Source organism: Schistocerca serialis, chromosome 5 (genome assembly GCF_023864345.2).
Source record: "Schistocerca serialis cubense isolate TAMUIC-IGC-003099 chromosome 5, iqSchSeri2.2, whole genome shotgun sequence".
Classification (NCBI taxonomy): Eukaryota; Metazoa; Arthropoda; class Insecta; order Orthoptera; family Acrididae; genus Schistocerca; species Schistocerca serialis.
In genome coordinates, this window is record NC_064642.1 from 114,614,971 (window position 1) to 114,687,059 (window position 72,089).

Here is a 72,089-nt window from a genome sequence, read left to right on the forward strand (position 1 = left end):
TTAAGTCCCATAGTGCTCAGAGCCATTTGAACCATGCAGAGGATCGACGCCTAGTGCAGTACCCTCAACATAAACAAACGCCATATACTGCGCATACATATACAGGCAGCCCCATTATTGCATGATTATACGACTGCAGGACAATCACTGGAAGTAGTTACTTCCATAAGTTATTTAAAGTGGAGCGATCATGAAAAAATAATCACAGGAACGGCAGATGCGAGGCTGAGATTCTTTGGAAGAATACTTAGGAAATGCATTTCGTCAACAAAGCGGTAGCTTCCTTGTTCGACCAATATTTGGATATAGCTCGTCAGTATAGGACCCATACCAGATAGGATTGATAGAGGAAACAGAGAAGATCCAAATAACAGCGGTGCGTCCCGTTAAGGTTCAGTTAGTAAGCACGAAAGCGTCGCGGAGGTGATCAACCAAATGCAGTGGCAAACGCTGTAAGAAAGGCGTTCTGCATCACGACATGGTTTGCTGTTAAAGTTTAGAGACCGTACTTTCCTAGAAGAGTCAACAAACGTATTGCTTCTGCCTGCACAAATTTCGAGGAAAAAGGCATCAAGATAAAATTAACGAGATTCGAGACCACATGGAGACACTCTGGCAATCGTTGTTTACGCGAACCATTCGCGACGGGGACAGGAAGTGCGGGAAGTGGCACTCGTAGACAAAGTACCCTTCGTCAAACACAACAAGGTGGGGCGCATATTTGTAGCTGTAGACACAGAAAGCGTTGCAGTAGCGATTCGGTAGATCGAGTGATTGCACAAGTTCACGTTTCACGTCATAGGGAGACATTTTCCGGAACATCTTGAGCACGTAGAGCCAAGAGCACTCTTCCTGCATATGGTGAAAATATTTTTCCCCAGATGAAGTCTCATCCAAAGTTATACCAAAAGTTCTACACTGTTTCATCATAAGGTATTGCAATATCATCGCGACGAACAGGAGGAATTGTTCTTGGCAATCAGAGTCAATCAATCTCCATTGGGGTACTAAAAATTGCTTGGGATTCGCATTTAATTTACGTCCTACGTTTTGCACCCATCTGACGTCTGAAAATCTTTATTCATCCGATGATGAGTGTATTGATATCTTCAGGTCACAGGGCAAACTACGCTTGGTCTTATACTTGAAAACAACAGCCCTTATCAACGTGCAGTAAGGTGAAGGTGTCAGCGAGTCAACTACGGATTCGCCCTCATTTGAGAGGAGTTCAGCATTTCACACGAAATGACCGCCTTATTATATGTTGCAGGAACATATCTATGTATAGTACCAACTAGCTGAAACAATGCCACAGCTGATAACGTAGGGATATAACGGTTTTACTCATACTGCATCTCCTGCATAACACACTGAAGCGCCAAAGAAACTAGTATAGGCATGCGTATTTAAATACAGAGAAATGTAAACAGGCAAAATACGCCGATGCAGTCGGCAACGCCTATGTAAGACAACAAGCTTCTGGCGCAGTTGTTAGATCGGTAACTGCGGCTACAATGGCTGGTTATCAATATTTAACTGAGTTTGAAAGTAGTGTTATACTCGGCGCACGAGCGATGGGACGCAGCATCTCCGAGGTTGCGATGAAGTGGGGATTTTCCCGCGCGACTATTTCACGAGTGTACCGTGAATATCAGTAATCCGGTAAAACATAAAATCTCCGACATCACTGCGGCCAGAAAAAGATACTGCATGAACGGAACCAACGACGACTGAAGATAATAGTTCAAGGTGACCGAAGTGCAATCCTTACGGAAATTTCTGCAGACTTCAGTGCTGGGTCATCAACAAGTGTCAGCGTGCGAACCTTTCAACGAAACATCATCGATATGGGCTTTCGGAGTCAAAGGTCCGCTTGTGTACCCTTGATGACCACACGACACAAAGATTTACGCCTTGCCTGAGCCCTTCAACACCGACATTGGACGGTTGATGACTGGGAACATGTTTCCAAGGTCGGACGAGTCTAGTTTCAAATTGTATCTAGCGTATGGAAGAGTGTGGGTATGGAGGCGACCGCGACCTCATGAATCCATGGAACCTGCATATCAGGAGGGGACTGTTCAATCTGGTGGAGATTCTGTAATGGTGTGGAGCGAGTGCAGTTCGAGTGATACAGGACCCCTGATACCTCTAGATACTGACTCTGACAGGTGAAAAGTATGTATGCATCTTGTCTGATCATCAGCATCCATTCATGTCCATTTTGCATTCCGACGGACTTGGGCAAGTCTAGCAGAACAATGCGACACCCCACACGTCCCGAATTGCTATAGAGTGGCTCCAGGAACAATCTTGAGTTTAAACACTTCCGTTGGTCACCAGCCTCCCCAGACATGAACATTATTGAGCGTACCTGGGATGCTTGCAACGTGCTGTTCAGAGGATATCTCCATTCCTTCGTATCCTTACGGATTTATCGACAGCCCTGCAGGATTCATGGTATCCATTCCCTCCAGCACTACTTCAGTCACTAGTCGAGTCCACGCCACGTCGTGTGGCGGCACTTCTGTGTGATCGCTGGGGCATTACACGATATTAGGCAGGTGTACCAGTTTCTTTGCTTCTTCAGAGTATATTTCCGCCGTAAGAGAGCGTGCAAGCAAATATGGTAATTTGCGCCTCGTCATAAAATCAAGTTCCATTTTATTGTGCTTAAAAATCCCATTTGTGTACCCACTATCGTATGGGGATGATAGTCACCGCGGTTGACATAGAAATTTGTGACCTAGAATGCCGTGTCTAAGGAATGGAAGACGTAGGTTTCACGTAGTCGCGTATCCACTCAGGTAGTGCCTCGATACCGTTCTCATGTTCTGTCTAGATAGTACTTATAGACCTGCAGAAATATTCAATTATCTATCGGCGGCTTTAGAAACGGACCAAAAGAACATTTTACTGTTAATTTAGATACATAATCATTAATATGGATTGAATTGGGAATTTCCCAAATGTGTACCAAAGGCGTTTTATCATTTTTCTTTGTGTTACCAGTAGGCTTTTTATAGCTTACGACATCTGTGTCTCATTTGTCACATGGTCGTCTTGTTTACTCGTTTCAGTGTAGTGTGGATGCGAAATTTCTTCCATGGCGGAATCTCTCCTGGGTTAAGCCTAGGTAACTTCGTACCAAACCATGGCTTAAACTAATTTATAGTTTGCATCGTCAAAACAGACTGTGCACTCATACGTCCAGTGTTGAGATGGCTGTATGGCCAAGAACAGGAAGCCAATAAATTAGAAAGAAAAGTGCCTCTGTTTCCAGAACCAGTCTAGTTTGCCGCGTATTTATCGGCCATTGCGTTAAGTACTGTGTTACATAGTGAAGAAACAGTGTCTGACGGCACACGCCTCTCGAAAATACAACGCTCGGATCGAACTCAATTACAAAGCCATGATTGGAGCGCAATTTACCTCTGTGTAACATCATGAAGGTATGATTTTCTCAGAAAAGAAATTAGTTTACTGTCGACGTACATAATAAACGCCATCGTTTTATCTTTGAAAGCGGAGATCTTTCAACGCTTCCCTCCAGCATGACAAAACAGAAATTTTTCTGAAATGAATTGGTGGTCTATTGCCCGATGAATTTGTAGCAGTTCTGAAACGAATGCCGTCAAGTGCTTCCTTCAGTTTAGAAATCGAGTTTAACTCATGAGGGCTTAAGTCAGGGTAGTGCAGTAGGTGGTATAGCACTTGGCCGCCCCATCAGTCAAACAAATCAGTAACAGCTTGCACTGTACATGCTTGAACACCGTCCTGCAAAATGATGGTCAGGTCCTTCAGAAAGTGTCATCACTTCTGTCTCGAAGCTGGTCGTAGGTTTTGTTCTAAAAATGAGCAACATAGAGACAGAAGTGACGACACTTTCTGCAGGACCTGACCATCATTTTACAGGACAATGCTCAAGCTGTTACTGTTTTGTTTGGCTGATGTGGCTGCTAAGTACTATACCACCTACAGCACTCCCTTGTCTTAAGTCCTCGTTAAGTTCAACTCAATTTCTAAACTGAAGGAAACACTTCAAGGCATTCGCTTCAGAACTGCTACAAATTCGTCAGGCAATAGACCGCACCTTTCGAACTGTCAACACAACTGGCGCTGCTAAGAGTATCCTACGACTTCCACGTCGCTGGCAACGGGTTATACACAATGCTGGTGACTACTTTGAAGGTCAGTAAAACTTTGAAACACGTATCTATTTTGTACGAGCTGTAAATAAATAGTTTCCACTATTAAAGTTCCAAACTTCGCATGTTTCTTCTGGCAATGTAAAATAGAAGCAAGAAGGATAACAGACTGTATGAGAACTTCAGTGTCATCGACACTAAAATAGGAAATAGAATTGTGGTAATGAAAATGAACTCTATTATTCATGGCCAAATATCTTCACCAGTATATCAGCCTATGTTCCACTACCCCTGGCAAGCGGCTGGATACAATATTCCCGTACATGCTCCTGAATTAAAGAATGTGATCCAAGTGGAAATTGATTTTGCAGCCCATGAATGTGATTCTGAGGACTGTACAGATATTGCTTTCAGTGAATGTGTCTACTGTGATTCTGCATACTGTTTCAAGAATTTTGATGAGGAACCGCATGGACGTTTTTAAAGTCCGATAGTGGGCAAACTAAGGGTAACACGATCGAATGATTTCGCTATCCAATTTACAGTCGTATGTAAAGCTTCTGAATACAGCTGGAACACCGAATTCCTGTTCGAGCCGTAAGACTTCCCTTGGAAGAAATTTAAGCAAGCAATCTTGTCGCTCTCCTAATGCGAATGACTCAAGCAGAAGCCCAACTAGCTGTTACAACAGGAAGTGGCCCTGTCGTGCGCTTTACAGTGATTTACAGACTATAGATGATAAAGGTGCAGAGAGAGAGAGAGAGAGAGAGAGAGAGAGAGAGAGAGAGAGAGAGACAGTGGCCCATGTCACGACACTTCGCCACTTAACATCTGAGGTCATCAGTCCCCTAGAACTTGGAACTACTTAAACCTAACTAACCTAAAGACATCACATACATCCATGCCAGAGGCAGGATTCGAATCTGCGACCGTAGTGTCGCGCGGTTCCAGACTGAAGCGCCTAGAACCACTCGGCCACAGCGGCCGGCTTTCCACTCCTCTGCTACCGCTGCCACCGTAAGCCTTCACTTTCAGATGGGACGAGATCAGGATACAGCTGCCTTCACTGCTAAAGCTTAAAAGACTGATATTGCGTTTGTGTTATTTACTGATAATAGCTTGAAAGCCAAGTGGTTAATACATGAGGTCGAAAATTGCATGTGTGAGTAAGTGGTCTGGCCAAAGCTGGTATCGCACGCGTTTTTCCTTTCTAAACACCCATCGCGCCACCAAGAATACTCTCACGAAGGTGTAACAAATCTCTCTTTTAAAACCATAGGGGCGTGAGCACTCTTTTTCAGTAACCTCGGTAGCTGACCGTCCGTGTCCAGCATGACCGTCACCGACTGCCTACCATACTTGAAATATGGAGGTGGTAAACACTTTAGATCTTGGAGAACCTCTTTAGTCGTGTCAGTGAAATGAGAGTTGGGATAAAGAAATTTCAGAATATTTCTCTGCTCTTTACCGTAACACTTTCGGCTAAATTTAAGCTGACCTTATGTCAGTAATTGGTAAGTCAAAAAGAATAATCCAAGAGCGGTGTCAACAACCACGAGAACTGACATTGTATCTCTTCCAAATTTTCATTGACGCAGTAACGGACTTACAGGCACACTGGAATTACTGCATATCAGTAAATGGGAGTGTTCCTCGCAAACTTTTTGGAACTACGCTATCAGTTGATCGCCCCCGGCGTAAACCGTTTGCTGAGCTTAAGGCGCAGTCTTCTACGAACCGCTAATCTATCTCGGCGTTCTTGGGTACGGCCATTTCTCACTGCGGCTGAGAAGTGATTGGCACAACAGTAGAGTTAGGAGAAATGAAATAACATGTGTGCTACAGCTGAAACCGATAGTGAAGAAAGGAACAAACAGGTTTAAAGTTCCATTACGACGAAGTTATTAACTATGGGGCACAAGCTACGACAGTGGAAAGAAAGCTACAGTGCCCTTTTCAAATAATATTGCGGAATTCTTGTTTAAGTGGTTTAGGGGAACTATTGAGAGAAACTGGATGGTGAGATGGGGAGCTGAACCTCCGTTCTCGCGACTGACAAATAAGTGTCTTAACCCAATGCCACTTCTCCCGATAGTAAGAGCGTGAGAGCACTACTTTTAAGAAACTTGGTTTTGTTGTCTGACTATTAGTGTAAAAATGTTCAAATGTTTGCGAATTCCTAAGGGACCAAACTGCTGAGGCCATCGCTCCCTAGACTTACACACTACTTAAACTAGCTTAAATTAACTTATGCTAAGAACAACACACACAATAATGCCCGAGGGAGGACTCGATCTCCAGCGGGAGGGGCCGAATCATCCGTGGCATGGCGCCGAAGACCGCGCGGCCACTCCGCGCGGTTATAAGTGTAGGCCAATCCCTTGTACCATACCTAACCCTCATATATAGGTGAGCCTCGTGAACATCTGCAAAAGGAATTGACAAGTGGTGAAGAACACGCCATGAGCTAACTGTGCCTAACTTCGATTACGGCCTCGAGTCCCAGCGCCGACGATACGTCTTACCGTACATGCGCTGGTACTGCTGCCGTCGGAGATGGGTCAGTCGTCCACGGTGTGGTGTCCAAATGCCCCACGTCTCCGCTCACCATGCGGCTTTGCTGGAACGCTCATTGCTACCCCATGACATTTGTCACCTTAGTGTATGGTGGCTCGCCAGGAAACAACGTATTGTCCGGCTGTCCACCAGAGAGGCATGTTTCGGACGGGTAAACTCTCCTCTCCCCTTCCCTAGCCAGCGTTCTCCTTAGCTCAGTCAGAAACGCGAAACCAGCTTACATTTGGCTTTATGAGAAAATGCGCTGTAATTACGCAATAGCGGAAGAAGTTAAGGAAGTGCAGTGAAATGAAGGTGTCATACGATCGCGCAACCACTCCTCAACTCTCGTGAATTAAATTTACGAGGGTCACTCCAAAAGAAATGCACACAACTTTTTTTAAAATCCATCTTTTATTCTACATGTTTGAAAGTTTTACTCATCCTTTAGCAATAAAATTTCATTTTTCCACATAATTTCCATCCCTCTCAACTGCCTTACGCCATCTTGGAACCAGCACAGTAAAATTCTGGACCAACCTGTTGGAACCACTGTTTGACAGCGTGCACAAGGGAGTCATGATCTTCAAACTTGTTCCACGAAGAGAGTCTTTCAGTTTCCCAAAGAGATTACAGTAACTTGGAACGAGGTCAGGACTGTAAGGTGGGTGTTTCAGTGTTGTCCATCCGAGTTTTGTGAGCGCTTCCATGGTTTTTTTGACTGACATGTGGCCGTGCATTGTCGTGTAACACCAAATAATCCTGCTTTTGCCGATGTGGTCGAACACGACTCAGTCGAGCTTGAAGTTTCTTCAATGTCGTCACATATGCATCAGAATTTCTGGTGGTTCCACTTGGCATGATGTCCACAAGCAAGAGTCCTTCGAAATCGAAAAACACCGTAGCCATAACTTTTCCATCAGAAGGTGTGGGTTTGAAATTTTTTTTCTTCGGTGAATTTGCACGTTGCCTCTCCATTGATTGCCTCTTCGTCTCTGGTGAAAAATGATGGAGCCATGTTTCATCACCTGTCACAATTCTTCCAAGAAATTCATCTCCACCACTCTCGTACTGTTCCAAAAGCTCGCTGCTTACCGTTTTTCTTGTTTCTTTGTGAGTCACTGTCAACATCCTGGGAACACACCTGGCACAAACCTTTTTTAACGCCAACACTTTCAGTATTCTGCAAACACTCGCTTCCCCTATCCCAGCGTAGCGTGACAATTCGTTCACTGTGATGCGTCTGTCAGCAGTCACCGATTCGTTAACTCTCTGCACATTGTCTGGAGTGTGTTCAGTTCGAGGCCTGCTGCTGCGAGGACAATCCTCAATATTGCCGTGCCAGCTTTCATTAATTGTACTGCGATCGACAGCAGCATCTCCATACACCTTTTTCAACCTCTTGTGGATGTTTCCCACTGTCTCGTTTTCACAGCACAGAAATTCTGTGACAGCACATTGCTTCTGACGAACGTCAAGTGTAGCAGCCGTCTTGGAGACATGCTGTGACGGCGCCACTCACGGGAACAGGTTGAACTAACAAGGGGAGGCCGCCAATTGTGAAATTCAGATTCGATTCATACTGCACATAATAAAAGCTCATGGCCAGAGGTGTAATGTGGCAAAGCACCAAGATGCACTTCTCAGCCGTTGTCGAGAACATCGACAGTTAAAAGAAACCGTTGCGGTGAAATACTCTCAACGATTAACAAATTTCTGCAGCGTCGTGGCGCAGCGGTAAGCGCTCGGGTTCGTAATTCGAAGGTCGCCGGTTCGGATCTTGCGCCATGCAATTTTTTTTATTATTAGTTTTTTGTAATTGAAATATATATATATATATATATATATATATATATATATATATATATATATATATATATATATAAACTATTAATGAATTGCTTAAGCATGTTGGTGAAGGCGGATCGCTCTCCAATTGTAACGCCTCCATTTTTCCGTTTGTTTAACAGGGTGTACCAAAGCTCTCCCGTCCGCACTGATTTTCGACGATGTTATAAGTTGCGCTAGGGACCGCATCTACCTTCTTTCGAAGTTAGCAAGCAACTACGCTGTTATGCGGCGGCTCTTTTCGGCCCATTCAACATCTGTCCTTCAAGTGTAACGAGCGAGTAACGGAGTTTATATTTCATACCTGCCACAGCAAGTTTCTGTTCGTGGCGTCTCTATTCTAATTCGAACGTTTGACTTACGCTATACGTATTCGTTTCGGAATATCGTTTCTACGTCTTCCGTTAACTGGTAAGCTTTATGAAGACAATTAATAACATTTGTGAAATACAACTTTGTTTGCGGAAAACATAATGATGTTCGAAGACGCCAGTTTTTGCACGACAAACGACTTTCAACAACTTTTTATGTGCATAATTGTTGCAACTGATTTCCGGGAATTATATATGAATTACAAAAAACAAATGCAAAAAAAGGGTTGCATGGCGCGAGATTCGGTCCGGCGACTTTCGGATTACGAACCCGAGCGCTACCGCTGCGCTACGACGCTGTAGAAAATTAGTAATCGTAGAGAGTATTTCACCGCAACGGTTTCTTTTAATTGTCGATTTTCTCGACAACGGCTGAGAAGTGCATCTTGGTGCTTTGCCACATTATACCTCTGGCCATGAGCTTTTATTATGCGCAGTATGAATCGAATCTGAATTTCACAATTGGCGGCCTCATCTTGTAAGTTCGAAAACAAGCGGGAAGGATGTATCTACACACTGTAAAACTTTCACACATGCAGAATGAAAACTGTATTTTTACAAAAATAGTATGCATTTCTTTTGGAGTGACCCTCGTACTATTGTAGATGTCAGTTGATTACCTATCCCAATTATTGTGTTATGAAAGGAAAAAGATGAATAAAATTGGGAGTGGGCAGCAAGCCTGTGGCTGCCACCTCACAATTCGACCATACTTTCTGATCGAACAAACGATGATCTCTGCCATGTATCTAACAGTTCTGGAAGCTAGCCCTACCAGGGTTTCTTGTGTTCATTTACTCATTGATTTAGCCTCTGCACGTGCCTCTACTAGAGGTCTTGTGTGTGTCAGAAACCTTTACTGTCGCTGTTTCGACTGTGATAAGGGCGTGCTCACTGTGACGCCGTGTTTCTGTTGATGACGTCGGGGTAGTACATAGTTCACCGCCTTTGAAATTCTCGAAGGTGGCCTCTGAGCTTAACGTCCTTACAGGTACGATCACCAGCATTACATGAAGTCACCGCACAATTCACTGTGAAGAGTTTTGAAACTTGGCGTACAACATTGGCGCAAGACATGTTGATCATGAGTTTCGCGTCACCCCTCCTTTCCTAACAGATGAAATACCACCGAAGGAAAATTTTGGTACGAACAGGATTTGAACCGGCTACACCTAAGCGTAGCTGGAGAAACAGTTGTTGCTCGGCTACAGGGGCGAGTTCCTGAATAAGCTGCTACAGGGTAACCCGTTTTTGACAGCATGTAGCCCTTACACACTATGCCAACGCCAGCATTTTCTGGTGAGATATTTTCTGATGCCTCAAAAGATAGGGGCAGCCCAATCCTACGGCCACAATCGTCGCCATTACAGTTGTGTTCTAACAAAACAATGATTGGGTAGTGTTGGTACTTTAAGTTCAAATGTGTGTGAAGTCTTATGGGACTTAACTGCTAAGGTCATCAGTCCCTAAGCTTACGCACTACATAACGTAAATTATCCTAAGGACAAACCCACACGCCCATGCCCGAGGGAGGACTCGAACCTCCGCCGGGACCAGCCGGTACTCTAAGTAAATAACGTAGTAAATGGCAGGATTACCAGTATTATTGGTAGGGAAAGAAACGTAAATGAAAGTGTAAGACAAAATGGGAGCCACCGACTTATCTTTTTTTTTCTTTTTTTTTTTTTTGTATGGCTAGTTGCTTCTTTTGGCCATAATTAGAGCCGCACATCACTCAGTGCTAGTCCATTGTGTATTTTACACCCTTAAAGGATATCAATTGCATTTTCTACATCTACATCTACATGGATACTCTGCAAATCACATTTAAGTGCCAGGCAGAGGGTTCATCGAACCACCTCCACAATTTTCTATTATTCCAGTATCGTACAGCGCGCGCGTACCAACTCTGATTTCCCTTATTTTATCGTAGTGATCGTTCCGCCCTATGTAAGTCGGGGTCAACTAAATATTTTCGCATTCGGAGGAGAAAGTTGGTGATTGGAATAGCATTGGAGACAACTCGGTGTCGAGGAGAGACTCCTGAGGAAAGTTCGTCCACGTGTACTAGCAAAGAGGAATCCACAATAAATGCGCCAAGGAATTATAATACTATTTTGACAGTGATGTAGCCTGAGGATGGTGGTAATGTGCCCCCAAAACCAGTCGTGTGGGACAATAAAGACATTCTCAAGATATAGCTGTGGTGGTAGTTATTCTCATATAAATTACTTTGACTGCTCCAGCTCCGTACGTTGTCGCGTGATCAGATGGTGGTACAAAACCGGCGTGTGGACTGTGCGTTGTGTGTGAGAGAGCGACTGCGTTTGGACACCCCTGGGCGCCGTCACCTTGGCGCCGTCACGCCGCCGTAAGTTACGGCTGGCGGGCACCTGCCGCCAGCACCGCCGACTGGCGCCAGCGGCCGCGCTGAATGCTCAACGCGGCGAGACAAAGGCCGGTGCAAGTCCACCCGCAGCGCCCCGTAGCTGACTCATAGATCCCACGTGTCTTCCTCCCACCGTCTGCACCAAACAGTGCAGGGTTCTGTTCCTACAACGATAGGGAAGACACTTGTTTCTTGTTCGCGAAGGCAGTTTCATTTCCGAAGCCATTGCACACACAGCCTCTTTGCACAGAACGCTCTTCTCCTATGCTCGCCCCAGTCTCGCAGAGGTACTGGATGCATTTTCCGTCCTGGGGGAAAATAAAGGAACGAGTAGGAATAGCCAAAGCGACCTTTATTTTAGCCAGAACGAATGGGGAAAAAACACGTAATGCCGTGAGAATTCGAGCGTGCCACTACAGACCTTTCAATTTAATGCAGTAAAAGACTAATCTACTTTTGTTTACAAAAATAACAGAGTTCTTAGAATTGATAGATACAGAAAAAGAAATGTTTGAAAACGTAACATAGTCGCGGATGTTTCAGAGTACCAGGGAAACATGTGCAAGCTGTAGGGAAAGACGGGTAACATAAAATATAAGAAGTGAACCAAAATTCATGAGTCCTTGAAATCTGACAGTACAAAAATGTCTGTACCAAACTTTCCTCCCACGAACATTTGTGGTGGAAAAGGACGTTAAAGGAAGCTACTTAGAAACACTGTAATCATCTGTATTAGAAGTACCTTGGCTCAGTACCGTGTAATTGTACGCTTCTGGTAGCTGAGTGGTGCCGGCAAGGTAGCTCGGCGTGTTAGGTCAGAGGGTCAGCTGCACTCTGCATTAAAAAAAAAAAAAATTGAGTTAATCGATCAACGACGAACTTCAACGGGTGTCTTACGAGGTTCGCCCTGAGCAGATGCAACGAACGAAAGAGAACAAAATGAGATTAAAAAAAAAGAAAAAAAAGAAAAAGTGGTCAGCGCGACACAATGTCAATCCTAAGGGCGTGGGTTCGGTTCCCGGCTGGGTAGGAGATTTTCTCAGGTCAGGGACTGGGTGTAATTGTGCTGCCCAGTTGTTGCAGTGCGTTGAGTTTTGCATTTGAGAGTTCGATTCCCACTTCATGTGTAACGTTTTTTAACTGCTTTAATTTCGGTTTCTCTAACAATCTTTGCATACACTGTTTGTTGAAGGATACATATCCTATAACTTCAGTTTGTCTAACGTTGACGTTGCAATTATTTGTCAGCAATTTCAGAAAAATTCGGAGAGAAGAGACCAATAATTATTAAAAATAAATCAGGTGTCAAGGACAACATAACTTCAATACTCACCAATATGAAGATGTTAAACATACAAACGACATTCAGTTATAACAGAGAATTTTAACACTGTAAATAAAATTTTCAGAAAGCACACATATTCAGCGCAGACGCTTCTCCAAAAACTTCGCGACTCGCTGAATCGTGCTTGTCTGAACTCTTCGCGGCAGAGATGCGTCCACAGTTTTGCATGAGCAGCATGAGAGGGTGCTACCAGTTCCTCCACATTCATCCGATGAGGAGAATAAACGTAAAAGAGTTTAGGAATTATCTTTAATCTGTGAGACAAGTTACTAGACCTACAGGTAACGTAATATCCTAAGGAAACTGCGAGGGACATGAAAGTAGTGAGCATCATAATTGGTGCAAATCAATAGAACCAATAGCAGGAGGGTATACTGGAAACTCTGTTCGAATGCAGTTGATGATGACGTAGAGCAGGTTTCGAGGAGAACTGGTGCGATAAAAGAAGCAGGGGCAGACCAGTAATGAGAGGAGTAGCGGTGGTCTCTTCCTTTTCAGGGGAGGGGGGGGGGGGGGGGGGGGGGGGAGAGGGCGAAGAAAGTGGTAGCTATACTGATGATGGATCGGAAGGATCAGAAAGCGTTAAGTGGTGTAGTGAGTGGAAGTGAACAGCGTACTCGTTTAAAAACAAAATACTTCTTTAAAAGTGGAATAATAAACTACTGACCATTAAAATTGCTACACCAAGAAGAAATGCAGATGATAAACGGGTATTCGTTGGACGAATATATTATACTAGAAGTGACATGTGATTACATTTTCACGCAATTTGGGTGTAAAGATCCTGAGAAATCAGTACCCAGAACAACCTTCTCTGGCCGTAATAACGGCCTTAATACGTCTGAGCAGTGAGTCAAACACAGCTTGGATGGCGTGTACAGGTACAGCTGCCCATGCAGCTTCAACTCGATACCACAGTTCATCAAGAGTAGTGGCTGGCGTATTGTGACGAGCCAGTTGCTCGGCCAACTATGACCAGACGTTATCAATTCGTGTGAGATCTGAAGAATGTCCTGGCCAGGGCAGCAGTTGAACATTTTCTGTACCCAGAAAGGCCCGTACAGGGCCTGCAACATGCGGTCGTGCATTACCCTACTGAAATGTAGGGTTTCGCATGGATCGAATGAAGGGTACAGCCACGGGTCGTAACACATCTGAAGTGTAACGTCCACTGTTCAAAGTGCCATCAATGCGAACAAGAGGTGAGCGAGGCGTGTACCCAACGGCACCCCATACCATCACGCAGGGTGATACGCTAGTATGGCGATGACGAATACAAGCTTCCAATGTGCGTTCACCGCGATATCGCCAAATACGGATGCGACCATCATGATGCTGTAAACAGAAACTGGATTCATCCGAAAAAATGACGTTTTGCCATGTGTGCACTCAGGTTCGTCGTTGAGTACACCATCGCAGGCGCTCCTGTCTGTGACGCAGTGCGAAGGGTAACCGCAGCCATGGTCCCCGAGCTGATAGTCAATGCTGCTGCAAACGTCGTCGAACTGTTCGTGCAGATGGTTGTTGTCTTGCAAACGTCCCCATCTGTTGACTCAGGGATCGAGACGTGGCTGCACAATCCGTTACAGCCATGCGGATAAGATACCTGTCATCTCGACTGCTAGTGATACGAGGCCGTTGGGATCCAGCACGGCGTTCCGTATTGCCCTCCTGAACCCACCGATTCCATATTCTGCTAACAGTCATTGGATCTCGACCAATGCGAGCAGCAATGTAGCGATACGATAAACCGCAATCGCGATAAGCTACAATCCGACCTTTATCAAAGTCGGAAACGTGATGGTACGCATTTCTCCTCCTTACACGAGGCATCCCAACAACGTTTCACCAGGCAGCGCCGGTCAACTGGTGTTTGTGTATGAGAAATCGGTTGGAAACTTTCGTCATGTCAGCACGTTGTAGGTGTCGCCACCGGCGCCAACCTAGTGTGAATGCTCTGAAGAGCTTATCATTTGCATATCACAGCATCTTCTTCCTGTCGGTTAAATTTCGTGTCTGTAGCACGTCATCTTCGTGGTGTAGCAATTTTAATGGTCAGTAGTGTAAAAACGACTGTAGTCTCATTTCTGTGTTAGTGTTAAGTAAGTGCACGTGTTTTGTGTAAGACCTGCTGTAACTGGTGTATAAGGTTTAAGGTGCCAGATACCATATCAAGGAGCCTAAAAATTAGAAAAAAAAATACAAATATAGTCGGAGTCGAACTGTTGGAATCTTCTAATGCTCTCCTCTGAACTGTTTCACGTCTTCATTTAATCTGATCTGATGGAAACCCCAAACTCTCAAGCAGTACTCAGCAACGTGTAGCACAGTTTGAAACGAGGTCTTCTGTGTAGATGAACTACACTTTCCGAGAATTCTGCCAATCAACCAAAGTCGACCATTCGCCCTCCGTACAGCCAAGCTTAGATGCACATTCCATTTCATATCGCTTTGCATACTTACAGCTTAATATTTAATCATGGTGACTGTGTCACACAGTACGCCCCTGATACTGTACTCCAAACGTTAATGAACTGTTCCTAGTACTCATCTGAATTAAATTAAGTTTTTCTTTATTGAGAGCACGCTGCCACTTAGAATTTCTGACCAAGTTGAAAACTATTCGCTTACGTGAATTTCGCTTGTTACAATTGCCGTGTCAAACAAAACAAGCAGTCTGGTCCCTTTGATCTCCCAAACCATCCCATGTCAAACAAAACAAAACACATTCGTTTGTCCTGAATACCGGCGGTTCAGACCTTAACCAACAGTGTTCCATACGAAAACTGCCTGTATCAGGAAGTGGCAGTCCAACAGGGGCGCGTGGGTCTAGTGAGAGCAGACCTACCGTTCGGGTTCTGCGTCATGGAACACTGAACTTACCTTCAACAACTGTCAAGCTTAACAGATCTTACCAGTAGCACAGTTACTAGCACACTGCCCACCAGAACATGAATTCTGAGAATTAAAGTGCTACGAAGTGCTAACAAAAGCAAAACGAGGATATTGGAATGTGGTCGAATTAAATCGGGTGATGATGAGGGAATTAGATTGGGAAATGAGACACTTAAAGCAGTAAAGGAGTTTTGCTATTTGGGGAGCAAAATAACTGATGATGGTCGAAGTAGAGAGGATATAAAATCTAGACTGGCAATGGCAAGGAAAGCGTTTCTGAACAAGAGAAATTTGTTAACATCGAATATAGATTTAAGTGTCAGGAAGTCGTTTCTGAAAGTATTTGTATGGAGTGTAGCCATGTATGGAAGTGAAACATGGACGACAAATAGTTTGGACAAGAAGAGAATAGAAGCTTTCGAAATGTGGTGCTGCAGAAGAATGCTGAAGATTAGATGGGTAGATCACATAACTAATGAGGAGGTACTGAATAGGATTGGGGAGAAGAGGAGTTTGTGGCACAACTTGACTAGAAGAAGGGATCGGTTGGTAGGACATGTTGTGAGGCATCAAGGGATCACCAATTTAGTATTGGGGGCAGCGTGGAGGGTAAAAATCGTAGAGGGAGACCAAGAGACGAATACACTAAGCAGATTCAGAAGGATGTAGGCTGCAGAACGTACTGGGAGATGAAGAAGCTTGCACAGGATAGAGTAGCATGGAGAGCTGCATCAAACCAGTCTCAGGACTGAAGACTACAACAACAACAACAACAACAACAACAGAGTGCTACAAAAATAACATACTGGGGAAATTGCTACAACCATAAATGAATCACACACCAGTAGGTTGAAAGCTTAATATGTTGTCGAGGCCCAGTGTCCTATTTCGTAGCTGTACACTCGTTACAGATGCTTCGATCCGAATACGCAGGGCTCTCGTGAATGTAGATTTTTACTGTCGCCCCGACTCTACCAGTACGCAAGAGAAAGTTACTGATACCAGAATGCACAGTACTAAGCTGCCACGATTCTGATTTGGTTTAAAACCTATACCTGCCATGCGGGTCTTGTTACCGTACCACCAGAACAATGTAGGAAATTGTGGCACTTTCTCAACAAAATCCTCTCCCTGTCGCAACCAACTGCTCACCAGCACTGTTAAAGTCACAACAGTGAGGCAGTAAACGTTGGAATACTAAAGCCACCCAACTTACGTACATCAGTTGTAGTAACTGGCGTCATGACTGGTATAAGCTTTGTTTATTCTCTGACAACATCGAAGTCCGCGTACGAGTCTGCAAGAAATCAAATACACTTATAATTTTTCAGGCAAATGCCGGGATGGTTCCTTTGAAAGGGAACGGCCGATTTCCTTCCCAATCCTTCCCTAACCCGAGCTTGCGCTCCGTCTCTAATGACCTCGTTGTCGACGGGACGTTAAACACTACCCTAACCTAACACTTATAATCAGCAAACAAATTCACTTTCGACGCGAGTTCACTTGCAGATATGTTATTTATGTGATATGCGCAAAGACAAAGTGTATTTTACCATAACTGAGGAGCCGCTTCTACCACTGCCTCCAATCACTTCAGACTCGAGCCATGTTTCCTTGACTAGTGGTGCGTCCTCCCTGCCAGTTATGGGTGGAGTGACGTCACTCCATCGCCTTTAAGAATTGTCACTGTTTTTGATATTAGAATAACTTCTGTCGATGGCTCCATGTGATTCACTTGCACAATAATATCTGCCAGAATTTTGGCTGTCTCTTAACATTTACAGTTAGCAATTTTTATCATGTCTTGATTTTCTTCCGTCGGTTTTTACAACACTTTCGAGTATTCCACCCTGATGGAAAGAAAAGATGTCCCCTGCTGCAAACTACTCAGTATTTTTACGTAGGGCACAGTTAGTATCCATCCATCACCCTTCGAAACTTTACCAGTGCTGCGGCTTCAACAGCGTCACGGTGACTTGCATTTTCAAAGTCAATGCCGCCACACTCTGTGATAATGGAGAAGCCTGCTCGCTTCTGTCATTTGTAAATTTAGATCAATCAGCCGAATTAAAACTTGAAATCTCGTGATTCACTATTCGCACGATGCTGTGGTTTTCACTGCAGTTATTGCAATAAAATTCTCTATTCAGCTAGATACACCTATACTTGCTCAGTTATTTCTTTCATTATTTTAATTTATCCAGTTATGCATTAGGAGTGCAATGAGCGTAGGCAGTGGACCGACATGCCACTACCATGTCTCAGAGTCATCCTGTATACTCCTGCAAATACAAGGCTTTCCTTTACATTACAGCGCCGTCCATAAACAGACTCAAATTGCAACTCACCCTATTCATCAGATCAGTCATGCATATAAATACCTTTTCTTAGAATATAAATACCTTTTCTCTGACGAGCAAACGTTGTCAAGGACAACCTATTGGTTTCTTTTCTTAAAAACTATTCAACTCACTTACATACGTAAGAAACAATTCCATATGCTCTGATCTTTTTTAACAGACTCGCACTCTGACATTATGCAACTTAGATTTTGTAAGTAGGCTGTTTATGTTTTCTTTATGTAAGTAGGCTGTTTAGGTTTTTTTATTGGTAACGCCACCTCTCTATGAAAATCACTGGCTGTGCTGTGTGCAGTCTGTGGCTGCTTTGCATTGTTGTAATACTCGCCATTGTAGTGTTAGGCAGCTGGATGTGAACAGCGCGTAGCGTTGCGCAGTTGGAGGTGAGCCGCCAGCAGTGGTGGATGTGGGGAGAGAGATGGCGGAGGTTTCTAATTTGTCATGAACTGATATATATATTATGACTTGTGATGATATTAAGGTAAATACATTGTTTGCTCTCTATTAATATCTTTCATTTGCTAACTATCCCTATCAGTAGTTAGTGCCTTCAGTAGTTTGAATCTTCTATTTAGCTGGCAGTAGTGGCGCTCGCTGTATTGCAGTAGCTTGAGCAGCGAAGATTTTTGTGAGGTAAGTGATTTGTGAAAGGTATAGTTTAATGTTTGTCAGGGCCATTCTTTAGTAGGGAATTTTGAAAGTCAGATTGCGTTGCGCTAAAAATATTGTGTGTCAGGTTAAGCACAGTCCTGTATAATTGTTCAAAGGGGACGTTTCATATGTCGACCCTTAGCCTAGGATACCTCACTGGAATCTTCTGATTTTTTTCTTGTAGTTTGTGTAATTAGTGTAGATTTTGTTTATTGCTAGCGCGTAATTGTAGAGAAAATTTCCTTTGTAGTTGCAGTCTTTCATTGTTGTATAGTAAAACAGTTGTGGCATGCATGTAGATTTGCACCAAGTATTTCGCAGCTGCGCTTGCAATTAACTAGATATTATTTTCAGTGCTATGTTAATGTGTTCTCTTATTTTTGATCTTCAAATTGTGTTTTTCTGTGTTGTCGTGTGAAATACTGTGACAATAATGGCGTGTGAAAAACGTAACACTAGGCTCCAAACTAAACTGAGAAATAATAGTGATGACGAGCGTAGCTTATCAGCGCCGCCGAGTAATGAATTTACTAATGTTCAAAGTAGTAATTTGGTAACTGTGCACAGGGAAATGGAGCGGGCGTCAAACAATGGCGTGGACAGTGAAACAATTAGTGAAGAGGGAAGCATTATCGATCGACCGGTCGGCAATAGCTCGCCTCAGGAAGCCGAAATGACACGACACGATCTCGCAAATACTGTAGATTCAGGTTTTGGATCCTCACCGTTTTCTCGAATAAGTCAAGACACATTTTCTGCTTGTCAAAATGTGAATGTTTCCGGTGTAAATTCACTGCCGAAAAGCACTGAGGAACATGTTTCAGACACCAATGCATTGTTATTACAATTAATACAACAAATGGGACAGACACAGCAAAAGCTTCAAAAGTTAGACACAGTGGAACAAAATCTTAAAAAGTTAGACACAATGGAACAACACCAGAGACAAACACAGCAACAGTTAGACACAGTGGAACAAAATCTTAAAAAGTTAGACACAATGGAACAACACCAGAGACAAACACAGCAACAGTTAGACGCAATGGAACAAAATCTTCACACCACGCTTGAACAAACACGTGAAGATTTAACTAGTGAGTTACATAACATTGAATCGAAATGTCAAAAAGTCTGTAATGGCGTAAAATCACAAATTTGTGAGCATTTTCAACCTATTTTTTCGCGGCATGAAAATGTATTACAGAATCACGAAGCAGCCATAAAAGAACTGCAAGCCATTGTTCATGAAAATCACGACACCTTGCAATCTAAATTTGACTCAGTTGCATCTACCGATTCGGTTACGCAACTTGCAAAAACTCAGGATAACTTAAAGGACACAGTAGATTCGATTTCAACACAAATGGACACTCTGAAACTTGGTTCAGAAAAACACACTGAGGAAATGTGTTCATTATCAGAGAAAGTAGTTGAACTTTCGGATCAGCTAAATAATTTATCTACGAAGGTAGATGATAATCTGAATGACGCAAAACCGGTAGTCTTTAATGACACAGAACAGAGCGAACAAATTAGGAAACTGAAACAAAATCTGAATCAAATTGATACGCAACACCAAAGAGAAATCCGGGAAGTACAAGATCAGCTGACACAGGTAATACAAGAATTACGTATTTCAGAAGACACTCGCGCTCCAACACGGGAAGAGGAACTTAGAAATACGCAAAAGCCACAAAATAATAACACAGGGCATTTCGGTAATTATGAAAGAAATTGGCAAGGTACACCGAATTTTGAGATGGAACCGCCGACACGACGTAACTATGACCGAGATGCTACTCGCCGACACGATGATTTTGACTATAAGCTGTTCATTACTACACGTAAATTCAAAACGTTTAAGAATTCTGGCAACGACATTCATCCACAAGCATGGCTCCATCAATTCTCTCATTGTTTTCCTCCCAACTGGTCATTGGAGCACAGATTAGAATTCATGTGTGGCTATTTAGAGAATGAACCAGCTGTAAGAATGCGATCGGTAATTCACGATTGCCACAGTGAAGGAGAATTTTACCATGCCTTCCTCTCAGCATATTGGTCTCAAGCCACACAAGACCGCGTAAAACATGGCATCATAATGATGAAACATTTCGAACAATCTGAATTCTCCAGTCTTGTGAAATATTTTGAAGACATGTTGCACAAGAATCAGTATCTTTCAAACCCATACAGCCCCTCAGAACTCATCCGCATTTGCTTAATCAAATTGCCTGAACATTTACGACATATTATTTTGGCAGGACGTTGCAAAGACGACATTGAAGCATTTCAGGGACTGTTACAAGAACTGGAAATTGACACTGACAATCGCGGAACGCAGGAGCACAACAATTACAGATCACATCCGTCGCAATTCCGCGATGAAAGAAATAATAACTGGACACGACAAAGCTATTCTCACAACACATATCGTGACCAAAACAGACACCACCCGTATGACAACCACTGGCAGAGTAATAATAGCTACAGGGAAAGATCACCTCTCCGTGGTAATGACTATCACAGAGACAATAAGAGAAACAGACAATATGGGAACCAAAATAAATACTATCAAGGGAGACAGAATAACTTTAGACGCAACGGATCAGCACGCAGTTACGATTCAAGGAGAAATTCTCCACCATGTGACCGACAAGAAAGAAACTATGGAATCTACCGACATGACGACAGACGATATATTCGTAACGACAGACCTGAATTGTATCAGAACTGGCGGGATTCAAACAGAGCAGGGCACTTTCGACAACGTGAATTTGTAGAAGCTAGGTCTCCTAATCCCAATAACGGCGCGCGCCAACAAAGAGACAGACAATGACTCGCACAGCAGGCAGCCGCGTGCGCCCGCTGACTCCGAGAAAAATAACATAAGACGCTAGCCTTGAGAAAAATTTTAGCATTCTTTATCGTTGTATACAACATGATAATTGCTTTGAAGTTGAAACTCTGTGCACTAGGAAGAGTAAAGGTTTACACCACATTTCACATGTAAAACCGTTTATTCAAAGATAATCTGCTTTTTAACTTAGTCTTTGTCATAAAATTTTTCGCTTCACATTACTAGTATGCTTTAGAAACTGTTAACATGTAACAATGTTTGAAGTGAAATATCCAGTCAAGAACCAAGAGAACTTATTTAAACAGAAATTACGAATGCATTGTTATAATGAACAGACGACACAGTGTTGTTAATTGTACATTCTTGCTTGTTAGTTGCACGATTACGTAACGACTATCAGGCTTACGTACTTAGTACACATACTGGTACTGCTAATGAGATTTTAATGCAACTTTTGGTTTACTTGAAAATACATTCTGGGTTTAAAGTACTTTCTGTGAGATACCAGAGGACACAGTGGTTAGTTTATGTGACAGCTACACGATGTTATCACGACGCTACTAATGAGTGACAATTCACAATGTTGCTTTTGCAGTGTATCTGTTTTATATCTGCACAGTTTTCTGAATTCTTCTAGGAAGAAAAACATGTTTTAGTAGTAACTTTTGTGGTATAGCAACAATGAGACAGCCTTTTTCGTGGCATAACAATACGTTACTGTACAGTACTTTCTTCATTACAACAATAAGCGTAATAACTACGATATCTATACGCAAAGCATTTCACTTTTGTGTATTATGAGGTAAGTACATTGACTTATGCAGAACTTAGCTTTCGGAGGACGATAACTACGACACTTCCACACAGATTATGTTGCAACAAGACGCACATTTAGCGCTACAGTACACGTATTTGAGTGATTAATTTTGTACTTGAAACATTTATTTTTAAAGATTTTTTAATTACAAAGAAAGTTTTCCGTGATACATTTCATTCCATTGCTGTAATTTGTAACACCTGAGGGCATAATTACATTTATCCTCAGGGGGGTATACGCTTACTTTGTGTACCATGTGTTTGGCAACCACAAGGAACCCTAGCTAATATGGTATTTGCTTATACAACTTTACACATCGGTACCATATTTCTCTAACACACAAATTACACAGCTATCTGATCAAGTAACTGAGAGATAAACTTTTTTTATTACATCAGTTACAGATGTTTACGCAGTTACACAGTTGGATAACTTCACACTTATGAAACTGTATTTTGTCTGTACTGTGTGAACTCTTCATATTTTTTCGGAACCATTGTGATACCATGAGAGCTTTGAATGATGTATTTGGTAAAGGGATTATGATTTTTAAAGTACGTTTGAGGCAGATGACACTTTTGACATGAGCAGAGAATTTTTTTAATTATTGGAGGAAGTTACGACGATTTTGAGATTTGACTGAGGTGTTATGATGTTATTTTTACGACGACGATGTGTATTATGCTGCTGAGGTATGTTTACGATTAATAGGCTGAGGCTATATGAGTTATTTGATTATGCTTCATATTTATAATGACGAAATATTGACGAGTGTCGATGGATACGTATATGTGTAATAAGGTAAGGAGTAATGAATAGTGGGTAGGGACTCTTGACTTGTGAAAAAGGATGTTGGAAACCAAGAATCGTACTTTAAGAGTTATGACATGTGTGAATCATGTGTGAATGTATCACAATGCCACTGAACATTTTTTTGGACACTGTTATATTCATAGGATTTTGTTTCTACAGATTTGTAACGCAAATTCTTGACCTGTGAAATATTTTTATATGCGACTGTCTCTGTAGCGGAAACTACTGTCGTAAATATTTCCGTACGAAAGTTAAGTGACCACCTGCACGTAATGCGTCGCGGGCACCCAGCTGTGTCAGACGCTTGGAGAAAAAGCCATTATTGCGAGCCCTTTTCAGCGGCACAGGTAGAACAAAAAAAAGGGGAGGCCATTATCCTTGGAAATATTCTTACATCTGCAAACCTAATAATGACAAGTGTCTTTCTACGAGAATTGAGAGCTACTGACTTACGAAATGCCACATAGCTATTGAATGATGTTTTTATGCTTTGGTTTGCGTAATTGCTTATTTCATTTGACATCTGTTTTCCAGCTGTGTTGCAGCATTGCTTTTATAAAATAAAATGCATTTGCTAATGTGAACACTTTCTGTCAACAGATCTATTAAATAATTATTTTATGATCCACATTCTTTAAAAAAGGAGCACTTGGAAAGGAAAGAACAATAAGAAGGAACTAGTAACAGTAAAACATAATTTTCTTTTCAAGTACATGGCAATATTTTTTTTACAATAAGTTGTTGTGGTGCACCACTTTAATTACTTAGACATTAAGATGTGATTATACATTTGCCTTATCTGCATTGTTATCTTTAGTGTACTATTTTTTCTGCTTGAGCTATGTCATGTTTTGATATAAGTTATTACATTTGCTGCTGCTAGCTTTGCCAATCTGTATTTTTTGTCATTGCTGCTTCTGTTACTTATTTTGTGCTGCTGCATTGCCTCGTCCCTTAGTTTAGCATCTGAGCTCAGTAGATTTAAGTTAGCTTAAGAGGGGGTAGCCTCTAAGAGAATGAGTTGCGATGAAGTGGAAGAAATGCATTGAGAAAACAGGTTTAGGTAGGATTTTCTTGGAAATAAATGTTGAGGTAAGAAATGTGTGAACATATAAATACAGAAAGCATGCTTAGATAGAATTTTTTTGGTGGAAACAAAGGATGAAATAAGAGGAAAGATATATGAAGTTTTGGGTTGGACTGCAGTACCAAATGTTACACCGAAAACGAACCCTGTCCTTTCCTTTTGTGTTATCCCAGTACGTGTTTGTGTACCCTTGTGTATTTGTTTTCTTCCTGTCTCTGTGTAGTTTCATATAATTTTTTTCTCTTTTAATATTAAGCTACATTCACTATGATGAGGAATACTGTTATCCTCGAATATAATTGGCATTAATAATATGTTCTTTACTTTGTAAAGATGTTAGACATTATTCATTCTGTTTAAATGCTCATGTGTGAAGTTGATGTTTCGCAAGTTATTCTGATCTTCTATGTATGTACTCATGTCATAATTCCTGTAACACTGACGTATATGTCTATTTCTATTCTTTTGTAAAGCCTGTACTACAAATGTTATCTGTATTGTTATGTTTTTAATGATGTATTTTGTACCTTTGTTATTGTATTCTTATGTTATAGAATTGTAATTGTCACCAGTTCATGATATTATTAACTTGTTAGTTACATTTCACTGCACACGTTTCTGTTGGTCATAGTATGTGGACAATATGTGAGAAGTAGGGACTGTTAGTGTTTGCACGTGTGTTACTAATTCAGCAAGGGACTGGATAACAGCATTGCTGGTTCTAAGGACAATTCCAAAAACGTTGTGAGTGCACAAGTGGTGGTTTATGGACTTGCTATATTCTCTGCAAGACTCTTTGATGGTGAATGTGCACCTGCACAATCGCAACAGATGGCTGCTGGCCATCTCTACAAGGACTACAGTGGGTCTGCACCTCTGGTGGCCCACCAATACCATTATTTCTACAATGACTGCAGTGGGTCTGCACCTCTGGTGGCCCACCAATACCGTAATCTCTACCAGGACTACAGTGGGTCTGCTCTGTGATGACCTACCTACCAATATTCATCAAAACTTCGACTGACTCTGCAGTGGGTTTGCTCTGTTGTGGCCCATTACCTGTCAGCATGTCAAGAGTCAGCACTGTCTTTCCGTTGGAAGGACAACACTACTTCTTCAAGACTGCATGGAAATCCACTACTTCCGTGTGCATTTTCTTTTACTGCTCAGACTTTGAGAAAAACACTGCTATTCTACTGTTATGTCTTTATGGACTGTGACAAAATTTTAGCTTTTGACCAACGTTGTATCAATAAGTGTGTGCATTTGATTTCTTTGTTATTGTAATTGTGAAAAATTTTTGTCAAATCTGTATTGGCCAGTGCCCAAAACAATTTGTAAAATTTTTCGTGGGGAGCATGGGGGCTATGTAAGTAGGCTGTTTATGTTTTCTTTATGTAAGTAGGCTGTTTAGGTTTTTTTATTGGTAACGCCACCTCTCTATGAAAATCACTGGCTGTGCTGTGTGCAGTCTGTGGCTGCTTTGCATTGTTGTAATACTCGCCATTGTAGTGTTAGGCAGCTGGATGTGAACAGCGTGTAGCGTTGCGCAGTTGGAGGTGAGCCGCCAGCAGTGGTGGATGTGGGGAGAGAGATGGCGGAGGTTTCTAATTTGTCATGAACTGATATATATATTATGACTTGTGATGATATTAAGGTAAATACATTGTTTGCTCTCTATTAATATCTTTCATTTGCTAACTATCCCTATCAGTAGTTAGTGCCTTCAGTAGTTTGAATCTTCTATTTAGCTGGCAGTAGTGGCGCTCGCTGTATTGCAGTAGCTTGAGCAGCGAAGATTTTTGTGAGGTAAGTGATTTGTGAAAGGTATAGTTTAATGTTTGTCAGGGCCATTCTTTAGTAGGGAATTTTGAAAGTCAGATTGCGTTGCGCTAAAAATATTGTGTGTCAGGTTAAGCACAGTCCTGTATAATTGTTCAAAGGGAACGTTTCAATTTAAGTAGATGATTAGCAGTGTGTCTTAGCGGAGGGTGTGTGTAGACCTAAAGCACTGAGGGTTCTTGAACACTTAAGACCACAGACCTTCGCATCGTTAAACACAGTCCAGTCACATTAATATGACTACTGCCTAAGTTCGACGTCAAGCACTCACAGACAGCAGCTAGCAGTACTACCAGTGGAGGGCATAGAAAGCGTGTCGGGGGGGGGGGGGGGGGGCGTAAAAAGTAAGGGACTCGCTGTCGTGAGCAATTTATCTGACGTCCAGTAGGGGGTAATCACTGGCGATTGGGCCATGGCTGGAAACATTTCTGAAATGGCTAATTGTATAAACTGTTCGCTTTTCGTCGTGATTAAAGTACACTGTGCATGAAAAAATGGCACTATCCGCATCCAGTCCGCAGCTCGCGGTCTCGCGGTCGCGATCTCGCTTCCCAAACACGGGGGCCTGGGTTCCATTCCCGGCAGGGTCAGGGTTTTTCGCTGCCTCGAGATGACTGGGTGTTTGTGTTGTCCTCATCATTTCATCATCATTGACGAAAGTGGTGAGATTGGACTGAGCAAAGGTTGGGAATTTGTACAGGCGCTGATATCCGGCGCTGATAACCAAACACCATCATCATCTGCGTCCGGTGCTGAGGCAACTGTGGTTCACCACTGGTCATAGACGACAGGGGTGAACGACGGTTGCGGGGATGTGCGTGGACGAAAAGACACGTAACAGTTGATCAACTGGCCACCCAAATGAACCAAGGGGCTACCAACATTGTGACCTCAACGCCGTTCAGCGAACCCTGTATTTTGATCTCTGCAGCAGGGGCGGTTCCTGTATCCACGCCGACTGCTGCGACAAAGACTGCAATTGGCATGCCATTTCCGCATCTGGACGTCCGCTTCGTGACGACAGGTCGCCTTTTCAGATGAAACACATTTTGGGCTCCCCGGACAGGTAGCCGTTGGCGCGTACGGCGTGAAACGCTTTGAATGGAACATCCTGCAACAATTGTCGGAAGCATCCATGCAGGAGGAACCAGCGTTATGGTCCCGGAAAATCCCTGGGTGAACTTGTCATTCTGAAAGGCACAATGGATCAACACAGGTATGCATATATCCTTGACGTCCACCGCTTCATGCAGTTCGCTTTTTCCTCGACACGATGGCGTCTATCAGCATGACAAGCACGAGAATGCAACGTGTCACACAGCACGCTGTGTGCGTGCGTGGTTCAAAGAGCACCAGGATGAGCCACCAGAGTCCCCCGAATTTAAACCTAATCGAGAATCTGTGAGACCACCTCGATCGGGCTACCCGCGCAATGTATCCTCGTCCGAAAAAACTAACGCTATTGGCCACGGCACTGGATTCGGGCTGGCTCCTAATCCTTGTCGGTACCTTCCAGAAGTTCACTGATTATCCTCCTGCACGTCTCATGACGGTCCGAGCTGCAAAAAGTGATTATTCAGGCTTTTGACAAATTGTCACATTAATGTGGCTTGACACTGTAGTTTTGGTAATGTGACTTAGTACATCTTTAATTTTTCCGTTCTCACAGTTCTTTTCAGTATTGTATTTGTTTTCCTGCCTACAGTGTTTCATATTGTAATTATAGCCTATCCCCGGTGTTATTCAATGTGTATATCGAGCAAGTAGTGAAGGAAACAAAAGAAAAATTCGGAGTAGGTACTAAAATCCATGGAGAAGAAATAAAAACTTTGAAGTTCGCCGATGACATTGTAATTCTGTCAGAGACAGCAAAGGACTTGGAAGAGCAGTTGAGCGGAATGGACAGTGTCTTGAAAGGAGGGTATAAGATGAACATCAACAAAAACAAAATGAGGATAATGGAATATAGTCGAATCAAATCGGGTGATGCTGACGGAATTAGATTAGGAAATGAGACACTTGAAGCAGTAACGGAGTTTTGCTATTTGGGGAGCAAAATAACTGATGATGGTCGAAGTAGAGAGGATATAAATGTAGACTGGCAATGGCAAGGAAAGCGTTTCTGAAGAAGAGAAATTTGTTAACACCGAGTATAGATTTAAGTGTCAGGAAGTCGTTCCTGAAAGTATTTGTATGGAGTGTAGCCATGTATGGAAGTGATACATGGACGATAAATAGTTTGGACAAGAAGAGAATAGAAGCTTTCGAAATGTGGTGCTACAGAAGAATGCTGAAGATTAGATGGGTAGATCACATAACTAATGAGGAGGTATTGAATAGAATTGGGGAGAAGAGGAGCTTGTGGCACTACTTGAGTAGATGAAGGGATCGGTTGGTAGGACATGTTCTGAGACATCGAGGGATCACCAATTTAGTATTGGAGGGCAGCGTGGATGGTAAAAATCGTAGAGAGGGACCAAGAGATGAATACACTAAGCAGATTCAGAAGGATGTAGGCTGCAGTAAGTACTGGGAGATGAAGAAGCTTGCACAGGATAGAGTAGCATGGAGAGCTGCATCAAACCAGTCTCAGGACTGAAGACAACAACAACAACAACAGCATACAGTAGACATTGACGGGCTGATGAAGTTGCCGGAGGTGGTGCAGTAGTAAGAATCTTGCTCGTATTCGGGAAGACGGTGGTTCAGATTCCCGTATGGCCATTCAGGTTTAGGTTTTCTGAGATTTCTCAAAATCACTTGAAACAGTTGCTAGTGTGATCCCTTCGACAGAGCCCAGATATTTTCTTTTCCCGCGCTCCGTCCCTAATTGCCTCGGGTCGTGAACGGGACATCAAAACCTGATACCTTTTAGAACAGCAAATATCGAGAATAAAATAAAGGGAACATAATATTCTTTATGTTAGGATATTCAGCTGAACTACTGCTCAGATTAAAAAAATCATACAAAATGTAAGAGAACTGGAGGGGAAGCAACACCGCTCCAAAACACAGCAGAAGTGAAATTCCGAAAAGCGTGCAAACACTGAATGTATCAGTCGCTTATTAGGGCGTTTTCAGATCCGTGGAAACGTCACTGGCCTCCAGCAAAAGCTGCAGTTGTGTTTTCCATGAACGAAGAATCCTGCTCTCCTCGCTGTTGCTGCTAATTACAAGTGACCGCGCACGGGAGGTCTAGACTCTTAGACACTGCCAGCTTACCTTTCCGCGCTATCACGGACGCAGATGAAACAATATTTATTCTCCCAGCGATGTTCTCAGAATCGTTAGCATCCTTCATACTGAGGTAATTTACAGCTACGAGGAGGGTACAGCCGATAGAGCAAAAAAGTCATTTTCATTCAAAGTAAAATGCCTGACAAAGAGTTACATAAGAAGCTTATGCCATCACTTAAACCACCCCTTTGAGGACCAAGCTAAGATCCAGAGGAAGCAGAATTTTCAAAATCACGTAAAACGCGTACCGCACGTGAATATCATAAGTCAATTTCTGCAGTGCATCTAATAAATGACTGATTATTTCACGTAATCTTCTTCGAAAGTTTCACCTCAAAAGGAGAATGTGTAATAGGAAGAATCTAAGGGGAACTCAGAAAGCTGTTACTCTCCAGATACCTGATGTGGTCATAGCAATTTTAGGATGTCAGTTTCTGAGACTGTCTACTTGTTAATGTTGGACGAAGCGACTTTCACTCATTCCGGATGTGCAGCGTTTTTGGTTACATAACACAGCGTTTAATGGAAAAATCCAGTCATCTTCTTTCGAAGAAAATGTCCGATGCCAGCTGTAATCTGCGTCGAAGTTGAAAATCTCTGCCGAACCGCGTCTCGAACCCACATCTCCTGCCTATAGCGGGTGCCTTTAGCACCTCGGCTATTCGGACACGTTTCCTGAGCGACCGAAATTCTCGACTTGTCACACGCTAGTAACGTGCACTACTTAATCCAGCTACCTGCTCGTTTCGAGTCCTGTATTTCCGCAAGGGGCTTGGGCCCTTTTGCGCGTTATCAAGGCAGTCAACTACGTTCTAAGAGGTCTCTCCGCCGGAATTTTCTCTCTGTTCTTGGCGAATTTGAGGGCTCAGACATCATCTACACTGATCGCTCACTGGTCAACGGTCTTATTGGCTTTGCTTACGCTCACGTTGACCATACAGAACAACGCCCCTTGCTGGTTGGCTGCAGAGTATTCACTGCAGAGCTGGTTGCCATCTATCGCGCTCTTGAACATATCCGCTCCTGCTCTGGTGAGTCCTTCGTCATTTGTAGTGACTCCTTAAGCAGCCTACAAGCCCTTGACCAGTGCATCCCTAGGCATCCTTTAGCATTATTAATACAGCAGTCTCTTTATGCCCTCTACAGGAGTGGACGCTCAGTGACCTTCATCTGGACCCCAGGCCATGTTGGGAACATATTGACCGCCTGGCCGAACAGGTCACCAGTAAACCATCTCTGGAAATTGGCCTCCCTGAGACCGATTTGCGAGCAGTCTTCCGCCGCAACGTTTTCGCGATTTGGGACACTGAATGGCGCAACCTGACCACATCAAACAAACTCCGTGCTATCAAGGAGACGACGAATGTGTGGCGGTCATCCATGCGAGCCACTCGCAGGGAATCAGTTGTCCTTTGGCGGTTCCGCATTGGCCACACCCGGATGACGCACGGCTATTTACTGCGCCGTGAGGGCCCGCCTCTATGTCGCTGCGGGTCGGCTTTGACGGTGGTCCACATTTTGGAGGCCTGTCCCCTTTTAACTGTGCTCAGGCAGACGTTTACGCTGCCTGATACGCTCCCTGCCCTTTTAACAGATGACACTGCCATGGCAAGCTTAGTTTTGCGTTTTATTCTGGCAGGGCGTTTTTATCACTTGATCTAAGTGTTTGTAGTTTTGAAACGTCCCCTTTGAACAATTATACATGACTGTGCTTAAACTGACACACAATATTTTGTTAGCGCAATGCAATCTGACTTTCAAAATTCCCTACAAGGGAATGGCCCTGACTAACATTAAACTATACCTTTCACAAATCACTTACCTCACAAAAATCTTCGCTGCTCAAGCTACTGCAATACAGCGAGCGCCACTACTGCCAGCTAAATAAAAGATTCAAACTATGGAAGGCACTAACTACTGATAGGGATAGTTAGCAAATGAAAGATATTAATAGAGAACAAACAATGTATTTACCTTGATATCATCATATATAAATATAGCAGTTCATGACAAATTTCAAAACTCCGCCATCTCTCTCCCCACATCCACCACTGCTGGCGGCTCACCTCCAACTGCGCAACGCTACGCGCTGTTCACATCCAGCTGCCGCTGCCCAACACTACAATGGCGAGTATTACAACAATGCAAAGCAGCCACAGACTGGACACAGCACAGCCAGTGATTTTCATACAGAGGTGGCGTTACCAATAAAAAAACCTAAACAGCCTACTTACATAGCCCCCATGCTCCCCACAAAAAATTTTACAAATTCTTTTTGGGCGCTGGCCAATACATATTTGTTAAAATTTTTCATAATTACAATAACAAAGAAATCAAATGCACACACTTATTGATACAATGTTGGTCAAAAGCTAAAAATTTCTCACAGTCCTTAGACAGTCCTGATTCATCACAGTAAAATTGCAGTGTTTTTCTCAAAGTCTGAGCAGTAAAAGAAAATGCACACAGAAGTAGTGGATTTCCATGCAGTCTTGAAGAAGTAGTGTTGTCCTTCCAACGGAAAGACAGTGCTGACTCTTGACATGCTGACAGGTAATGGGCCACAACAGAGCAAACCCACAGCAGAGTTCATTCGACGTTTTGAAGAATATTGTAGGTAGGTCATCACAGAGCAGAGCCACTGTAGTCCTTGTAGAGATAACCAACAGCCATCTGTTGTGACTGTGTAGGTGCACAATCACCATTGAAGAGTCTTGCGGATAATATAGCAAGTCCATAACCACCACTTGTGCGCTCACAAAGTTTTTGGAATTGTCCTTAGAACCAGCAATTCTGTTATCCAGTCCCTTGCTGAATTATTAACACACGTGCAAACACTAACAGTCCCTACTTCTCACATATTGTCCACATACTATGACCAACAGAAACGTGTGCAGTGAAATGTAACAAACAAGTTAATAATATCATGAACTGGTGACAATTACAATTTTATAACATAAGAATACAATAACAAAGGTACAAAATACATCATTAAAAACATAACAATACAGATAACATTTGTAGTACAGGCTTTACAAAAGAATCGAACTAACATATACATCAGTGGAATTATGACATGAGTACATACATAAAAGATCAGAATAACTTTCGAAACATCAACTTCACACATGAGCATTAACACAAAACAGAATAAATAATGTCTAAACATCTTTACAAAGTAAATAACACATTATTAATGCCAATTGTATTTGAGGATAACAGTATTCCTCATCATAGTGAATGTAGCTTAGTATTAGAAAAATTCTACAACATAAGTCTTATCAGATAAACATATAAATACAGGAAAAAGACAAATACACAAGGGTACATAAACACATAGGGGGATAACACAATGGAAAGGACAGGGTTCGTTTTCAGTGTAGCTTTTGGTACTGCAGTATTTTGCGAACAAAACCTTTTTTGTTCTTGGAGATCTCCCTTCGTTCATCATTATTCCCAAAAAGTCCTATCTGTACCTCTTTTCTGTATTCTAACCATATTTCTTTCAAAAGAAATATAGCTCATTGTACAATACTCATTTAGGCCCAAATCGTTTTCATATAACTTTCAAAGCATTCTTTCCCTATTCTCCATAGTTAGGTTCTTATATAGTCTACCCCCTCTTAAGCTAACTTAAATCTACTGAGCTCAGATATTAAACTAAGGGACGAGGCAATGCAGCAGCACAAAACAATTAACACAAACAGCAATGCCAAAAAAATGGAAAATCGCAAAGCAAGCTACAGTAAATCTAAATTACCAAGCAATGCAACATTGCAACTAATATGAGCCAATGTGCAGCAACAATAAAAATAAATGAGTAGTAAAACTGGCTTAGCAGAGTAACACAAAGTCAAATTCAGTAACACTATGCCTGGCAAACAGCAGCTTATATCTAAACATGACATAGCTCAAGCAGAAAAAATATTACAGTAAAAACAACAATGCAGATAAGGGAAATGTATATTCACATCTTAATGTCTATGTAATTAAAGTGGTGCACCACAACAACTTATTGTAAAAAAATATTACCATGTACTTGAAAAGAAAATTATGTGTACAGTTACTGTTACTAGTCCCTTCTTATTGTTCTTTCCTTTCCAAGTGCTCCTTTTTTTAAAGAATGTGGATTACAAAATTATTATTTAATAGATCTGTTGACAGAAAGTGTTCACATTAGCAAATGCATTTTATTTTATAAAAGCAATGCTGCAACACAGCTGGAAACCAGATATCAAGTGAAATAAGCAACTACGAAAAGCAAAGCATAAAAATATAATTCAATAGTCATGTGACATTTCATAGGTCAGTAGCTCCCAACTCTCGTAGAAAGACACTTGTCATTATAATGGCCTCCCCTTTTTTTTTTTCTACCTGTGCCGCTGAAAGGCTAATGGCTTTTTTTCGGGCGGCTGTCGCCCAGGTGGGTGCCTGCGACGCATTACGTGCAGGTGGTCACTTAACTTTCTTACGGAAATATTTACGACAGCAGTTTCCGCTACAGTGACAGTCTCATATAAAAATTTCACAGGTCGAGAATTTACGTTGCAAATGTGTAGAAACAAAATCCTATGAATATAACAGTGTCCAAAAAAATTTTTGCCGGCATTGTGATACATTCACGCATTTACACACCTTTCATAACTCTTAAAGTACGATTCTTGGTTTCCAACATCCTGTTTCACAAGTCAAGAGTCCCTAACATCTATTCATTATTCATATACATATAAACACGTAATCACATTCCTCATGTATGGTAGTATCATCTTATTGACATAAACATACCTCAACAGCATAATACACATCGTCGTCGTAAAAATAACATCATAACACCTCAGTCAAATCTCAAAAACGTCGTAGCTTTCTGCAATAATTTCAAAACCTAAAAAAAATTCTCTGCTCATTTCAATAGTGTCATCTACCTCAAACGTACATTAAAATCATGCTCCCTTACCAAATACATCATTCAAAGCTCTCATAGTATCACAATGATTCCGAAAAAATATGAACAGTTTCCAAAGTACAGACAAAATACAGTTTCATAAGTGTGAAGTTACCCAACTGTGTATTGCGTAAACATGTGTCACTGATGTAGTAAAAAAATGTTTATCTCTCAGTTAAATGATCAGATAGCTGTGTAATTTATGTTTTAGAGAAATATGGTACCGATGTGTAAAGTTGTATAAGCAAATACCATATTAGCTAGGGTTCCTTGTGCTTGCCAAACACATGGTACACAAAGTAAGCATGTACCACCCTGAGGATTAATGTAATTATACCCTCAGGTGTTACAGATTACAGCAATGGAATGAAATGTATCACGGAAAACTTTCTTTGTAATTCAAAAATCTTTAAAAATAAATGTTTCAAGTACAAAATTAATCACTGAAATACGTGTACTGTAGCGCTAAATGTGCGTCTTGTTGCAACATAATCTGTGTGGAAGTGTCGTAGTTATCGTTCTCCGAAAGCTAAGTTCTGCAGAAGTCAATGTACTTACCTCATAATACACAAAAGTGAAATGCTTTGCGTATAAATGTCTTAGTTATTACGCTTATTGCCGTGATGAGGAAAGTACTGTGCTGTAACGTATTGTTGTGCTACGGAAAAGGCAGTCTCATTGTAGCTATACCACAAAAGTTACTACTAAAACCTGTTTTACTTTCCAGAATAAAACAGAAAACTGTGCAGATATAAAACAGAAACACTGCAAAAGCAACATTGTAAATTGTCACTCATTAGTAGCGTCGTGATAAAATCGTGTAGCTGTCACATAAACTAACCACTGTGCCATCTGGTATCTCACTGAAAGTACTTTAAATCCAGAATATATTTTCAAGTAAACCAAAATGTTGCATTAAAATCTCATTAGCAGTACTGGTAAATGTTCTAAGTATGTGAGCCTTATGGTCGTTACGTAATCGTGCCACTAACAAGCAAGAATGTACAAATACAACACTGTGTCGTCTGTTCACTATAACAATGCATTCGTAATTTCTGTTTAAATAAGTTCTCTTGGTTCTTGACTGGATACTTAACTTCAAACATTGTTGCATGTTAACAGATTCTAAGTCTGACAAGCATACTAGTAATGTAAAGTGAAAAGTTTTATGACAATGACAAAGTTAAAAAGCAGATTATCTTTCAATAAACGCTTTTACATGTGAAATGTGGTGTAAACCTTTACTCTTCCTAGTACGCAGAGTTTCAACTTCAACGCAATTATCATGTGGTATACGTCGGATTCTGTAAGGTCCATTGTAAACTAGAAAGAATTTGTGACTCAAGTGTTTCTTCTTATGTGACAATGAATGAGCTTTAATGAGAACTTTCTGACCAATATATAATTTCTTTGCATTTGCTTTACCGTGTAGTTCTCTCCTTTTGTCTGCTGCAGATTTTATATTTTTAAGAGCCAAATCAATTATGTCTTTGTGTCGAAGTTTACGTGTATTCGGGAAAGGTACAAGCTCTCTGATTCTGTTCGGTGGTTCTTCATTCTTCAGTACAAGAGTAGGTGGTAAAGAAGTGGAATCATGAGGCATTTCATTCAGCACGTTTTGAAATAAGTGTAAATATCTGTCCCAATGCTGATGCTTTCTGTGATAATAAAGTCTGCAAAGCTTATTGATTTCTTTCATAATCCGTTCGGAGGGGTTACAATGTGGTGAGTGCAATGAAATAAAAACAGGTTTGATTTTATGGTTGCGAAGCATGCGTGACCAAACAGCAGATCTAAATTGCGGTCCGTTATCTGAAATGACTTTACTAACGTGTCCAACTTCACGTAAGAAATTTTTAACAAAGGCGTTGGATACAGACCGTCCAGTGGCTTTACGTAACGGTGTGAAAGAAACAAATTTTGAAGTAAGTTCAACAGCGACTAGAACGTACGAAAATCCATTAGATGTTCTGACAAGCGGTCCCAAGAGATCAACAGCAGCAAATTCTTTTAATTTGGAAGGAATGATAGGAAACAACGGAGCACGATGTGAGACAGTAGATGATTTCGTCTTTTGACAAAGTTTACAAATAGACAAGACTCTTCGAATTCGCTTTTCCATATTGTTAAAATAACAAGTCGTTCGAAGAATATGATAACATTTTCGTGGGCCAAAATGTGCGTAGCTGAAATGAATGTACCAAATGAGCTTATTAACAAAATCGTCTGGAATGCAAAGTACCCATAGCTTGTCATCAACAGTGCAGCGTTTGAACAGTATGTTGTTTCTAACCAGATAATAATGCCGAATCTGAGTGTGTGTCTTTTCATGCCATTTGCTCTTGATGTCTTTCCAAATCGGATCTTTATCTTGTTCATGAGCAATGTCCTTTAAAGATGTGGTGATGAAGTTTTCAAAGGCGACTTCCTGAATGTAAAGAATACTGAAATTTTTCTCGAGGTTGCCTTCTGTGGTACTTTTCTCAAGCCCAGCCGGTGCGCGTGACATTGCGTCCGCAACAATGTTCTCCTTACCGGGAATGTAGACTATTGTGAAGCGGAATTCTTGCAGAAACAATGCCCAACGTTTTAACCTGTCATGATTTAATTTTGAAGACATAAGAAATTGTAATGCACGATGATCACTGTATACTTTTACGTGCTTACCAGAAAGAAAGAAACGGAATTTGTTAAATGCCCAAACGATAGCTAAAGCTTCTAATTCAGTAACGGAATAATTTTTTTCAGATTTTGTTAGCACTCGGCTAGCAAAAGCAATGGTTTTCTGAACAGTAGTGTCATTATCTGTGGATTCTTGAAATAAATGGGCACCAAGACCGACTTTAGAAGAATCCGTGCTAAGGCAGAAATCTTGTGACAGATCTGGATGAGCTAAGATTGGCACGTGAAGTAACGCTTCTTTCAAAGAATTGAATTCCAATTGTGCTTGTTCGTCCCAGTTCCAAATAGTATTTTTTCCAGTGAGAGAACAAAGTTTTGGTGTAACAAGAATTTTCATATTCAGAAAACGACGGTAAAAATTTACGAGACCTAGAAAACTGCGGACTTGTCTTTTCGTGGATGGAACTGGAATGGCTCTGATTGCTTCTAACTTTTCAGGATCCGGCTGAATGCCTTCAGAAGAAATAATATGTCCCAAAAACTTCACCTTTGTCCTACCGAATTCAGACTTTTCCAAGTTAACTGTAATTCCAGATTCTGCAAAAATACGTAACAAACTGTTGAGGATGCGATTATGTAGTTCCCATGAAGCTTCTGCTATTAGAATATCGTCCACATATAAGGTGATGTGACGTTTTAAGAACTCAGGTAATATGGAATTTAGCCCGCGAATGAATGCTGCTGAAGAAATGTTCAAACCAAAGGGAAGTTTCCGAAACTGATAACAAACGCCGAAACAAAGGAAAGCTGTGTATTTTCTACATTCTGGATGAAGTTCGATCTGATAAAAGCTGGATCTGAGATCAATGGAAGACAACACTTTTACACCATTAAAATTTTGAAGAAGTTCTTCCAACGTTTGCGGCCTGTCTGTTTCAGGAATAATGATCGTATTGATTTGTCTCGAATCTAAGACAAGCCTGATCGATCCATTTTTCTTCTCAACAACATGTAATGGATTGTTGTATGAGCTTACTGCAGGCTCAATAATGCCCTCGTCAAGCATAGATTGTATTTCTGTTCTAACACGGTCCCTATAAAGTGCTGGAATTACATGTGGTCTAACACAAAATTTAGTATGCTCACGAACACGAAATTGGTATTGAAATCCCTTGATTGTTCCTGTTTTATGAGTAAAAACTGTGGAATGTTCTTGTAAAATCTCAAAAAGGTCCTGCCTATCAGTGTCATTACAATTCTCAATTGTTTGAATTTTATTCTGAATTAACTCATTAATTTCAAATATGCCGTCGATATCATCCCTGTCAGTTCTTGTAGAGTGATTGTTAGTGTCTAGTTCCGTAGAAAATTCCGAACTGTTGTCCAACAGAAGGTAAAGCCGATTGATTTCTTCGTCATGGTTTGAGAGCCAATCTTCAAATTTCAAAGCTATTGACTTACCTTCCATCTCTAAACTTATTTCAGCATCGTGAAAGTTTAAGATTGCTTTGAATTCATTCAAAAAGTCTACTCCCAATATAATTTCCGTCGACAATAATGGAACAATAAGAAAGTTCGTAGAGAAGCTGTGGCTTTGACAAAAGAATTCTAAGTTGGTTTGTTGGCGTACATCTACACTTTTTCCAAAGATTGCACCTTGTAATTTAATCTTACGTAACGGAAGTGTGGGGCAATCGTTCGATTTGTTGCATTTGCTAAAGGTTGTTTCACTAATTACTGAGATGGGACTGCCAGAGTCAAGTACTGCTGTAAATTTTACGTCATTTACAGTAATGTGAATCACAGGATATGCAATGTTGTTAAGTTTTACGTCGTGTTCCTGGAGTAAGATCTCCCTAATGTCTTCCATTTTTACGTAATTACTAGCTACGGCAGCTGCGTCATCAGTTTCATAAGTACGTTTTGTTGCTGCCAGCGGTGTGAGTCATTGCCTATTGTCTCTTTGTTGGCGCGCGTCGTTATTGGGATTTGGAGACCTAACTTCTACAAATTCACCGTGACGAGAGGGCTCTGCTCTGTTTGAATCCCGCCAGTTCTGATGCAATTCAGGTCTGTCGTTACGATCACATCGTCTGTCGTCATGTCGGTAGATCCTGTAGTTTCTTTCTTGTCGGTTAAGTGGTGGAGACTTTCTCCCTGAATCATAACTGCGCGCTGAACTGTTGCGTCTGAAGTTATTCTGTCTCCCTTGATAATAATTATTTTGGTTCCCATATTGTCTGTTTCTCTGATTGTCTCTGTGATAGTCACTACCGCGGAGAGGTGATCTTTCCTTGTAATTATTACTACTCTGCCAACGGTTGTCGTACGGGTGGTGTCTATTTTGGTCACGATTTGCGTTGTAAGAATAGACCAGTCGTGTCCGGTTATTGTTTCTGTCGTCATGGAATTGTGACGGATGTGACCTGTAATTGTTGTGTCCTTGTTTTCGCGTTCCGCGATTATCAGTGTCAATTTCTAGTTCATGTAGCAACCCTGAAAAGCTTCAATGTCGTCTTTGCAACGTCCTGCTAAAATAATATGCCGTAAATGTTCAGGTAATTTGATTAAGCAAATGCGGATGAGTTCTGAGGGGCTGTATGGGTTTCACAGGTACTGATTCTTGTGCAACATGTCTTCAAAATATTTCACAAGACTGGAGAATTCAGATTGTTCGAAATGTTTCATCATTATGATGCTATGTTTTACTCGGTCTTGTGTGGCTTGAGACCAATATGCTGAGAGGAAGGCATGGTAAAACTCTCCTTCACTGTGGCAATCGTGAATTACCGATTGCATTCTTACAGCTGGTTCATTCTCCAAGTAGCCACACATAAATTCTAATCTGTGTTCTAACGACCAGTTGGGAGGAAAACAATGCGAGAATTGATGGAGCCATGCTTGTGGATGAATGTCGTTGCCAGAATTCTTAAATGTTTTGAATTTACGTGTAGTAATGAACAGCTTATAGTCAAAATCATCATGTTGGCGAGTCGCATATCGGTCATTGTTAGGTCGTGTCGGCCGTTCCATCTCAAATTTCGGTGCACATTGCCAATTTCTTTCATAACTTCCGAAATGCCCTGTGTTATTATTTTGTGGCTGTTCCGTATTTCTGTGTCCCTCTTCCCGTAGTGGGGCGCGAGTATCCTCTGAAATACGTAATTCTTGTATTACCTGTGTCAGCTGATCTTGTACTTCCCGGATTTCTCTTTTGTGTTGTGTATTAATTTGATTCTGATTTTGTTTGAATTTCCTAATTTGTTCGTACTCTTCTGTGTCATTAAAGACTACCGGTCTTGCGTCAATCAGATTATCATCTACCTTCGTAGATAAATTAGTGAACTGATCCAAAAGTTCGGCTACTTTCTCCGATAGTGTACTTATTTCCTCAGTGTGTTTTTCTGAACCAAGTTTCAGAGTATCTACTGTGTCCTTAAAGTTTTCCTGAGTTTTTGCAAGTTGCGTAACCGAATCGGTAGATGCAACTGAGTCAAATTTAGCTTGCAAGGTCTCATGATTTTCATGAACAATAATTTGCAGTTCTTTTATGGCTGCTTCGTGATTCTGTAATGCATTTTCATGCCGCGAAAAAATAGGTTGAAAATGCTCACAAATTTGAGTTTTTACGTCATTACATACTTTTTGAAATTTCGATTCAATGTGATGTAACTCAGTAGTTAAATCTTCACGTGTTTGTTCAAGAGTTTGTTCCAATGAGTCTAACTTTTGAAGCTGTTGCTGTGTTTGTCTCTGATTTTGTTCCATTGTGTCTAACTTTTTGAGATTTTGTTCGACTGTGTCCAACTGTTGCTGTGTTTGTCTCTGGTGTTGTTCCATTGTGTCTAACTTTTTGAGATTTTGTTCCACTCTGTCTAACTGTTGCTGTGTTTGTCTCTGGTGTTGTTCCATTGTGTCTAACTTTTCAAGCTTTTGTCCCATTTGTTGCATTAATTGTAATAACAATGCACTGGTGTCTGAAACATGTTCCTCAGTGCTTTTCGGCAGTGAAGTTGCACCGGCAACATTCACATTTTGACAAGCGGAAAATGTGTCTTGACTCATTTGAGAAAACGGTGAGAACCCAAAACCTGAGTCTGCAGTATTTGCAATATTGTGTCCTGTCATTCCCGATTCCTGAGGCGAGCCGTTGCCGACCAATCGATCGATAACGCTTCCCTGTTCACTACCTGTTTCACTGTCTACACCATTGTTTGCCGCCCGCTCCATTTCCCTATGCGCAATTACCAAATTACTACTTTGAACATTAGTTAATTCATTACTCTGCGGCGCTAACACACTGCCTTCGTCTTCACTGTCATTTCTCAGTTTACTTTGGAGCCTAGTATTACGTTTTTCACACGCCATAATTGTCACAATATTTCACACGACAACACAGAAAAGCACAATTTGAAGAGCAAAAATAGGAGAACACATTAACATAACACTGAAAAAATATCTAGTTAATTGCACGCGCTGCTGAGAAATACTTGGTGTAAAACTGCATGCATACTACAACTGTTTTACTGTACCACAATGAAAGACTGCAACTACAAAGGAGATTCTCTCTACAATTACGCGCTAGCAATAAACAATAGCTACACTAATTACACAAACTACAAGAAAAAATCAGAAGATTCCAGTGAGGTATCCTCGGCTAATGGTCGACATATGAAACGTCCCCTTTGAACAATTATACATGACTGTGCTTAAACTGACACACAATATTTTGTTAGCGCAACGCAATCTGACTTTCAAAATTCCCTACAAAGGAATGGCCCTGACTAACATTAAACTATACCTTTCACAAATCACTTACCTCACAAAATCTTCGCTGCTCAAGCTACTGCAATACAGCGAGCGCCACTACTGCCAGCTAAATAAAAGATTCAAACTATGGAAGGCACTAACTACTGACAGGGATAGTTAGCAAATGAAAGATATTAATAGAGAACAAACAATGTATTTACCTTGATATCATCATATATAAATATAGCATTTCATAACAAATTTCAAAACTCCGCCATCTCTCTCCCCACATCCACCACTGCTGGCGGCTCACCTCCAACTGCGCAACGCTACGCGCTGTTCACATCCAGCTGCCGCTGCCCAACACTACAATGGCGAGTATTACAACAATGCAAAGTAGCCACAGACTGCACACAGCACAGCCAGTGATTTTCATACAAAGGTGGCGTTACCAATAAAAAAACCTAAACAGCCTACTTACAGTTTTTTTGTGTTGTGACTGGCCTTTGGCCTACGATTTTAGACTGTTTTTTTTTTTTAGTGTGTTTCTAGGTGGTTGGCTTTTCCTTTTTGTCTCTATGGTCGGCCAACCACTGTCACACTCTGTGTGATTTTAATTCCTTTTGTCTGGTCTCTGTCTGAGTCTTTCTTGTCCTGTGTCGTCTCTTGTCATCTACATTGTTCGTTTTTATTCTTTGTGGGTGTTTGAAGTTTTTGAAAAAGGGACCGATGGCCCTAGCAGTCTGGTCCCTTCAATCCCACAACCCAACCCCCCCAAGACCTGAACTGGTCTGACTGTCCGCCATGTCATTCTCAGCCCTTTGGTGTGACCCGATATGGACACGGAGGGTCATGTGGTCAGCACGCTGCTCTCCTGGTCGTTGACAGTTTTCGTGGTAGGAGCTGCTACTTCTCAGTGGAGTAGCTCTTCATTTTTCCTGACAAGGGCTGAGTGCACCCCACATGCCAACAGCACTCGGCAGACCCGGTCGATCACTCATCCAAGTTCTAGCCAGGGCCGACACCGCTTAAGTTCGATGAACTGGTGTAACCATTGCGGCAACGCCGTTGGCACACCTGTGTACATTAATATAAAAGTGTTTTTGGTTCTATGTGACTTCTGTAGCATTGTTCCGCAAAGTGGCAGTCTGTGACTAAATTTACTTTTTTTGTTCGATAGGTTGTGTCTAGTTCAGATCAGGTTTTACAAGCATCTTTCATAAAACTCGTTTGATTCTACATAAAAACAACAAATTATCATACTGGAACTCAGCCATACTCAGGATACATCAAGCTAATGCTGATAATTGTTTTTTCCGTTACGGTTAGAGAGCACTGGAGCTGTTTTCGCAGATTATACTGTAGGAAATACTGCAACCAGACAGGCGGAAGTGCGCGCTACTACACGATTACCAGAAGATTACTGATATCCCCGACCTTGCAGTATTGAACTATGTATTCCATGCAGAGCGAAAACGATTAAAATCAAAACACTCCGCTCTTATCAACAGCCAAGTTCCATAGAAACTGAATTCAATGTCACCGATTAATGGAAATGCTGCTGCTGTCCTCCACAGTGCCTAAAAATGCCATATGCTAGAAGAAACTCCTGGATTTGACCAGAATTGGGCAATTTGGACTACCCTGAACCGCATGTGAATGGTCCATGGAAAATGTGGCGCAAATCTTCGTCGCCAGCTTATGACTGTTGGTATGAACATGTCGCGTACAGGCCTACATGCCTGACAACGACGAGTGATGTGAGAAAATACATAAAAAACCATGACATCCGTACATATTTGTTGTCATTTGTGTTATTTTATGCTAGAAAGATCTGTTGAAATGCTGACATGTAGTAGTTTTGTAATCTTTGTATCTTACCTCTGCTTGTCATACACCGCGGTCAGAGTACCCTCGCATGAAGAAGTGTTGCTAGTGGGAGGCAGTTTAAATGTCAGGCGCTCAATGGTCCCTCTTAGGGGAACGTAGTACGGGAGGGAATTTGCATTCGGTACATGTATTCCGGGAGATGTAGATGTATTCCGGAAGGAATTGTGTGCAAGATGAGAAAGACTGCATTGGGAGCAATCGAGGACACAGGTTGCAGTCAGCTGCAGGTCGTCGATCACGTCGACATGAACGACAACAGTCGTCTGGGTTCTGAGACCATCTCAGTTCTTTCTACAGACTGGCGGGAACAGTGAGGAAGACAGCCTCACTGGTGAAGTCACCGCACTGCTGTCTATTTGTAGCATCGTTCAAAGGTCTCGGCAGGGCTCTCTAGCCTTGAGCCGACTGTAAATTATAAACCAAATGATCGATCGATACTGTGACGAACTCGGGGATTCATTCATCGATCTACGCTACACGGTGGAGACTTGAATAGTCTCTTTGGAAACGCCACGTGTGCAGTATACACCGGATAACGACCACTCAACCGGCAAAGGACGTGTGGAGTGCACATTAGTTTTAGAGGTTAGGTGAAACTCCGACATTCCCAAAAGCAAATATTACAACAGGTTGGATAGAAAAATGTGGAGAGTGAGAATATAAATCTACTCGGGAACCCGACAATGCTTAGCAATTACTAGAGTTCCGATCGGTCGCGAAATGGAGACTACTGTGAAAATACGATGAAGTTTTAAGTTAAAAGAAACAGTCGAGACCGCAACAATATTTGTTTATTAACCGCTTTCAGTTTAGGTAAAAGCCATAGTCAGAATTTTTGGTACCTTATGGCTGGTGCTGGCGGCTCCTCGGTTTTCGTGGTATCACGAGAAGCATCAGCCATAGGTGGCCAAAAATTCTGAAGATGGCTTTTACGTAAGCCAAAATCGGCTAATAAAGAAATATTATTGGGATCTCGGCTGTCGTTTTTAACTTAAACATGGCATCAGGTCGCTTTTCTGTGTTGTCTAAATTTACGATGAAATTTTGCACTGATGTGTTGGGTAGTACTCTAGTTTTCACGTCGACAGCAGCGCTCTTTTCAATTCTGAGCACAGAGTGAGCACATAAAGATGCCTAGAGAACGGTGTCTCCCACTAAGTATAGGGGCCTGGTGTGAGATTTCGCTTGATGTCGTGCAGTCCACATAACACAAAAGTGATGTATTTCGCTCTTCATGTTAATTCTCGGCCACACTCTTCAGGGGCAATGAAGATGCTCCTGCTACGTTTTCGATGGGAAGTGTTTGATCACCCACAACACAGCCGCAATTGTCTCACATCGACTGCTGGCTATAAAGACAACATTTTGCCACAGACGACGAGAAAATTGGCGGAAGGCACTGACGGCTGCCTTCTATGACGAAAGTATTGGAAAGTCAGTACAACGTTACGACAAGTGTCTGTCGGAGCGGCGACTATGTAAAGAAGTAGCTGGGAGGTGTAGCTAACCGTTGCAAATAAAACACTTTTTCTTTTCACAGTGATTTCCATTTCGCTATCGATCGGTACTTACTTTCCGAATTGCCTTCATATGTGTATTGCCACTTCGAACCCCACCCCCTCTCACCTTCACCCTTTTAATTTATTATTGCAAATGAAGCCTTGGTTGCGAATGGAAGTTAGTGAAGAAACCTAGGATAATATTTTTGTTTGGTCTAAATGATAGCTTGTCACTAACAACGTACTTAACGGAAAAGCTAAGGCAATTCAGTTCAGATCCGACAAACGAAAGACATTTGCGGTAAAAGCTGTGTGTGTGTGTGAAATCTTATGGGACTTAACTGCTAAGGTCATCAGTCCCTAAGCTTAGACACTACTTAACCTAAATTATCCTAAGGACAAACAGACACACCCATGCCCGAGGGAGGACTCGAACCTCCTCCGGAACCAGCCGCACTGTCTATGACTGCAGCAGTAAAATCTGAATGACGTTAGAAACTGTGGTGAAGGCAAAAACGTACTACGTAATAAAAGACGGCAAAGTTCCACCTTGGTTTAACTGAACCATTCGGAGGATGTTTCGAAAAAAGACTATAGCAGTCTGACTACAGGGAAAGAGAGAAAACCTAGCAACTAGTTAATCCATAAGACGACAGTGAACCCTGCAATAATTATCACAGACAGACGCTGGTGAAAGATTTATCAAAAAATTCTGGGAAGATCGGGTCATATGTGGCCTACGACTCGATCCAAATAATCCACTGTCTGTCTGATGGTGAAACTGAAAACAGTAGAAAGAAGAGGAAGTATTAAATTCTGCAGTAAAAATACTGCCGTATCAATATTCGATGTCTGACTGCCACACAGACTCATAAATGAAATAAATGAATATAAGAAGCCCCGGTATTTAGATACAGTTAACATTACTTAAAGGAAGCAAGACAATACGCCGCAATGGAATTCCAGGGAGACATTTGGCACTAACTGCGCAGCGGAATCAGCCCCTTTGCTAGCGCACAGTAATAGAGAAGCTGTGGAGCGTCACTGCAGAAGAGGGCAGGCAGTTCCTGTTTACAAAAAGGACAAAAGTTGGCTACGCACAATTGCAGACAAGTACTGCTGACGCCCAGGTGTGGGGGAATACTAGAGCATAAGTTAAGATCCAACATAATAGTTTTCCTGGGGGGAAATAAGGATTTTTTCAACGAATCAGCTCTGAATCAAAAAAAAAAGTACCTTTGTGAAACGCGGTTGTTTTCACCGACCTCTGAGCGTTGGCGATGGTAGCGTATGAGGGGATCGACTTGCTTCGTGTGGACTTTGGGACATAGCACGTGGGATGTGTGAGTGTTTCAGCGATCTCCCACATCTAGCCATATCTAGCCATGAAAATTACTGGTAGAGACTGGATCGTGGTTTAAGTGTGTCGTTTTTAGTACTTCTCAATTCAATGGGTGGGCTCTGTCTCGCAGTGGTATTTTTTGTTGTTGTTGTCTCTATCTTATCACACAGTACATCCTTCCTCCTCCCCCTACCCCTTCTGAATGTTGTGGACAGTATCAATTGTTTTTTTTTCTTTTTGGGGGGGGGGGGGGCATCAGTCTTCTGACTGGTTTGATACGGCACGCGACGAATTCCTCTCCTGCGCCAACTTCTTCGTTTGAGAGTAGCACTTGCAACCTACGTCGTCAATTATTTGCTGGATGTATTCCAGTCTCTGCCCTCCTCTACAGTTCCTGCCATCCACATCTCCTTCTAGTACCAGGGCAGTCATTCCCTAATGTCTTAACAGATGTCCTATCATCCTGTCTCTTCTTCTTGTCAATGTTTTCCACACATGCCTTTCCTCTCCGATTCTGCGCAGAACCTCCTCATTTCTTACCTTATCAGCCCACCAGATTTTCAACTTGCGTCTGTAGCACCACATCTCAAATGCTTCGACTCTCTTCTGTTCCGGTTTTTCCAGAGTCCATGTTTCATACCATAGAATGCTGTGTTCCAAACGTACCTTCTCAGAAATTTCTTCCTCAAATTAAGGCCTATGTTTCATACTCATTACTTTTGTCTTTCTTAGATTTACTCTCAGTCCGTATTCTGTACTCATTAGATTGTTCATTCCATTCAGCAGATCATGTAATTCTTCTTCACTTTCGCTGAGGATAGCAATGTCATCAGTGAATCGTATCATTGATATCCATTCACGTTGAGTTTTAATTCCGCTACTGAAACTTTCTTTCATTTCCATCATTGCTTCTTCGAGGTACAGATTTAACAGTGTGGGGGCGAAAGACTACATCCCTGTCTTACACCCTTTTTAATCAAACCACTTTGTTCTTAGTCGTCCACTCTTATTATTCGCTCTTGGCTCTTGTACATTTGTATGTTACCCGTATCTCCCTATAGCTTACCCCTATTTTTCTCAGAATTTCAAACATCTTGCACCATTTTACATTGTCGAACACCTTACCCAGATGGACAAATCCCAAGAACGTGGTCTTGCTTTTTCTTTAGTCTTGCTTCCATTATCAGCTGCAACAGCAGAATTGCCTCTCGGGTGCCTTTACCTTTTCTAAAGCCCAACGGATCGTAATCTAGCACATCCTTAATTTTCTTTTCCATTCTTCTGCATATTACTCTTGTCAGCAACTTGGATGCATGGGCTGTTTAGCTGATTGTCCGACAATTCTCGCACTTGTCAGGTCTTGCAGTTTTCGGAATAGTGTGGATGATATTTTTCCGAAAGTCAGATGGTATGTCGGCAGACTCATAAATTCTACACACCAAAGTACATAGTCGTTTTGTTGCCACTTCCCCCAATGATTTTAGAAATTCTGATGGAATGCCTTATTTGACCTTAAGTCCTCTAAAGCTCTGCTAAATTTTGTTATGACTTTCCTATATTCTGAGTCAGTCCTTCCAACAAGCATTTTTTTTCGATTTCTTCACATTTTTCATGCAGCCATTTCGTCTTAGCACCCTTGCACTTCCTGTTTATTTCATTCCTCAGCGACCTGTATTTCTGTATTCCTGAATGTCCCTGGAAAGTTTTGTGCTTCAGCGATCAACTGAAGTATTTCTTCTGTTAACCATCGTTTCTTCGTAGTTACCTTCTTTGTACCTATATTTTCTTTCCGACTTCCGTGACTACCCATTTTAGAAATTTCCTTACCTCTTCAACGCTACTGAGTACTGAGCTATTTGTTATTGGTGTATCTATAGCCTTAGAGAACTCCGAGCGCATCTCGTCATCCCTTAGTACTTCCGTATCCCACTTCTTTGCGTTTTCATTCTTCCTGCTAATCTCTTGAACTGCAGGCTACTCTTCATCACTACCACATTGTGTTCTGAGTCTATATTTGCTCCTGGGTACACGTTACAATCCAGTATCTGATTTTGGAATCTCATGATGTAATCTAACCGAAATCTTCCCGTATCACCGGGGCTTTTCCAAGCATATCGACTTCTTTTGTAATTCTTGAACAGAGTAGTCGCTATTACTAGCTAAAATTTATTACAGAACTCAATTAGTCTTTTCCCTTTCTCATTCCTTGTATCAAGGCCATATTCTCCTGTAACCTTGTCTTCTACTCCTTCCCCTTCAACTGCATTTCAGTACCCCATGAATATGAGATTTTCTTCTCCGTTTATATAGTGTATTACCCTTTCAGTATCCTCATATATATTCTCTATCTCTTCATATTCAGCTTGCGACGTTGGTATGTATACTTGAACTATCATGGTCGGTGTTGGTTTGCCGTCGATTCTGATAAGCAAAATTTAAACTGAGACGGGTTTTAAACCCAGGACCGACAACGTTTCGTTTGTTAAAGACGCTACCCCAAGACCATGTGTGCACCAATTTTGGAATTCTATAGCGCTTTAAAAACCCAATCGCGACGTCAAATTCCCGATAGATAGTGATCACCGACATCTAGCAATGCTATGGACTGGATCATGGATTAAATGTGTCATGTTTAGTACTTCTCACTACATCGCAGTGGACTCTCTCTTCCAGTGGTATTTGCTGTCGTCTCTACCCTATCGCACAGTAGATACTTTGCCCTTCTCCTTCCAACTGTTGCAGAGAGAATCAGTTTCGGAATTCGATAGTGCTTTAAAACCCCAATCGTTGCGCCAAGTTCTCCACTGATCAATTTATTGTTTCCAGTTGTGGTATCGCGAGCACACACACCAGTCCAACCCCTCCGCAGATTGTTTAAGGACATAGCAGGCAACTGAGCTGAAATATGAAATTCTCATTTATCTCCAACGTAGTGGACTCCCAACCAAATGACATAACTATGTCAGTATTCACTGATAGGAGGCGAGGGAACACAAATCCAGTAGGGTTTGGAAACCAGCTGGCTGCAGGATCGAATTATGCCAAATATTCCAATCCTAGCATTCACCAATAGGAAGCTAGGAGAATCTGCCCCACACAAAGGTTATCGATTTAGTTAATTATCCAATCAATCTAATAGAGTGAGGGAATATGTCCAAGACATACACAGCTAGGGGTTTACCAGGTAAACATTGCTTTGTTTGCGGTTCGGTCAGAGAGAGAGAGAGAGAGTGAGAGAGAGAGATAGATAGATAGATAGATAGACAGAGAGAGAGAGAGAGAGAGAGAGAGAGAGAGAGAGCATGTGTTTCAACAGGAATTTCTCAGGTATCAGTGTCAAAGGGTTGCCACCATCTGACGCTTTTTTTCAGGGATTAGCACGACGTCCATTCTGTCTGTCGCAGGGTCCGAGAGGGTGTCGTGTGGCCTCTTGGACATTGTTGCTCGATGTGGCTTGATGAAGGGGTTGGCCTGGCATGCAATGCCCTATGGTCAGTGTGAAAGATTTTTAACAGTGTAATTATGTGTGGTGAGCTATGCTGAAATGTTCTTTGTGCCATTGGGATAACAAAAAGAACATTGCAGTTGTTTAAGTATTACATATTGCTGTGTCGACCTCCAAGTGTTAAAAAAACACTATTCCATACACTGCAAACGATTTCCCACCAGTTTCTTTAAATAAATAAATAAACTATATTCCAAACACTGCCTTGTATTCTACAAATTTTTTGAATGAACAATGTTCCACACTTTGCCTTGTCAACCAGAAATTGTTTAAACAATATTTCATACAATGCAATCGATTTTCCGCCAAATGGCCAATCAACTCAGTCTTTTTCCCGGCAATTTCCATATGGGAGAGGGGAGGAGGAAGGCTGGGGGGTTTGCCAGAGGGAAAGGGATTAATTAATTGATTGATGTAATTAATTAGTCAAATTGATATCAAAATTTGCTTGTATCGGTGAGTGGAGTGAATCAAATTGATAGCAAAATTTGCTTGTATGGGCGAGCGGAACTCCCAGGGGGGTGGGAGGAAGATGAAGGGGAGGGAGACGAGGAGGAGGAGGGTTAGGTGTGTGGGTTTCTTGGAAGAATGGATTATCCCCATGGGTCATGATATTTTTAGCAGAACAATAAGTTTAGGACCCGCCAATCAAAAGAGAACAATAGGTTTGCCTCTAAATGTATACTTGCCCCTGAATGTAGGCAACCCACAGTAACAAAATATGCTGTTTCTCTCTTTGTTCCCCTACTAGTGTCCTGTGATCAACTTGGGATTTTGACGATCTAATATACCAGTTGAATAGAGTTTGGCACCTTATTCCTCAGGACGACACCCAACAACTCTATCAATCAATGCCAAGCCGAATAACTCCTTGCATAAAGGGGCTCAAGTGGACCAACGTGTTGTTCACTTTCGCAGCTTGTGAGGCTCTTTTCTCTTGAATAAATCATCAATTTTTTCTGAAATTGTAATGACTTGTTTGTCTGAACATGTGCATCATATCTACTGATTTCCGCCCCATTCAGGTAATTACTTTGTAGTGTGTTGGTCTTTTAGTTTTTTCTTTTTTGTTGCCTCTGTTGTCACAACTTAAGCGCTGTACCTCTGATGAAATGCGATTGCCATGTGTTTAGAATGGAAATGGTAACCTGATAGTCATTTATTTATTTTATCATGTGGCTAATATCACATGACACAAGAAAAATTTTGTCGTTAACAATATAGAAAAATACAGTTATATCATCTCTGTGTGTGGTGAGGTGATATATGCCACCAGATTACTAGGATTGCCTGGCGCCAGTACAGTTGTGACTCGTTTAGACAACCCACGGGGTGCACAGCTTAAGGTATGCTGCTCACACGAGTAACATTGTCTCCCACCCTGCTAGTTTTGCGTTACTATGAACAACAAACAACCTGCATACCGCACTCAAGGTTAATCATTAAACAATGATATCCAGTGAGCTGATTTTTCCCATCAATGGCATTAGTAGAACACAGAACTACCGCGTAAAAATTTGGTAAAAATAAACGAGTCCATCGTCCTGTATTATTGTCTCAAGATCGTTTTGGCAGTCTAAAAGTACCATAGAGATGTTTTCAGTATTTCATCCTTTCAAATGGCCACTTTAAAATGAAATGAACACAGAACCACCAAACGAAGCTTAAACGAGTGTGTACTCGCATGCTCGGCTTTGAGTGTGTGCTTTCACGGTACATCTGGTTTTGTGGAGAGAGACGGCTGCAACCTTCGTTTTGGCTCTGTCCGGGTAATGCTTTAAATCGTTCAGGAGATTCAGAGAAACGTGACTCTGGGAAAAGAAGTAGATAACCACACAGGCGTTTAGCAATCATGAGTAGCAGAAACATGACCCTCACGCGGCGCAATAAGAGGGCGTAGCGATTAATGAGTACGAGTCGTTTGGAGGCTAATGACGAGGTGAAAGGCGTGGAAGAGCGCCAGCCTGCACAAAGACTAGAAGGGGGCGATTACAAATAGTATTCGAGGAACGAGTTAGCAGTGACCGCTCCCGTTGTCCACGGAAGTCATTACTCTTGGATAACAATAACGGCGACTTACACATGTTCTGGAATCATTAGGAACGAATTTTTCCCTTTACAGTACTGACTGTAAGACCTCGATAATTTTTTATTGTTTGACCAGGATGATATTGTGTCTCTGGCATAGCTAGCTAACGAGCAACAAGAAAATTATTAATTTATACTGAAGCGCTCTGTAGGAATGTCCATTCGTACCAGTCAGTATTTCTATATTGTACTTGCGCTTACTGTCATCGAGGAAACAATTGAGATAGCGAACATTATGTTGCGGCGTGGCGGGGTTTGAAATTCCGTGTGCTGTGCAGGCTGCAAACTTGAAATTCACCAACCTCAGAACAGCGACAGCTCCATGTCCCTTCACTCGGCAACATAGATACTTACAAGATGATGCAAAAGCAGCGTTGATTAAAAACACCATGTAATATCTACAATTACTGAGGCCACGCAACTCTAATAAGGAAATAAAGATCTGTAGAAAAACTGTCAATAAAAAATTTATCGGGCCGTAAGATAAGGGATTGGCTTCTGGAAAATAATTTCTGAAATCTCCACATAAGAATGTTTATTTGTTCTTATAACCAAAGAAACGGTACTATTCAGTCCACATTTAAACTATTGGTTATTTTCGTCAAGTTCAAAGTTCATACGCTCATTTCGCACGCACAGAAGCCAAATCCGACCCGAGTTAAACATTCCACCACTAACATGAGTTATTACGTTCGGTCCTTCTGGTGGACTTTAAAAAAGAAACTGCTCGCCAAAATTGCTCAGTGGTTGAATACCAAAACATGCCACGTGTATGCTATGAGGGCCAAATTTTCACACGCAAATATCATTCCAACAATACAGTTCTAAAATATCGAAACTTCACAAAACTGTCCGTAACTACATCAGCGTTAGTCACGACACCTATCAAACGAGTCGTTTGTTGTTGTGGTCTTCAGTCCAGAGACTGGTTTGATGCAGCTATCCATGCTACTCTATCCTGTGCAAGCTTCATCTCCCAGTACCTACTGCAGCCTACATCCTTATGAATCTGCTTAGTGTATTCATCTCTTGGTCTCCCTCTACGATTTTTACCCTCCACGCTGCCCTCCAATTGTAAACTGGTGATCCCTTGATGCCTCAGAACATGTCCTACCAACCGATCCCTTCTTCTAGTCAAGTTGTGCCTCAAACTTCTCCTCTCCCCAATCCTATTCAATAATTCCCCATTAGTTATGTGATCTGCCCATCTAATCTTCAGCATTCTTCTGTAGCACCACATTTCGAAAGATTCTATTCTCTTCTCTCCCAAAGTATTTATCGTCCTTTTTTCACTTCCATACATGGCTACACTCCATCCAAACACTTTCAGAAAAGACTTCGTGACACTTAAATCTATACTCGATGTTAACAAATTTCTCTTCTTCAGAAATGCTTTCCTTGCCATTGCCAGTCTACATTTTATATCCTCTCTACTTCGACCATCATCAGTTATTTTGCTCCCCAAATAGAAAAACTCCTTTACTACTTAAAGGGTCTCATTTCCTAATCTAATTCCGTCAGCATCACCCGACTTAATTCGACTACATTCCATTAGCCTCGTTTTGCTTTTGTTGATGTTCATCTTATACCTTCCTTTCAAGACACTATCCATTCCGTTCAACTGCTCTTCCAAGTCCTTTGCTGTCTCTGACAGAATTACAATGTCATCGGCGAACTTCAAAGTTTTTATTTCTTCTCCATGGATTTTAATACCTACTCCGAATTTTTCTTTTGTTTCCTTCCCTGCTTGCTCAATATAGAGTTTGAATAACATCGGGGAGAGGCTACAACCCTGTCTCACTCCCTTCCCAACCACTGCTTCCCTTTCATGTCCCTTGTCTCTTATAACTGCCATCTGGTTTCTGTACAAATTGTAAATAGCCTTTCGCTCGCTGTATTTTACCCCTGCCACCTTCAGAATTTGAAAGAGAGTATTCCAGTCAACATTGTCAAAAACTTTCTCTAAGTCTACAAATGCTAGAAACGTAGGTTTGCCTTTCCTTAATCTAGCTTCTAAGATAAGTCGTAGGGTCGGTATTGCCTCACGTGTTCCGATATTTCTACGGAATCCAAAATGATCATCCCCGAGGCCGCCTTCTACTAGTTTTTCCATTCGTTTGTAAATAATTCGCGTTAGTATTTTGCAGCCGTGACTTATTAAACTGATAGTTCGGTAATTTTCGCATTTGTCAACACCTGCTTTCTTTGGGATTGGAATTATTATATTCTTCTTGAAGTCTGAGGGTATTTCGCCTGTCTCATACATCTTGCTCACCAGATGGTAGAGTTTTGTCAGGCCTGGCTCTCCCAAGGCTGTCAGTAGAGAGGAACGCAATATTCCGTCATTTTACACATTATTTTGACTCGCACTAGTAACATGACCGTCCGCGTTCAAAGCTGGTGACACTCTTCCTGTGGCCTCACTCCCAGTAAAACTATCAGTCAACGAGTGCGAACCGTCTCAGTTCCGATTGGCTAACCATACTCGCTGCCAATCATAATGCTCGCTCATGATCATACTCGCGGCAAAACTGGCCAGCGCCAATCCTTACTCACAGACGAATTTGCATCAATCTGACATACAAATATTAAAGTAATGTTTAATAAACGAAAACGAAAAGGCAATAAGTCTGGAAATATCCTTTAGATACAGATAACACTCCAGCTGAATTTGTGGCTGCTCTGTAACAATAGCAATCACACCTAGACATACGTCATCAGCAAAGTGGATAAATTCGCTATGAACATTTTCCCACGACAGGCTTGCGTAGCTCTTGCAGTTTACTTAAGACGGTATATAATGCATCATTAAGATTTGATGACTGTCCCATGTACACAGTCTCACTCACTCACATACACCCCCACAACAATCTTAGACACCAATAATAATTTTGTCTGATTTTTATATTACGAAAGCGAAAAATAATTAAAGTTTTAATATGAAAATCTCAATTAATTAATTCTCCACCCTGCGAGTTCTGTTTATGTTTTTTGATAATACTAAAGGATAAACTAGTATATTTCCTAACTGAATTGGGTTTCCTAAGTGTCGGGTTTTGAATTTTTTAGCAATTTTTTTATCTCTGAAACTATGATAGTTATAAAGCTAAAATTTGGATATAATCTTCTCCTGAATGTCAGAAGATAGTGTACCGATTTTTAAAATGAGTTAATAATATTTAATATCATTTATTTAGGTTCTTATAGATGTTGAATGTACGCGTCCAGTAAGAGACATTGAATAACTTTCCCACAGCAGGCAGTGACAGATGCGCGTGTGCCTCCCGGTTAGGCCGGCAGATGTCAGCCCCCGAAGTTACATGCAGCTTGCTATGTTAAACAAACGTTCGCTGGGAACAAACTTGCGACGCTACAATGTCATTATGCAGCCCAGTGATAAGTGACTCATAATTTAGAATATAGACATGTGACATCTCATCTACTTGCAAATTTTAAAAGAATACAATCCCAGAAAGAATTCAGACGCATTGAGTATAGTAAGGCAACTGTAACGACATATGACGTGTAGGAATCTTTCATGTCTGACAAGGTAAGCTCCCCATGTACCCCTCTCAGATTTAGTGATAAGATGGCCCAGTGGATAGCCCGTCAAAAACTGAACAAAGATCGAGCATGAAAACCGGAAGAAGGTATAATGAATTGTGAAAAAAGGAGAAAAATAGAAACAGTGAACGATCCAAGCTCAAAACGATCAATATGGAGTACTTCGCCAGAATCACGGCGCCTTGGTTGTGTGGTCAAGATGGTGGACTGCAAAGCTGATGATACGTGTTCAAATCCCCCTCGTGTATCATACTTTTTTTTCACAAAATTATGAACTTACCGTCGTTTGATGTGCCTGTCCTCCATCTGTGGTCTTCGCAAGGCAGGATTCGAACCTGCAACCGCAGCAGCAGCGCGCTTCTGGACTGAAGGGCCTAGAACCGCTCAGCCACAGCGGCCAGCCTGATGGTATTGAGCCGTGCGTGGCTCGTGGTCATGTCGTTTATTGCTTGTCACCTTGTCTTTACGGTACTGCCACCTCCTTTCTTGTGCGATTTACTGGCGTCACTAAGTTGCTGGCCTGCCTGCCTGTGAGTGGCAGCAGTAGCGCTTATCGATAAGAGCACTGCCGTATTATCTTTGCAGCAACCGTTAGTATTTCCGGATCGTCGTATGTCGGGAGTTGAGTCCAGACGGAGCAGCAGTGAGGTCCAGACAGCCATGACTCGCCCGACCGTTGCCGAAACACATGACTTGAGTGGGGACGACCTTGGTTGGTCGTTCGGTCGGTCGTCTCTTCGGACGACGTGTGTCTGATCGCCTATTGCTTCTGGGTTGTCTGTGTGTGTCGACTTGTGATTCGTCGTGGTTGTTCCCCAGTGACTGGTTTTAGTATTGTTTGAATTGTTTGTTAACGGAACCGTGTGTAGCTTGTGGTTCTGACTGACCAGTTATTGTAACGCTGTCTGAGTGTTGAATTCAGTCGGTCAGTTGGGACAGAGCAGTGAGGAAGTCTCCGTGGTGTGAGGTCAGGACGCGACCGCTGGCGGCGTTCATGCGCGGTCGGATTGTGAGACGCTAGCTGCGAGAGCCACAAAGTTCGCTGCCCACCGTACCTAGACACTGAAGTTGAGTGATCAATTGACCCATTATGAAACCTCAGCTGCTGTGACACCTCTTTGTTCAATGCCGGTTGTTGCTTCCTGGGCTGTTCTTGTTAGCAGTAATGTATGGTGTGCCGGAGTCAGCGAAATTTCGCAGCTGTCTTCCTGTATGGTCTGTAACTACTGAATTGACTGTTACTTACCAGTGAAGTGCACCAGCGGTATTTTCTGCCTTGTGGCTGTTAACGCCCCAGTTACCTGCCCTGGTAGTTAGTGAAGTTTTCCAGCAGTGTGTTTTTCCTCGCCGTGTTGATGCTGTCTGGAACGGCGTGTAGTTCGACAGCCTTCTAGTTGTTTTTTTCTTAAGAGTTTTTATTGTGCCTTGACTGTTTTTAGACGCCAGTTTTGAAGACGTAGTGTTGCTGATATTTTCGCCCTCGGCTGATATTTTTCATTCTGTTGGTCAGGCAGAAGGGAATTGGTTAGGTTGTTGGTCAGTCCTTCAGCCGTCCCTGGGTCGGGTTGCCATCCGATTATTTAACCTTAATCTTGGCTGCCTGTCTCACCTCACCTTACGTTGGAGCTACCTCCTCAGGCCGACCCTTGTAACACTTCTGAGCACCACTGTCCTGTTGATTTTCATTTTACTCTGATGTACCGTATGAGGTCTTCAGCCATCGATTAATTTAGTTTGTTTTAACTTTAAAATAAGGCCTTCAGCCGACTTAAATTAAAGTTTGAAGATTGATTTGTTTAATAACTAAAATTTTGAAGGTTTGTTCTATCTGAAATTCTTGTTATCCAGGTCCTAAGTTCTAAGTTGTTCAATGTACAGTGTGTGGGTTTCAGCTGAGCTTTTATGTGAAATGTTTTGAAGATAAGACCTTCAGCCGTCTTAAATTAAAATTTTGAAAGTAGGTTTGTTTAAAACTAATTTTTTTAAAAAATTACTCTGTCTGAATTCTTGTTACCCGGGTCCTAAGCCGTGAGTTGTTCCATGTCTTGTGTGTGGCCTTCAGCCGAGTATTTACGTGAAATATTTTTTTTTTTAAATAAGGCCTTCAGCCACGTGTATTCTTTAAAGCAATTTTTATAACTTATGTTCAGACCTTCAGACATTCTTGTTTTTGGTGTGGTTTCGGGCCTTCAGCCCAGTATGTGTCCTAAGTTTTCTTAACTAGGCCTTCAGCCGTATTGTTTTAATTTATCCTTTTAAGTCAATGTGTAATTAAGTAGTTCTTAGCAAAAAAAAAAAAGTTTGTGTGTTTTGTGCAGCTAACAGTAACTCTTTACAGCCCCCTCCACAACCATAACTTGATCTGATCTATCCTGCGAAGCCAGATTTGAAGTATGAATGGACTTATTAACATGATTCGATTGGGAAGGGTGACATAAAGACATTGTATCCTCTTCCAAAGAAAGCTACCACAAAACTGTTGTAACTGGTCCCTGATATCCTGGGATAGAGTTGGTGTCCGAGTTGGTAGTCGGCATCTGGGTTCAAATGGTTCAAATGGCGCTCAGCACTATGAGACTTAATGTCGGAGGTCATCAGTCCCCTTGAACTTAGAACTACTTAAACCTAACTAACCTAAGGACATCACACACATCCATGCCCAAGGCAGGATTCGAACCTTCGACCGTAGCGGTCGCGCGGTTCCAGACTGTAGCACCTAGAACCGCTCGGCCACTCTGGCCGGCTGGGATCTGGGGATCTCGCTGTAACGAGTGTACCTTAGCATCACGTAGACAGTTCAAGACACAAAAGCCACGTGTGGATGAGCATTGCCCTCTCAAAAAAGACGCATCACAAGTGCGTGAGGACGCAGAATGTCCGAGACAAACCTATGATAAATCACGCCTGAAGGCTCCCTACACCATGACGGGAGGAATAACTCCGCTGTGCCTCTACAAAGCATTGCAAGAATGGCACTTCTCCCCATGTCGCCCTTGTACTCACCAACGATGGTCATCCAGGGTACTGCAAAACTGCGAATCGAAAATAACTGTCGCATTTCAGGTAACACCTGAGGACACAGGAGGTGTGTCACATACCTATGATCAGTCACACTTGATGGCTCCCTACACCATGACGCCAGAAATAACTCCGCTGTGTCTCTACAAACCATTAGAAGAATGGGAGAGCTGCCAATGTCGTCACTGTAGTACTCGTCCTCGATGATCATCCAGGGTACGGCAGAATCGTGACCCGACGAGAATGTCGCATTACAGGTAACACATTAGGACACAGGATGTTCGAGACGTACCTTTTTTTTTTGGGTTTGATGCGGCCTACCACGAGTTCCTCTTCTGTGCCAACCTCTTCATCTCAGAGAAGTACTTGCAACCTATATCCTCAATTACTTGGTGGATGTATTCCAATCTCTCTCTTCCTCTACAGTTTTTGCCCCCTACAGTTCCCTCTAGCACCGTGGAAGTCAGTCCCTCATGTCTTAACAGACGTCCTATCATCCTGTCCCTTCTCCTTATCAGTGTTTTCCACATATTTCTTTCCTCTCTGGCTCTATGCAGAACCTCCTCATTCCTTACCTTAACAGTGCACTAATTTTCAACATTCTTCTGTAACACCACGTCCCAAGTTCTTCATTTCCTTTTTCCGGTTTTCCCGCAGTCCATGTTTCACTACCATACAATGCTGTACTCCAGACGTACGTTCTTAGAAATTTCTTCCTCAAATTAAGGCGTATGTTTGATACTAGTAGACTTCTCTTGGCCAGGAATACCCTTTTTGCCATTGCTAGTCTGCTTTTGATGTCCTCCTTGCTCCGTCCGTCATTGGTTGTTTTACTGCCAAAGTAGCAGAATTCCTTAACTTCATATACTTCGTGACCATCAATTCTGATGTTAAGTTTCTTGCTGTTCTCATTTCTGCTGCATCTCATTACTTTCGTCTTTCTTCGATTTACTCTATGTCCATACTCTGTACTCATTAGATTGGTCATTCCGTTCAGCAGATCATATAATTTTTCTTCACTTTCACTCAGGATACCAATGTCCTCGGCGAATCGTATCATGAATATCCTTTCACCTTGAATTTTAATTCCACTGCTGAACCTTTCTTTTATTTCCATCATTTCTTCTTCGATGTACAGATTGAACAGTAGGGGCGAAAGACTACATCCCTGTCTTACACCTTTTTAATACGAGTCCTTCGTTCTTGGTCGTCCATTCTTATTGATGAAAGGGTCCTGTAGCCACCTTTCATTGCCAACTCTCGTAGTGGTCAAGTCTGCAAAGAGGTTTCCGCTACTTGGGAGAAATCCACCTGCGTTAGGTTGGTGGCGGAAATGGCATCCTGGGGTTTTCCGGTCCACGCGGAGCGTGGAAGAGGCTGGAGAAGCGGGAGGCAGTCTGCCGCCGGTACGGGAAGCGTACACAGCTGTGCTCCAGTTGAAGAAGGGTGAGTTGGACTGACCGCGTGGCGCGTTGTCACATAGAGAGGGGAGCTTTCAGCTTTTGTTCTCGAATTTCGTCTTATAAAGATTTATTTGCTGGGTTGCAGCAGGGAATGCAAGGCTTTTGTAGACTTTCAGTTTGATTCCCAATGCAGTCTTGACTTTGATCCGTGAGAGGAACGCAGCACAAGGGAGTTGCATATGTTGAAGTGCCCTCGGTTCAGTGTGAGTGTTTATGTGCCTACAACAATGTGTGTATGCTTCTAATCTTTTCCGGATCTTGGTAATTTTTGTGTATTCGTGAATTTTCTTTGTCTCATGTGATTAAAATTTGGCCACGGTCCATAGAAATTGTCTCCGCGGACCGAGTGGGCACGCGAGTCTGTTATGAAACGTATAGTATTTCCCAAGCAATTGTACATAGCATGCAACAGCAGTCTATAGATGCACTACATCAATGTTTTAAGGAATAAATAATTTTGCCTTCAATCTTATCTTGTGTACCGATGTTACGTCGCCGTTACCTTCGCCATTTACCTTGTAGTTTTCCTTGTTGGCCCACCTATAGCGTTTCCATGTGCACAGGTGTAGTGATTAGTGTCCCTTTTTTTATCTGAAACAAATGCTCTGGAATAGATCGTGTTTTCACGAATCTTGCTGCAGGCTGCACTTACGCATGGTGTTCACGACCTATTTACTTTACTCAATATTTGATTCACGGGAAGAATGCCTGGATCATATTAATAACTACATCCCATTCTTTATCAATGACTTTACAATGAATGTTCTTTTGTGAGTTTTTCTTATTAATAAATTAAGTAATTTTCCGACTCAGTGCTACTTCTTCTTTGTCGTGTGGCTAGAGTTGGTGGCGACCCTATCTTTTATATTGATTTCAGTGTCAAGTAGAATTTTCTTATTCAAAGTGCGCGCTATCAGGATACATTCAAAGGGCGCTTCATGCTTCTTGCACATAGCATCCTTTTATGCACGCTACTTACACATGGCTTACCCTGCTCACGGATTTCGGTAAACCAGAGATCTTCTGATGCGCAGTGAGGATTAGTTATTTTCGGTTGGATGTGCTAATTGGTATATTGTCTTTCTCTGATACAGAATTTACGTGAATTTATGATATAGGTGTGCATTTTCTTACATGTTTTATCTTGTATATGTATTACTGTATAGATATTGTGATTTAGTATTCAATTGAGTTACAAGTGTGAGTTGACTCTTCTCCTGTGGCGTGTATCGGTGTCATATAGTAAATCTTGGGTGCTTGTGGGGACTGTGAGTCCATTAGGAGACTTTGGTACTATTCTTGTATTTTGGAGCACGAAGTAACTATCCTTATGATGGAGACGCGTAGCTGTTCAGGGAGCCGCGATCGGAAAAACCAGTCAGACAACAACTCTGAACAAGGACGAGATCAAAATGTCGAGTCCGACCAGGAACGAAACGCAGAAAACGCAAGCACAAGTGTTGTCCATCCTGAGCCCGCTGTAGTGTTTTCGAATCAGTCGATAGATGCAAATTCATTACAGACTATGCTACGGCAATTACTAGACAGTAATAAAAGGGATATCGAGGAAGCAAATAAAAGATTGAGTAGTGAAATAGTACAGGGTGTTGGGGAGAAACTGGCGATCATTGACCAACACATCTGCGCCTTAGAAGAGGGGCACCAAGTCATTAGCAAGCAGGTGATGGAGCAAGAAGAAAGGTTCGCTGGGAATATACGTATACTAGCAGAACAATGCCAGAGTGAACAAGCGGCTCTTGAGTCCCGAGTAGGACGAAATTCCGCCAGGGATCTCCGCGCGTTAGCAGAACAATGCCAGAGTGACCACGTGGCTCTTGTGTCCCGAATAGAGGACACTGCGGCTAAGTGCACAGTCCACCTTAGCGCGCAGGTAGAAACCCTCAGCCAGGCGATAGTAGCTCTCGAGCGAGAGCAAGGGCTTACGCAAACAAAACAAGACACGGCCCGCCGAGAGATGCGAGAAGAAATAGCCAGGATCTCAGACGCAGTGGCGCGTAAGTCTGACAATAATAGGGAAACGATTACCTCGTCATCAGCGGATGCAGACGAAATACGGTCCATAACGAAATGTCCGCGTGGACAGTGTGAAATAAAAATACAACAAAGAGGGGTTACCGAGGGAATATGTGAGCGCATGGCCAGTTTAGAACTTCACCTAAAAGGGTTAAAGGCCCATGAAGAAAGAAATGAACGAAAGGACCATTATTCCGACGATGATTCCGGGAACGATGGCGAATTTGATCATCGTCATGATCACGGATCTCGTACCAGGTGGGAACGGCGAGGATCCCCTCAGGAACGTTCGCCAAGGGAAACTCACGAATTTGACTTTAAACATTTTCTGACCGTGAGGAAGTTTGAAGTCTTCCGTAACTCGGCTACAGGGTTTCACCCGCGGGCCTGGTTACAGCAGTTCGATTTCTCCCTCCCTCCTACGTGGCCCAGTGCGCACAAAATAGAGTATATGTGCGGGTACCTCGAAGGTGAGCCAGCGGCGCGGATGAGGTCAATTGCACGCAATTGCTACACTGTTGGGGAGTTTCGACAACACTTCCTGTCGATCTATTGGTCAGTGGCAGCGCAAAGTCGTGTAAAACACGGACTCATTATGCTACCAGAGTTAAACAGGTCAAAATTCTCCAGCCCTGTGCAGATGTTCGAGCACATACTGCAGGCGAATGAACATCTTGACGATCCTTATGGACCTGTGGAAATTATTCGTATTTGCCTGGGAAAGTTTCCAATGCAGTTGCGGCACGTTATCCTTGCAGGGCGATGTAAGGATGACGTAGAGGGGTTTCGCAATTTCCTTTTAGAGCTTGAGTGCGATGCGAATGGTACCACGCATAATTACGGTCAGAGCGCCTACGAGCAGCGGCCGCGCAAGCGAAGCCGCAGCCGTAGAGACAGGTGGCAATACAGACGTAACGGGTCGCCTGAGAGTTACAGAATGCGCGAGCGTTGGCAGCGTCGCGACTCCTCACGGAACGTGGGCAAAACAAACGATGCCAATGGTCATCATTCGCCGAGAGGAAATCAAAGACACCCCAGAGAGTTTAGAAGATATGGTAATGAGCAGAGATTTAGGCGTAGTTACAGCGGACCTAGGAACGGTAGTCGTGATCGATCCCAGAATAATTATCGAACAAGCAACAACAGGGGTGCCGTAAACAGTACGGGTGGTCCGCCAGTGGGTGTTGAAATTCGTCCCGCAAACCCGCGGCACAGTCCGACAAATGCCTCTAAGCAAAGGGATCAATGACTGTTGGCTGGCTCGGTTGGCGTCGAACTTAATGAGGACCGGTGCTATTGATGATACTGATGTGCATTTGATAAAGGAAGACGTTATTATGGAAGATTTGTTGAGAGAGGGCCACAGTATTGGTGTGCCCGCGGTAAACCCAGTCGCCTCTGTTTCGTAAAATTACAGTGTATATTTTCCAATGTTTTGATTCATTCTGGTGTGATTGAAATTAAAGTTTATATTTTCTATGAATTGTAAAGGGTCCCCCAATATGTGTGTAGTTACTTCTTCTTGTCAGCAGAAAGGAGTAGTGTTGTGCAGCTTCAAAACATCTGAATGTGAATGATTATGAGGTTCATATGAAACGTTTCCTATTACAGTAAGATGGCTTTCGTTCTTTGATGACTAAAAAGGTATCGGGTGTGTTGGCGTGGCGAGTCAATGGTCGTAAGGTAATTCTTGATGATAAATTACAGTTTTAGTGTTCTTATTCCCCTTAGGTGAGCATGATTCAGTGAGATTTTTCAAATGTACTGCGATGTTAATGAAGCAACTTGGTGACTTGTAGGTGAAGGACTTGTGTATGAAGGGAGATTAATAGTGTCTGATTTTCAGAGTTGCCATCTTATAAGATATTTGGAAAGTGTAACTTGCCGTCACATACTACTAGGTACGGTTGGGGACACCAGGGTGTGAAACCCCAGAAGATGTATATGGAAACAGCTTATAACCTCAAGCAGCTTGATATTTAATAGAGAATCAATGCGACTACCTCCAAGCTAAAATAACATGACGGTAGGTGAGGACCCCTGGGGACATGTGGTGAGTAAGTGTGTAATCATTATGAGTATCTTATGATAGCAGTAAGTTGGGTACTCATGGCCCTGGACAATGGATTTCTTTTGACAGTATTTTTTTATGTACTTATAGGACGAAGTGTTTATGTGTTTGCTAATAGGATAGGATGATTTTTATTTCCATTTTTGTGCCCACTGACCTTTTGCATTAGTCTGATGAATAGATGTTGAAACATTTACCATTCCAGATGTGACTTGAATGAACCTTCTGTGTCTCATTAATCATAACTTTTATTATGCAATGTCCATAGAAAAGAAGTCTCGGAAATTTTTCACAGATCAGCAAACATGTTCTGCAAACCTTGGAGGAGCAGTCAATGAACAACGATATGGGTATTGGTGTTGAAAGGAATATTTTGTTTATATGTGGGAATTGTAGTCGGGTTATATGGTGATGGTGACTAGTACGAGCTATGTAGATTGTGTGTGAGAGCGTAGTTAGGAGTAGGTAGAGTTTTGTGTCTGTAGCTAACAGCGGCGCCAAATCCTATCCAAATCCTGACCACACCTTGTACAAGATCTACCCTGAATGATTGACAGCAGATGTAATGTTGGAACTATATTTTATAAAAAGGATTTTTTGTTTGTTTGAATATTGGTTATTTAATTTTCTTCATTGTTTTTTTTTATTAGTAATGTTAAGAAGGCCCTTTTTGTCAAGTTAATTTTGGGCACTATTCCATGTATTGATCAGGAGTGAGAAACTCCGAAGATTTTATGGTAATCTGTACACACGATATAGTGTAACGATCTCTGTGAGCGCAGTTCTTAAGTGGGTGCAAGGCCGCCTAGGGAGCCTCCGCATCAGAAAGCACAGGGCTTGGTCCACCGGCAGGCGTTCCAGAACCCTGGTATCAACGGCGAAGCAGTGGTGCGGCGAGCGGTCACAGCTGTTTCCCCATCAGAGGGGAGGGGATGCTGGTCTTCCCCCAGGCGCAGGCTCACACCGGAGCCCGCAGACGTGTCACCACGGCAGCGCCAGCTGATGGGCGGCGTTCCACCCCATGCGCTAGTCATCTGACAAGTGAAAGGGAAAGTATGACGCACACCAGGCGAGGCCGCCGATCCCTGAGCGCCGCTAGTCCAAACGGCTGCTGCGGTGAGGTAACGCCCACTGCCCGGAGGGACACGGGTCCCACCACTGACGCATCAGCTGAGACGGTGCAAAGAGGTGATAAGCGGGTCTCAAGCCCGACACCCGCACGAGTTTACGTCGACCTCGATGCGACGCAGAAGAGCGCGTGTCTCCCCATTGACACGACAGGAGACGGGGGCGTGTGTCGGTAAAACACATTCCTCCACAACACACGGACGACGACCGCCAAGCCGCCTTCTCGATGATGAGGCAGGGCCCACAAGTGGCGATGTCCTGCAAATCTGCAACGCCGAACCATCCCACAGTATGGACGCAGAGGGTGGAAACGGGCACGAGGCAACGTCGCGGGGTGCTGTCTAGGATGAACAACCTGGGTTACAACGGACGTTACAATCAACGCCGCTGCGAACTCCCCAGTTCAGTGTTGTGGTCCCCTAGTAGCTTATCCTCCAAGTCGCCTTTAGAAGAGACGCCCACCCCAGCACCTAAAGAGAATACCCAGTGAAACTACCATGTGGCGAAACTGAAAAATGACAGCGTGTCAACGAGTTGATTTCTGGATGTGTTTTTGTACTCATGTCTTATTTTCCATAGGTGATTATTTACCAGCTGTCATACCACTGGGTTCATTAATGATTTTGTATCACTGTATTTGTTGTGAATATTGTATTTTGCACTTTCACTTGCATGTTTTTATATATGTCAGCACCAGATGATACTGCTTTGGTTCGTGATAATGATTTTGTATCATTGTATTTGTTTATATATTTATATATATTATGTACCTGTTCACTTATGTCTCTATGTGAACTTTTGATAGTTGGTTAAAGCATTTTTAAAATAATATCTCATGGTTGTGGTCGTAGTAGGTCAGATGACATGATGTTAGTGTAGTATATCACGCTTAATTTAATTTGTTCTGTTTGCTTTGCGGACCGCATGAGGTCACAATTATTGACTAAGGTCAGATAAAGCTCACTTGGATATAAGAGATTAATCAACTCCTTTGTGCTGCTGTTTACTGTTGCAATTGTTACTCGTTAGGGTATGTTTGTTTCGAAGACTGTTGGCGAATCTCCTAGCATGGCGAGAAAATTCGCGGCACAGTCTTCTCCGGGACGTTTGGGGTGATGAAAGGGTCCTGTAGCCACCTTTCATTGCCAACTCTCGTAGTGGTCAAGTCGGCAAAGGGGTTTCCGCTACTTGGGAGAAATCCACCTGCGTTAGGTTGGTGGCGGAAATGGCATCCTGGGGTTTTCCGGTCCACGCGGAGCGTGGAAGAGGCTGGAGAAGCGGGAGGCAGTCTGCCGCCGGTACGGGAAGCGTACACAGCTGTGCTCCAGTTGAAGAAACGTGAGTTGAACTGACCGCGTGGCGCGTTGTCACATAGAGAGGGGAGCTTTTAGCTTTTGGTCTCGAATTTCGTCTTATAAAGATTTATTTGCTGGGTTGCAGCAGGGAATGCAAGGCTTTTGTAGACTTTCAGTTTGATTCCCAATACAGTCTTGACTTTGATCCGTGAGAGGAACGCAGCACAAGGGAGTTGCATATGTTGAAGTGCCCTCGGTTCAGTGTGAGTGTTTATGTGCCTACAACAATGTGTGTATGCTTCTAATCTTTTCCGGATCTTGGTAATTTTTGTGTATTCGTGAATTTTCTTTGTCTCATGTGATTAAAATTTGGCCACGGTCCATAGAAATTGTCTCCGCGGACCGAGTGGGCACGCGAGTCTGTTATGAAACGTATAGTATTTCCCAAGCAATTGTACATAGCATGCAACAGCAGTCTATAGATGCACTACATCAATGTTTTAAGGAATAAATAATTTTGCCTTCAATCTTATCTTGTGTACCGATGTTACGTCGCCGTTACCTTCGCCATTTACCTTGTAGTTTTCCTTGTTGGCCCACCTATAGCGTTTCCATGTGCACAGGTGTAGTGATTAGTGTCCCTTTTTTTATCTGAAACAAATGCTCTGGAATAGATCGTGTTTTCACGAATCTTGCTGCAGGCTGCACTTACGCATGGTGTTCACGACCTATTTACTTTACTCAATATTTGATTCACGGGAAGAATGCCTGGATCATATTAATAACTACATCCCGTTCTTTATCAATGACTTTACAATGAATGTTCTTTTGTGAGTTTTTCTTATTAATAAATTAAGTAATTTTCCGACTCAGTGCTACTTCTTCTTTGTCGTGTGGCTAGAGTTGGTGGCGACCCTATCTTTTATATTGATTTCAGTGTCAAGTAGCATTTTCTTATTCAAAGTGCGCGCTATCAGGATACATTCAAAGGGCGCTTCATGCTTCTTGCACATAGCATCCTTTTATTCACGCTACTTACATTATTCCCTCTTGGCTCTTGTGCATATTGTATATTACTCTTCTCCCCCTATAGCTTACCCCTATTTTTCTCAGGATTTCGAACATCTTGCACCATTTTACATTGTCGAAAGCTTTTTGCAGGTCGAGAAATCCTATGAACCTGTCTTGATTTTTCTTTAGTCTTGCTTCCAATATCAACCGCAATGTCAGAATTGCCTCTCTCGTGCCTTTACCTTTTCTAAACCCAAACTGATCGTCATTTAGCACATCCTCAATTTTCTTCCCCATTCTTCTGTAGATTATTCTTGTCAGCATCTTGGATGCATGAGCTGTTAAGCTGATTGTGCGATAATTCTCCCACTTCTCAGCTCTTGCCATCTTCGGAATTGTGCGGATGATCAGCCAATCCTGATGGATCCCTACAACATGATGCCAGGAGTAACTCCTCCTTGGCTCTCCAAAGCACTGAGAGAATGGGACCTCTCCCTGAAGTGCAGAATTATGATTAGAGCTTAATACAATGCGACCCCGTTCATCAACAATCTATCCTTCGCCGGCACGGCACGACTCGAAAAGCAGCTGTGTTAGTTGTGTTCTTAACGGTAGCCTTCAGATGTTGCGGTAATTCCCTAGTTTTACTGCTGCTAGTCTCCGGTCTGTGGTGTAGATTGATACAGAGTTTTACAGGGACCCATATTACTTGTACTCGGATGGTAGTCCAAGATGCTACTCCAGGCGGGTGTAAAAATGAATGTGCGCTGCGGAAAATAATACAAGCTAAAATGAAGATTTCGCCCTGTCTGACTGCCTCCTGAAGCAGATCTGAGGGTCTCTTAATTCTATAAATTACAATCTAAACATAAATGAATGATGAAGGCAACTAATCCTACTAAATGATAAACGTTGTTCCTGCTTATATATTTATTGTAGATTAACAAACCCTTATATTACAAAGTTCACATTTCCTAAGTAAAATTACTAATCACTTGCCCAACTCTGCCCCTTATTATGACTGGTCGGTCTAATATCAATAACGCGAAATGACTGACATCATCTACATACTAAACACTAGAAGACACTACTTTCAGAGATGATCTACGGTGGTGTGGAACCTCAGTGGAAATAAACTAACGTGATCACAGCTGTTTAGCTTTTACAGCCGAAGCAATTTGCGATATCACCGTATGTACTGCGTCCGGTGCATCAAAGTGATGGTTCCCATACTCGTCTGCGACGATGGAAGAACTCCAGCCACAAACTCTTTCAAACAATAGGACGGCAGAAGGCGGTCCTCTGACTAATACACTCGAATACTGTCTTCTCCTCTCTGTGTTCTACAGACAAGAAACGCGATCTCCCAGCCACAAGGACGGAGTTCAGATAACGTCTCAACGCAAGTATAGGCAGAGGAAGTGCTCTCAATTACTGAACGCTGCGTACTCAATGACGACTTCCAACCCGGAGGTGAAGTCCAGAATCGTATAGGTTCGCAACAGTACAGTGCCTAACTGTTCTAACTATAAACTTTCCTGAGAGCAAGGATAGCAAGTCCGTCTGCATCAACAAAGCCGATATCGAGCGACCGTCACACACGGGCGCTCATAACGGAAGGACCTAGTCTCTCCAGCGCTGGCTTGCCAGCAAGGCTCGGCTCTCCACCGTCGGAATTCTGAATACGAATCATATTCCCAGAACCACGGAATATTCTCTCTCTATACAGATTCTTCCGAACACCGACCAACCATATTTTAGATTTTCGTCGTCCAGCGGTGAACGTTTGCGAGGAAAAACCTGTACTCGTACAATGGTACGCTTCAGAGTAAAAATCCTTGAGTATTATCCTGTTATCCCTCCGGCCCCTACTACAATAGCGGCTGGCCGTCATCCTATTGTGCTCCAGAGCTCAGGTGCCACGACGCCTGTCTAGCTACTTCCTGGTTTAAGCAGGACCAACACCTGTGTGGACCTTCCACCCAGGGCTTGAGTTCCGTCTGCCGTTTCATTTCCACTGTCGTTCCAAACTCTACTTCGTCACCTTTCATGCAATAAGCGTTAACAATTATTTACAAGGCTTACGTGACAATGTCAGTCTCCTTTAAATATTCATATATACCATGTACTACCTAACAAATAATACCTATGTGGTTGTAGATCACGGCAAATTATGTGGATGAATGCTTGTAAGGTGCGAAATTATAGTCACCTTACAGTAGGTGTTGAATACCAAGAGGTTATTATGCGCTTCTTGCACAGTACAGCGATCTTGCAATGGTCAGACGTGTTCCACTGGAACCTTGACGACGAGTATATCTGGCTTTCCATTCTCACTCAGTCCATTGTCGGACCACTATCTCATCCGAGTGCCTCATAAACCTGGATATTGCATGGTTCGACTGGCCAATCAAATGGAGACCCACAATGAGTTGCCGTTCAAACTGTTTCAGGTGCTGCTGTACTCTTCTCGGGTATACAGCCGGTTAATGTAGACATCTTGACACAACATTTCAACGGACGAAATGGTCCCCAACTTCAGGTGGCTATACTGATAAACAATCTCGCCGGAGTTTCCAACACTATCAGTGGTTCCCTCGTACACAGCGACCAGCTCACCAAGCGTGCAAGAGCAGCGGTGCTGTGAACTATTACCGCAGAGCGTTGTTGTTCAATTCTAGACACATACGGACACCACGTACTACTTAAAGGAAAGCAAACACACTCTGTATGTCGCGATCACAAGAGAGACACTCTTTTTTTTTTTTCAAGATAATTCAAAATTGTTCAAATGGCGCTGAGCACTATGGGACTTAACTTCTGAGGTCATCAGTCCCCCAGAACTTAGAACTACTTAAACCTAACTATCCTAAGGACATCACACACATCCCTGCCCAAGACAGGATTCGAACCTGCGACCGTAGCGGTCCAGACTGTAGTACCTAGAACCACTCGGCCACTCCGGCTGGCTGGTTCAAGATGACCAGTTTCAACACTATTATGCTACATTCATCTGATGTCACGGAACTTGTTATAAAATTGCCACGTTACAATGTGTGAACTTAAAGCATAAAGACACTCCCCACATACACATATGTTGATTAAAATCAAGTTGATAAAATGCTCACAGTTGATAAAATGCACACACTTAATAACATGCACACGGTGTAGTGCTGTGTGGCAAGCTTGTGAGAGTCATTTTCACCGCTAACGTGTATGGATGGTAGGAAAATTGTATTAAACGTATGCATATTATCGACGGTGAGCATTTTATCAACTGCATTTTTATGAGGACAAGTACATGTGGGGAGTGCCTTTTATACTTTGACTTCATGTAATGTAACATAGCAATTTTATAACACATTCCATAAGGTAAGATGATGGTAACATACGACTGTGGAAACTGGTCATCTAGGAACAATAAAGGCTTCTAGGCTGCGATCACGGCTTATGAAGTGTGTTCATTTCCAGCCATACCGATCGATCCACAGCTCAGCAAGTTTAACATTTTAAAGGGAAGCCCTAATCCCTATCAATAATACTGTCAAATAATCGAATCTCAATAGATTCCTTTAGAACACATTCCTAATACAAGGAAGCAGGGGCGATCATTTATGTCTCATTAGTCAACATCTTGTGTCGCTCATTAAGACAGTGTTCTGCCACTGCGAATTTCTCTTTCTGGAGCAAACGAGTGTGACGAATATAAGCCAGCCCACAATGACAAAGAATTTTGTATACTCCGGGTTTGCTCAGTCCCAAGTCACTCTTTACTGATCCAAGGAGGGTTTCGAGGATATTCTCCCCGGAAAAGGTACAAAGCAACAGATTTGCAAGTTTCGGCAGCTGATAACACTGTCTCATACGAGTGTGCGACATCTCCTTGTCCTTCACTCATCGTCGGACACTGTTCACGCCTCTTTTGTACCCCAACAGGCATCATAACAATAATAAAAACGAGCGACACTAATGCACTGTGGTGGCAGATAATTACAATTTAAATACCCACCAGTGGCATGTACGTATACGAAATCGCATTGACACTCAACGATGTCTTCCGCACGCATCACATTTTTTGGCACGCAGTGTAGTTTATAACGGACTAGCAAGTAACGTTAACTCTGCGTTCTTTTGTCGTTTTACCGCAGAAAATTTAAGCAAAACCACCATCTCCAGTGTGACAGGGCCCTTACCGCTCAATAAATGTGTAAATGATCCCGTGGATGACGTCGGAAGCTCGATGAGGCTGCAGTTGTTTGTGAGCAAAGTGACCTTCGCTTGCTAGACTTCTAAAATACCACCGCCTGGGGCACGTTTTGCTTTCCCGACGTGTCGCTGCCTGGCGGCTGTTTCCCCCACCTTAGACTTGGATCGCGCCCCAGCTGAGGTCTCTTCCCTCGTGACGTGGAGTACGGTGGAACGTGCCAGCATTCTGTGCCGCATCTATCGACTGCGGTAATAGAGGTGTTTTTCTCGTTGAATTGCTGAGGCAAGAAGTGACGTATGTAGATGCTGATGTGACAGGGTTCCATCGCGCCGTCATGCGCAGGAGAGCGGAGTTAGACTCTGCAGTATTTTCCTGGATGCAAAAATGTTTCGGGTATAGGTGTAAAACTACCGTAGACTACCATAAACTACCGTAAGTAAGC